General features: G+C 33.2%; 3 protein-coding genes, 2 long non-coding RNA genes and 1 other non-coding gene across 44 annotated transcripts; 1 reads left to right on the top strand and 5 right to left on the bottom strand.

Annotated features, from left to right (window-relative positions):
* Positions 1-10,523: 10,523 nt before the first annotated feature.
* On the bottom strand, positions 10,524-15,242 carry LOC108211753 (uncharacterized). The gene is made up of 2 exons (XR_001805110.2): positions 15,063-15,242; positions 10,524-10,814 (listed from the first exon to the last, which is right to left on the bottom strand). It is a non-coding gene; the product is annotated as an uncharacterized LOC108211753 (long non-coding RNA).
* On the top strand, positions 13,320-13,933 carry LOC108211752 (uncharacterized). The gene is made up of 3 exons (XR_010289850.1): positions 13,320-13,482; positions 13,570-13,824; positions 13,919-13,933. It is a non-coding gene; the product is annotated as an uncharacterized LOC108211752 (transcript).
* A 10,603-nt stretch (positions 15,243-25,845) lies between the features above and the next one.
* Positions 25,846-29,061, bottom strand: LOC108210476 (protein NSP-INTERACTING KINASE 1). Of its 7 annotated transcripts, none has more exons than XM_017381778.2 (11): positions 28,818-29,061; positions 28,605-28,737; positions 28,453-28,524; positions 28,208-28,351; positions 28,055-28,126; positions 27,896-27,955; positions 27,686-27,783; positions 27,388-27,537; positions 26,936-27,286; positions 26,461-26,840; positions 25,846-26,364 (listed from the first exon to the last, which is right to left on the bottom strand). In XM_017381778.2, the coding sequence occupies exons 1-11, from the start codon at positions 28,921-28,923 to the stop codon at positions 26,044-26,046; spliced, it is 1,887 nt and encodes a 628-aa protein (XP_017237267.1). In that variant the 5' UTR covers positions 28,924-29,061; the 3' UTR covers positions 25,846-26,043. The 7 variants fall into 7 exon arrangements, with proteins under 7 accessions (XP_017237267.1, XP_017237271.1, XP_017237268.1 ...); XM_017381782.2 differs by having other exon boundaries at positions 26,478-26,840; XM_017381779.2 differs by having other exon boundaries at positions 26,945-27,286.
* A 3,256-nt stretch (positions 29,062-32,317) lies between these two features.
* LOC135151704 (uncharacterized) lies at positions 32,318-33,202 on the bottom strand. Its single transcript, XR_010290585.1, has 3 exons — positions 33,062-33,202; positions 32,738-32,806; positions 32,318-32,597 (listed from the first exon to the last, which is right to left on the bottom strand). It is a non-coding gene; the product is annotated as an uncharacterized LOC135151704 (long non-coding RNA).
* A 928-nt stretch (positions 33,203-34,130) lies between these two features.
* On the bottom strand, positions 34,131-46,124 carry LOC108214623 (pentatricopeptide repeat-containing protein At5g38730). Of its 33 annotated transcripts, none has more exons than XM_017386733.2 (6): positions 43,884-46,124; positions 43,038-43,150; positions 42,546-42,968; positions 42,381-42,464; positions 41,093-41,147; positions 34,131-34,528 (listed from the first exon to the last, which is right to left on the bottom strand). In XM_017386733.2, exon 1 carries the CDS (start codon positions 45,984-45,986, stop codon positions 44,214-44,216), a length of 1,773 nt encoding a protein of 590 aa, XP_017242222.1. In that variant the 5' UTR covers positions 45,987-46,124; the 3' UTR covers positions 34,131-34,528; positions 41,093-41,147; positions 42,381-42,464; positions 42,546-42,968; positions 43,038-43,150; positions 43,884-44,213. The 33 variants fall into 33 exon arrangements, with proteins under 33 accessions (XP_017242222.1, XP_063945144.1, XP_063945155.1 ...); XM_064089074.1 differs by having other exon boundaries at positions 42,412-42,464; XM_064089085.1 differs by having other exon boundaries at positions 34,131-34,448; positions 42,412-42,464.
* Positions 46,125-52,635: 6,511 nt separating this feature from the next.
* Positions 52,636-55,531, bottom strand: LOC108210731 (proline dehydrogenase 2, mitochondrial). The gene is made up of 4 exons (XM_017382120.2): positions 54,853-55,531; positions 53,381-54,026; positions 53,041-53,281; positions 52,636-52,937 (listed from the first exon to the last, which is right to left on the bottom strand). Exons 1-4 carry the CDS (start codon positions 55,435-55,437, stop codon positions 52,898-52,900), a joined length of 1,512 nt encoding a protein of 503 aa, XP_017237609.1. The 5' UTR covers positions 55,438-55,531; the 3' UTR covers positions 52,636-52,897.
* Positions 55,532-58,150: the final 2,619 nt, after the last annotated feature.

Genomic DNA, 58,150 nt, shown 5'->3' with positions numbered 1-58,150 from the left:
TCATGTGTGATAAAGATCAGATATTGCAATTATAATTAGGATGACACGACTATCACCTAATAATATATTCAAAAAAAATATTTCATATACAAAATTGGGAACACATTTTTTAACATATATTTAGTTTTAATTAAAATAAACCTCTAGATACACAAATAATACTAATTACATCAAAACACAATCATTATATTATTTTATACAAAATTTTATATCCAATTTTATTAATATAACACTACTCTTTATTTTTTTTTTAAGAAAATACTACTCCTTTATTTAACCTCGATCGACCTTTCATCTCATGATGATCGATTTTGTCCCCATTTCTGGTGGTGTAATTAGCGGACCCTAGAGCTGTAATTCGAGTCGGGTGGCTCGCGAGCTTACCCGGCTCGAACTCGTTTAAATAGGCTCGACTTGGCTCGTTTAGATTCCGGCTCGTTTAATTAAACGAGTCGGCTCGACTTGAATCGTGAAATTAAATGAACCGAGTTCGAGTAGAGGTTTAGGTTCGATTAAGTGTAAAATTAAACGAGCCGCTCGTCCAACTCGCTAAAACCGACTCGTTTAGCTAAACGAGCCGGCTCGACTCGACTCGTGAAATTAAACGAGTCGAGTTCGAACAGGGATTTAAGCTCAATTAGTTAAACGAGCCGGCTCGACTCGACTCGATTAACTTCGGCTCGAATTACGCCCGGCTCGAAACTCGGCTGGCTCGGTCCGAATTACACACTTAACGGACCCAGCAATGGTAGCTACCAGGTACGTGGGCCATATCGTTGAAACAAATCAACTGAACTAAGGAACATTTTACTCAACAAAGAACGAAACTAGTGAGAAATGAAAAACAAAACATAGTGGAAAATATTTCGTATGATATTCTCTGCCCCCACTAATAGCCCAGGTATATCTAGGCAGCTGAATAAGAAAACGACTCGAGTCAAATAACAACCCTTTATTCACGTTTTATTACATAAAATAATAGGCCACGTCACTTTGAGGACAACTACTACAACCTTTTTACTAACCCTTTTGTTTGTTTTCCTGGTTTCACACAATACAAAGTTGATGCTTTCAAACATCATGATCTCAGCTAGCCCTGCTGACAGACCCACACACACATTCGAGGCGCCACACCCGCCACCCTAATTTTTATCGTGAAATTCTTACACTCTCTCTGAGTAGAGCCGGCCAAACGGGCGGGCCGTGCCGGTTCGGGCCGGTTCAGGCGGGTTCCGAACCGTCACCGGTAGAACCGTAACCGGCCCGTCAAACTGGCGGTCCGTGCCGTGCCCGGGCCGGACTGGAAAAAGGAAAGTCGTAACCGTGGTATACGGTTTGCACGGGTTTTGCGGTTCGGCGGTTCGGGCCGAATAATAACGGGCTGCGGTTCGGCGGTTCGGTTATACGGTTCATTAACACAGGTTACAAGTGCAACACAGGTGTGACCGTTGAAGAAGATAGTTCAAAATGTACGGTTCGGACGGGCCGGTTCCACGGTTCATCAGTCAACATGTGTCTTTGTCACTTGTTGAGTTACTTGCTTTTTGTTTTTTGCTTTTTTTTTAATTTTAAGTTTATTTTGTTTTATAATAACAGGTAAATTTTAACAATTCTTTAATGTTAAAAATTGGATAATAAAATTTTATATGATATTAGTTTTGGAAATTATTTTTGTTTAGTGTTATTATGTAATTAATTATCAATAAAGTGTAAACTAATAAATAATTACCTAAATTTAAAAACTTAACCGAAATAAAAATAACTAAATTATTTTTAAAAATAAAATTACCTAAATTTAAAAACTTAACCGAAACAAAATTAATTAATTTTTTTGGCAAATAAAATTACTGAAATTTAAAAACTAAAACGAAATAAAATTAAGTAATTTTTTTATATAGTAAATGAAATAAACTAAACTAACTAAACAACAACTAAAATTAACTAAATTAACAAAATAAAACAAAATTTAACATATTAAAACCCATGTAAAAAGAACAGAAAGCAGAAGATTATATTTATATTACAAAATTTTGAAGTCTCAGTATAACACATCAACATTTTGCTGATTAGCTGTCGCTGACTAGGGAGTAGGGGGTAGGCAGCTTTCTTGTTCAAACCGCGGTTCCGCGGTTCAAACCGCGGTTCCGCGGTTCTACGGTTCAAACCAGGACGGTTCCACGGGTTTTCGCGGTTCCGGGCCGGTTACGGTTCGGTCTCTCATTTCCCAACCCGTATTCGGCACGTGCTCAGTATCGATTCAGATCGGTTTTGAACCGGCCCATGTTTAGACGGTTTCGGGCGGTTAAAAACCCGGTTCGGGGCGTGCCGGTTCGGTCGGTTCGGCCCGTTTGGCCACCTCTATCTCTGAGACGAATTTGCATATTTAATACTATACAGAATGGGATGGTCATTTTTTTCCAAGCAAAGTTGACAAAAGTCAATAACAGAAATGATAAGGCTAGTAGACCTGGTGGTCACAAACTTGACGTCCGAACTACTAGCACATTGCCATAGTGGGAATGAAACTGATCACTAATGAGTATAAAACTATAAACAAATTAAATAATCATACAAATTAAAGCTGTTTATATTTGATTTTTGTTTATTTTTCAATGAATTTAAGATAACCTGTAAGAACCTGTTACGCTATCAAATTTTTTAAAAATCAAGGCAACAATAGAGCGACTAAAGCGCCGTATAAACTCGAAGTTGCGGCCAATCAAAGTGGTGTGAAGACCTCTTCTAGTTGTTACCCTCAAGGGAAGAACTACTGCCACTACAATCATATGGACCCCGTTTCCTCTTATACTAGAGAATGAAGATTGACTATGCTTCCACGGCAAGTCCACTGCCAGGTATAACTAATTGTCATGGGCAGATAACGCCCAGTTAAACCAATTTAGCAATCAGAGTTCATCACAGTTCAAAGGAGTTACCTACGCAAAGAAACTTTACAATCAATATACTTATATAAAGGAGAAGCGAGGGGCGTATAGGTGGCGCTTCTCACATCGCTCCGTTCTATTTTTCTAATTTTCTGGAATTTTTGGATGGAAAATATTAATTTTAATCTGATTTTGTTTCTATACAAAGGAGAAGCGATATAACTACCTTTTTAAATTTCGGATATATTAGAAGCAAGTTTCGGATATATTGGAAGATTTTCTGGAATTTTTGGATGAAAAATATCAAAAATTAGAATTACCTTTTTTCGTTTCGATTTCAGAATCTGATTTTATTTCAGATTATTTATGAAATATAGTACTTGAAAATTTTAATCTGATTTTGTTTCTATATAAAAGGGAAATGATATAACTACTTTTTTTAATTTTGGATATATTAGAAGCAAGTTTTGGATATATTGGAAGCAAGTTTCAAAATCTGATTTTGTTTCAAATTATTTATGGAATATAACAGTTTGAAAGTTTTAATCTGATTTTGTTTCTGATTATTTAATTATGGGAAAGAGTAGCACACAAGTCACTCCGCACCTATAAATACCCCTATAGGTTGTAGAGTTTTGGATCATCTAAACACCATCTACTCTCTCTCTCAATACCACAACCCTACATCTCTCTGGTGATAGTTCTCTTGCTCGATTTCTAGCTCGGTGATGTTGTTCTTCTGCAACGATAAGTGAAGGTTGTTTATACGGTATTAAAAAATAAAGGTTGTTGCAAGCAAAGGTATAGACCGCTATGTGAGAGTCGACAAATCTAAACACGGGAGAAGAATATAGCCTTGACTTGATATTGATGGATGATATCAATAAATTAACTATTAGTAATGTATGTTTGTTGGTTATTCTTTTATAATATTTGTTTTGTTAATCGGACATGTTTGTTGTTAATTTTCATATGATTTACTTTGTATACAAGAAAATATTATTCATGCATTATCTGTTTACTCCGTTCAAACAACTTTTAAGTCAAAGTTGTTTATACAATATTAAAAAATAAAGGTTGTTACACGCAAGAGTAGTTATAGACCGCTATTTCATGGATTTAAGTTAGATGTTTTTGTGCACAATCAATCCAAAAACTTGGAGGAAGGTGACAATGTAAGAACATGATTACTTTTCAAAATTACTTTTCAAAAAAAAATAGCACAAATAAAATTAAGATTCGTCGTGTTTTAAATTGTTAATTACGTGTAGAAATTTATTTTCATTTTTTCACCATGAATTATAATCCAATTTCGCAATTTTATATATTAGTATTGGTATTACATCAAGATTTTTATAATATAAAATTTATTTTATTCTACAAATATTAAATCATGAATATACTCTTTATAAATAGCCACAAAATTATTATACTCTACGAATATTAATATTAAATCATTGATATAATTTTAATAGGCCGCCGCAACGCGCGGTTTATCAACTAGTTATACATATATACACATAATTACGGGTCCGAATCCCTTACATAAGTATGTTAGTAGCATATATTCGGCAGAATTTTTTTTTTAACAAACATGTTAATTATAAGCTTTTGATATATATACATAAAATCTTATAATATCATTCAGGAAAAGTATATTTCCCATCTTATATTTTTTTACGGGAAATTCGTTCTTTTTTCCGCTAGACGTGTTCTGGACCAGCTGTCATACATTAATTAGACAGTTAGGTGCATCAACTACTCACGGTGTTCTCTGCTACTCTGCAAGCTTAATTCAGTTCCCCGTTAAGTGTTGATAACAATATGCTATCTCTATCATTTTATTTAAAGAAATGGACACATAGATAGCTCATCACAAACACAATAAAAAAAACTCACACATTGCACACGTTATATACTTTTGAGCGATAGAAATTTTAAGAAAAAGGAAGAAAATCGATGATTTTTTGAATCGCCTCGAACAGATAAATATTTTCAGCTCCAATTAATCTTTTCACATTGCGTAGAGAAAAACTATGCATGCACTAATTTTATAAAATACTGAAGATACGGAAGTATATCTTCACACGCTACGCGTAAATCTCTGTCCATGTTTATCAAGAGAGTGGAGTCTAGCTATAAACGAAGTCGAATTAATTAAACTTCTATATAAAATAATACTGTAATAGATAGGCCATGTAACTTTAAATGACTCCGGAACAACCATGTAACAAGCAAATAACCAGATTTTAAGCGTGGAGAACAAGCTAGTAGTATAAATGTATGGATCGACTACTGATTAATATAACAAAACATATTTAATATTGATAATTAAGCTCATTGATTTACATTCTTCCGTTTAATCATACATATTCAAACCTGGAGTACAAAATTTCGTTGGGCCAAGAAGAAGCAGAACAACACCCAAATCTAAAAGAAAAAGATTTCTAGGAGATTCACATACATATATTAATTAATATAATTAATATATGTAAATGTGTATTAAGCTTGAACGTCTTGATGAGAATGGTTTATAGAAGAGACAGGCATGGCTAAGTATCGAGGCTTCTCATCTCCGGCCATTATGACAAGATTTATCTTCGGCTCCATTTCGGGTGGCAATAAAATCACCGGTTTAGCCGGTTTTTCTTCGTCAGAAGGATTTTGAGCTGAGCTGTTTGAGAACCTTCTGTATGAGCAAGCTAAAATCAGTAACGCCATCGCGATTAGCGCAAGCATTAATCCTAAACCGCCAAATAAATACGGAATCGGAGATTTCATATTTACGTGGTGGCCGCCGGCCGACGGCGCGGTGGCGTTAATTGGGCTGCTTCTCCCCATGTATGTGTGTATAGATATGAAAGGCTGTATGTAACTCTCGCTTTGGGTTTTAGTTTCACTCGTTTTGTTGTGCAAGTACAAATGGAATGAGCTGGAGGGGGCTGAATTTATAGTAGAAATTTTCGGGAATTTTGTTTGGGGAAATTACCAAACAGACCCTAGTGCGAAAATGAGGATTCTTGTTCCACACTGTTTGTTCACTTATCCTCCAAGTTAGACAACTGTTAATAGCTCATTTTTCATTTTCTTTTGCCTTCCCGTGATTATCCATTACACTTTCTTTTCTCGATAAAATACTTATGTAAAAAAAATGATAATTGTAAATTTTGTTCCTTCTTCTTTTATTGAACTTGTTACTATTAATTTGAATTTAAGAAGGATAATTCTTGGAAGTGGAAGTTGATATAAATGTATGTCCAAGGATATATTGAACATTTATAGTTACGAACACATGTATTTATATTATATTATTAATTTTGAAATAATATAAGTTTGATTGCACATATTTTTTTTTGGATAAAAGTAGATAAAAGATAGTATTCAAAAAAATTAAAATAATAATTCTCAGGGCCCGGGTCATAGAGCATTGAAATGTGAGTATATTAAATTATGAATAATAAAATATAAAATTTTAATCGATTTAAGCTGCACATATTATTCGTGCAAATGCTTGTTTTAAACATTTTGTAGAACGATACGCAATTATATTGCTTAGACAACCACAACTTGGGCTCTTCCACAAACTAATGATTCAGCTGGTGATCGACTACAAACGAGCCTATCATAAGGTTAGAACTAATTAATTCAAATAGATAATAAATTATAGTTCTAGCTATTACGTCATAAGCAAAGTTGCAGAAGAGAATAAAATCATACACAGTGCAGGCCGCGCAGGAGCCAATTTATATAAGATATATTATAATAATTAAATCTAAATGCGAATCAGTTGTTTGATAAAATTAATAACAAAAATGAGTAGTTTCTCGTTCCTCAATACTTCTAATATATGTTGCTAAATTGATTGTTTAATTTAGTTCTAAACTTGGACAAAAAGTTGCCAGCAGGAGGAAACTCGGAAAAAAGACGGAATATGTCGGTACTCGGTATTGCGATATACACCTCCAACAAGTAATAGTAAGGTTGAGAAAATGAATGAATGCGAAATCGTTTTTTTTTTTTTTTTTTTTTTTGAAAAATGCGAAATCGTATTTATGCTATGATATTTTGCTGCCTTGACGTATCTATACATGGGACAGACAGCCCAGCTGAAAACATGCATTTCGCTCTCTCATTTTCATCTCCCATTCATACAAGAACGGTCTCTCACTTTTAATTACCTCAACTCACTGAATGTTTTACGGACACGGGTTATGGAATTATGATCATCCAGCAGCATACACGTTTATGTTTCTTTAGTGAGCGTAACAGACACGAGTTATCCCCGGCTACATCGTATTTTAGCAACTATACGGTTACTCTCTCCGTCCCTCTAGATTCTATACTTTTCCTATTTGGCACGTATTTTAATTTTATATAAAATATGATTCTATAATTTATTTTATAATTTTCTTTTCTAAATAAAAATTTAATACAGAATTCTTTTTCTAGGGGACGGAGGGAGTACAATTCACGATAAATGGTCAGTACTAAGATCTCACTGGGATGTAGGACCTGCGCATTGGACCTATCAGGCGGCTGAGACCACCATCTTCAATTCTCAGTCACATATGGATATGAATAAATCTGTTGGCGCCACCACAGAAGGAACACAAGTCAATCGTGAAAGGAAAATTGTTGGGCAGCTACTCAAGTGTGCATGGAAACAGCATGTCTCAGTATTTATTTATAGACAGGTGGGATCTGACTAGATGATAATGGAGGATTAAGATGGATATAATTGTGAAAATGAGGTTAGCAAATAAATTACATTACTGTTTTATGGTAAAGAGTAGGAGTGGGTGTGTGGGTGGAATACTGGAATAAGATCCAGAGGTCCATTTTAGATTACAAAAGGAGCTTCCTCACGTTTTCAAACTGCGCCTCTTCTGCACTAATGACTTGCATATATCCGCATCTTTTTTCCAAGTAAATTTGTATTATCATATCTAATCCTTGACGCATAGAAGACCGTTCTTGTACAGACGTACAGTTCGTCTTCCTCGCGGATTCTGGATTGTAAGTTTCTTGTAATTACTTTGAATATATTTTATTCGAATTTTCTAGTGTGTGGTCATGAGCATACGGACATGAGCGAACCGTAGTTGGGGCGGGGTGTGAAATTTTAGCCCGACCCATTAATATTTATACATGTGTTAAAGTCCAGCCCGGGTGAAAACAATAAGAACTCTCTTAATTAGCCTGATCCATAAATTGTCTTATATATAAAATTAAAAAAAATAATATAACGCTCCTCAACCTTGCTTTCCTCGGATAAAAGTATAGGTTGAACACTTAAAGTGCGTAACTATTCTAAGTTGTTATTAGGCGGACTTGTATAATACAAAATTATATATACTAGCCTTTAACCCGTGCAAAGCACGGGCGACTATATAATTTCAATTTTATTATTTATAAGTTTAATGTATTTTATTAATATTTTATTATTAATTAAATAAAATTTTATTAAATTATATATACCTACTGGTTATATTCATTTTAGAAAGTTTGTCTTGTACAATATTTTTCTATATTATAACCAGTGTTGTGAAAAGCGCAAATCGGTTCTAAGCGGGAGGAGGACCTTCTAGCGCTTAAGCGGTAAAGCGGACGCTTAAGCGAAATTTTAAGCGGGTCAATAAGCGGATTAATTAAAAATAATTAAATATTTAAAAATAATATTATGTTGTGTTAATAATATGCATTTTTAATATTTCTGATAAAATATATATTTTTTATTTTTATAATATAATTATAATTATATTATTAAAAAATTAATATTTCAAAATTAATTTTTTAAAAAAATTAGCAAGTCAACATCATTTTGACCGCTTAATTACCGCTTAATCCGCTTAACGGCCGCTTAATCCGCTTAATTGTCCGCTTAATTTTCAAAAACGCTTAATCTCCCGCTTAGTACAAAATCGAAGCGCTTTAGGGCCGATTCCGCTTAGGCGGCCGCTTAATCGGCCGCTTAATGCGCTTTTTACAACACTGATTATAACACATTAGTATAAAAAATTAATATTTTTATTACCTTATGTGATTTTTTTTCTTAATATTAATATATGATAATGTGTTTTTTATTAATATTATTTCATATTTTGCATATTTCATTGCAAAGCCTAGGTGACTATAGTATTCTAAAAAATTTAGTTATATTAAAATATTGAGATAACATTTTAAGTTATTGGAAAGAATTTATTCATTTATATATTTTAGGTATTAAAATGTTTTTGTTTGAGACGTGTTAATTAGTGTAATGTGTCCTGACATTCTGAGGCTTTTTTTAGATAGCTTAAGTTGGTAGGTACTGCCGCAGGGATGAGCAAAATCGAACCGAAAATCGAAACCGAAACTATAAAAATGGGGACAAAACCGCACCACAAAAAACCGAACCAATTAATAACTGAACCGAATAAAAACCGGACCACTAATATAGTTGCGGTTTGATTTTGAAATTTTTAAAACTGAATACAAACCAAACCGAACCAGAAAAAATTAATTATATATAATTTTCGAATTATGTATATTAATATTTTAATTTAATTTTATAGACCATCATATAATCGTCCCATATATTATGGGATGTTTAATTCTTTTTCTGCTTTACTTCGCCGACATTTAAGTTTTTTTATATGCTAAAACAGAAGGCGACAACTAAACTGGTAAGTGTTGCACAGTGCACAGGTTACTTCAATAAACATTACTCCCTCCGTCCCTAAATACTTTTCCTGTTTGTACTTTTCACGTTTGCCAACACACACTTTTTATCGTTAATATCTTTCATTTCGTAGTAGCATTAAATATAAAAACTTCACCGTATTAAAGTACTCGTGAATACGAATCTAACAAGATCACTCATGACTATATTTAGTTTTATAGATTAGATGTAAATTAGTAATTTGTCTCATGTTATGAACAGTACCGACATTACAAATAGGAAAAGAAAAAAGATACGGAGGGAGTAGTAATTTATATGAGATACTTGTGAGGGTGTTTGCCATAGCTCATGTATATATTATTTTATATATTTAAATTATTTTAAATTATAACGTTATTTATATATTCATATCGTATTTTAATAAATATATTAAAAAATTATATATTTGGTTTTGAAACCGAAACCGCACCATTTAAAACCGAATTCAAAAAACCGAACCGCACCATTTATATATATGCGTTTGGTTTTGTTTTTTAATTTTACAAACCGAAAACCGCACCGAACCGCACCATACTCATCCCAAACTGCAAGTGCTGATTTTTTTTCATCTATATCTCAATGAACAGTTGTTCAGAGACAGTGAAGACAAGGCTTGGTAATGTACATATATTAAGCATGCAAGTTGTTGAGTGGCTAAGATGATGTAGATGCACGCACAGCACAAATTCTGGTCATCCCACATCTGATGCACATGAAGATCTACTACTGCACATATGTGGTTGGGTTATTGATGTAGTTAGAAGAGTATTGCATCTTGCTATAAGGTTCATATAGCTGCAATTGTTAATATTCTCTGCAGGGAAATTGTATTAAATAGTAGGGCATTCTGATTGTGGTGAGGATGTGTAGGGATTAGAACAAGTCTTACAAATTATATTGAGCTGCAGTCTCCTTAAATTTTCTTACTGCAGCAGAACTAAGTTAAAGTTAATAACTACAAGTAATTATTATAGAAGTAGTAGGACACTTTCAAAAAAATTGTGTTCCCCGGAAAGATAACTGCTAAAACTGGTGAAATTGTTACACAAGTGTTGTATAGAATTGAATTGAATTGACGGTAAATTTAAAATAGATCTAGATAGAAGTCAATGGATAATGTAAGATAAGCCGAAAGGCATCCCATCTGCTTCCATGAATGGCCTTTCTGATAAATCAACTTTTGCGAGTTGTTCTGCAAGAGCATTCAAATCCATTGAAAGCAAAGATGCCTAAAATTTTAGCAGAAAAGAAAGGAAGTCAATGTCATGTAATATGAAGCTGAGGAAAATAATGGAAGCTGCCTGAGTTCTTGAAGCAAACAAAAATATCAACTAATATAGGAACAAATTAGCTGAATAAAACAAACATACGATCCTGAACCATGGTATGAATGTAAATACAATGCTACCGATTATATTGCATATTTTCCTTCTGCTTGTTTGATATTATGCGTTCATTTAAAGGTTCTTGGACTCCTTAACCACATCTTTCCTTGTATTACTATTACAACACACAGTTCAGCACGACCTAGGGACAGGCAAAATTGGGAATCACCACAACCATCACAATATTAAACAATCATATATGCATATATGTAGAATGCTCCTTTATTCTTAACACAAATTCCTAATTTCAATCAAATTGTGTCCCAAAACAACTCTCCTATCAATCATATGATAAATACGACACTTCAGCATCGACAAGAAGGAATACAAGGGACAAAAAATGGTTAAAATATAGATCAGATGGTTCTCCAGTAAGAGAACATAGGTCACACCATAATAATATAGAATAAATATAGACTATAATGATAGTCCTGCACTTGTTTTTGCTGAAATTCCTATTGTGCTGCATCTGGTGCATCAGCAACTGCTATTCCTATACCAGCTTTCTTCAGAAAGGGGGATCATCGACACAATCTCTAGTCACACCACAAATATGCTTCTTCTCCTGTAACTTCTTTACTACTCCCTCCGTCCCCTTTTACATGTCCATTTTACATTTCGAGGAGTCAAATTGACCAATTTTTGACTAAACATTACAAATTATATACTCATTATTTTTAAAATCTGAAAATTGCAAATTAAAATACACTAAATATACTTTCTATTGATATAATTTTTATTATTTTTCTCAATTATCTGATACATGTAAAGTTCAGTCAAAATAAAGTCAATTTGACTGGTCAAAAGTCAAAATGGACATGTAAAAGGGGACGGAGGAAGTATTTCATACTTGTGCTCACACTTAAAAAGGACCTAATAATAGCTAGACCAGATGAAATAACAATACAAACCGACCCCAAGCAGCTGCAGTACTCTATTAGTGCTTCAAAACAACAAAGAAAGAAAAAAAAGAGAAACAAAGATTGTATGTATAGTAGAAATCATAGACAAGTATATCATGATCAACAGATAAAACTTGCTCAATCAGCTTTATAATATAGTCTCACCATAAACTCAAAATCAATACTATTTGTGGATATCCAGATTCTTCACTCAAGTACATCTCAATTACTTTATATTCGTGTCTTAAAACACTCCTCCCTCTGTTTTCAAAATAGATGACGCTTAACTGGTATCTAATTCAAAATCAAGTTTTTTTATACAGATAAAATTTGCTCAATCAACTTTATAACATAGTCTCACCATAAACTCAAAATCAACACTATTTGTGGATATCCAGATTCTCCACTCTTTTAACTGGGATACGAAACAGTTCTGATATGGAACAAGATAGACTACACCACCCCCCTTGGATGTTCCCGGTTCTAATTAAGCCTGAAAATGGCTTTATATGACTTATTTAGTTTGTGCACTGAATTTGTGATATTTCTTCTTGATTTGTATGGTTTATCCAAATCTTACTTATATTTAATTTTCCTGTTTGTTGCTGCATTATTACCCTGTAGGTTAATTTTCTGCAGGCCAATAACAATCATCAGCTTGCAAGGCCGCAAAGAAGGTGACAGTTCTTTTCAATGTGGTTCTGACCGTCTCATAGCTGAGTGAGTTGATGTTTCAAACAACTCTCGGATCAAACCTGGTCTGCAACAGTAAGACATACACCTAAAATAGCTGAATCCCCGGCTTCCATTCTAGGACAAGTACTTGAAGAAGAATTATCTTGGTATTTATTTAACTGCTGTTTTGTGTAAAAGCATGTGATAATTTTTTTAGAACTTCCGACTTGAAGGAGACTTCTACACAGCCTAGTTGAACTGTCCTTAACAGGGCTATGGAATAAACAAAATTTGTATAAAAATATTAATGAAGTCTAGCACAAAATAATTGCATTTCACAAGAAATTTTACGTAGTAAGATTTTAATTAGGATGCTAGCAATTTATTCAATCAGTTTAGTAGTTTACTGTTATAAAAGAAAAACCACAAATACCAAACAAATCACCTTAAAATTTCAAGTTAATAATTAATTATGGAGTTTCAAAAAATTATATTTAGAATTTAAAATTATAGGTGGCATGATCAATTATTAATTATTGTATACAGAACTAAATCAGAATATTATACTGAACTATATATTTAAATTTTATATGATTTTTATATTGCTTTAGATTATAGACTAATTCATAAATAATAGTTTATAATGTTTAATTTTATAATTATCATTTATATATTATTTTACTATATATATAATTAAGACCAATCTCTTTGCATCAAAGGTGATATCGCTTTGTTTATTCATTCCTTTAATTATATGTTACAGGGACAGCAGCACTGATCTCTCCGTGATCATAGGGGCCATGTATGCAGCCGTATTATTTGTGGGAATCAACAATTGCTCAACAGTACAACCAATTGTAGCAGTTGAAAGAACAGTATTTTATCGCACAAGAGCAGCTGGGATGTACTCTGCAATCCCTTATGCCTTATCACAGGTAGTTTATCAAAATCTCTCGATATCAATTTTCACTCATCAATAAAATCTGTTCAGACCTGCTAATCAAGGGCTTTCGTCGATGCAGGTATTTGTCGAGATAGCATATGTGCTTGTCCAAACCATATACTACACTCTTATAGTGTATGCAATGGTGTGCTTCGAATGGACAGCTGCAAAATTCTTCTGGTTCTTCTTCATAACATTTTTCTCCTTCCTCTACTTCACATACTACGGAATGATGACTGTGTCAATCACACCAAACCAGCAAGTAGCCGCCATTTTTGCAGCTGCATTTTACGCGCTCTTCAATCTCTTCTCCAGTTTCTTCATCCCCAAACCAGTAAGTCACTTCCACATTTATCCTCTAAAAATTCAGAATATCAAAAGAAAAAAAAATCTAAGTCTGCATTTTCTTGTTTTATAAAAATTACCAGAAAATTCCTAAGTAGTGGATATGGTACTACTACCTCTACCCCGTGGCATGGACTGTCTACGGAATAATAGTATCACCCTATGGCGACGTAACAGACACCATCACAGTTCCAGGAATGTCGACTAAACCAACCATCAAATGGTACATAAATGATCATTATGGGTATGAGTCGGATTTTATGGCGCCAGTAGCTGTGGTATTAATTGGTTTTACAGTCGTTCTTGTATGCTTACTGCCTTAAAACATTGAAATTCCTGACAAAGTAGAGGACTGAAGATCAGAGGGAGGTCTGTGAGTGTAGTATAATGGAGAAATTGGACAGCATGAAGAAGAATAGTACTAATGGTAAGAAAGATTATGACGGGGATGAGGGTGTGGAGAGAAGGAGGGCAAGGAGAGAGAGGTCGAAGTTGAGGACAAAGAAAACGGAGAATGGTATTAATGGTGGTGTAACTGTATGTACTTCTGATGAAAAAGTGATTGATAGTGCTGGGAAGATGTACTGTAGTAAATACTAACATAAGATTTTAGTTTCTACAGACCATAACAATAAAGTTTTTCAATCAAGACAAATAGAACCAATTACCTAATCCGACTTCCTTCCATCATCACTCACGACGCTTGTACGATGAATGCTTCCTAGCACCCCTTGCATTCTCATACTCAAATTTCAACACATGTGGTACATGTGAAGTATCCTTGAAATGTAACACGCTCCCAATTGGACTCTCTTCAATCATAGGAAAATATAATTAACAATATAAAACCAACCCCCGGCAAGCAAAGCACCCAATGTAACACCCTAAAACACTTGTACAACACTATAAGAACTAACTCTCATCAATAACCTCCCAATGTAACACCCTAAAACACCTGTACAACACTATAAGAACTAACTCTCATCAATAACCTCTAATATCAAACTTGAAAAGTACCGACTTCAAGGAGACTTTTACACAGCCTAGTTGAACTGACCTTAAGAGGGCCCTAATTACGTGCTAAGAATAACTAACTCTCATATCAAACTTGAAAAGGCATAATCAAATTATCATATTCATAGGTAATTATCAAATTATCATAGGTAATTGTATCTAAAGCAACAATTAAAACTGGATAAACAAAAAACCAAATAAATAAGTGATTACCTCCTTGGACTGTATGTGAAGATACGAAGCTCTTCCCGATATGGAGACGGAGACAGAGGGCGATGAAGACAGGGACAGATAGCGAAGGTGAGTGTATTGGTGAATGTGATGGAGAGGGATACTGATACTTGTATCCTGTTCTATTTGTTTTTGTTTAAAAAAGCAAGACTTAGAATTGTTCTATTTGTTTTTGTTTAAAAAAGCAAGACTTGAATTGTTCGTTATTCTCAGCAGGGGTAATATAGGGTAAGCGACGAAACGAAACTAAAAGACTAAACCAAAAAATTTGTACGAAAAAACAACGACGAAACCAAAAATTGTGAAGGAAAAGTAGGACTACAAATTATACCCATCTTGGCTTTTTATAGTATAGTGTATATATATATTATATATATATATATAGTAAAGTTCAATGGAGTACACAATATATTGGAGTATTGGAGTACAACATTGGATAAAATGTAATCTATTCATCTAAATTTCAATTTTTTTGTTCAATGATATTTTGTAAACATTTAATAACCTGCACATTATGTTCTACACAACATAAACATTGTAATCAAAAGGTAGAATAATAACTTTTATAAATTACAGGACTCTATGTTCTGCAATATAACTAATAAGCAGAACAATAATGTTAATACTTGTTAAAGTTGAAAGATATTAAAGATTGATAGACAATTATGTGCAAGACAACTTATAAATGATAGATTGTATATAAATTTATATAATTAAATATATTATTTATGATTAAACAAAAAAATTAAGACTTGTACTCCAATACTCCAATGTTTTTGTGTACTCCATAGAATTTAACTCTATATATATATAGAGAGAGAGTCATACTCCAATAGAAACCAAATTAGCCTAAAAACTAAAAACCAGTTTCTGGACAGTTTTTTATCACTATTTTTAACTACAGATATCACTAATTGGTACATAACATATCACTAATTTATATATAGCATATCTCGCGGATATAAATATATATATATATATATATATAGGCAAGTGCTCAAATACAAACTCCTTAGTGTACAAACGTACAAACAATCACTAAATGACTTGAACACAGTCACTAAATGATTGAACATAATCACTAAATCTACCAGGAGGGTCTGATGGAGAGATAAGGGGAGGGGAGCACTTACGGGGCGGCATAGCCGAGTGGTGGTGGTGATTGGAGGTGATTGTGGTGGCGGTGGTGATGAATGTATGTATGTATTTGTTAAATTAAAATATGCTAATCACTAAATATTATTGTTATAATCACTGGTTTGTACGTTTGTACAGTAAGGAGTTTGTACTGGAGTAAGACCCTATATATATATATATATATATACACACACACACATATATGCAACGTATATGACCATCATCTTCACCCAAATCGTGATAATGGACCTCTTACCACCATTACCAGACGTTTCCATGACTTGCCACCATTGTCTATCATCACCAATAGTCACATACACTTTCCATCATAACTTACAAAACTAACGACTACTTACCATCATCATACAACTTCTCTTGCGGCTTCCTACCATCAAGAACTTTCCTACGAATTAAATTGATAATCTATAATCGATTATCAATAGTTTAAATAAGTAGATTTTCTCAATTTTGATAATAAAAATCGCTGTTTACATACTGTATAAAAACAGTGATTAGTGCAGTATAAATTAGTGATACCCGTAGTTATAAATAGTGGTAGGGAAACTGGTTTCTAGTTTTTATTTTAAGAGTGGTTTCTATTTGATCATGAGCATATATATATATATATATATATATATATATATATATATATATATATATATATATATAGAGGGTTACTCCAGTGAGAACTTCTTAAAATGAGAACCGTGAGAACTTCGTTAATTTATCATATTTTGACTAATCTAAACATCAAACTAGTGGGTACCCAATATAAAAAATGTATATAAAACTAGTCTCTCCCTAGTTAGTCAAAAAAAAAAATTCAAAAAAAAAAGTCTACTGCCACGTCATCAGTGATTTTTTTTTAATTTTTTTTTAATTTTTTTTTCCGACTAGCTAGGTGGAGACCTTAATTATATACATTTTTTGTGAAGGTGCCCCTGGCGGGGCCCTTCAAATGAATGAGATATTGATAAATTAAAAAAGTTCTCACGGTTCTCATTTTAAGAAAGTTCTCATTTGAGCAAGTGCCTATATATATATATATATATATATATATATATATATATATATATATTCATCAATTATAGCTATTTAAAATTTTTAAGATATGTTTTGAGTATGTGATTTATGTGTATTCAGTAAATGGGTAAAATAATTTTAGTATTTTATATGTTTTTTAGACTTAATATTGATTTATTCTTCCCAAATTATTTATAAATTTCTACTCCCTCTGTCCCGGCAGGTTCTTTACGTACTTTTTGACAAGTATATATTTTGAGACTTCTATAAAGTATAGTAGTTCTCTAATATTTTTTTTAATTTTTTTTTCCTCAATAAAAGTTTGACGTTTAAACTTTTATTCAAAATAATATTAGAAAAACGTTATGAAGCTGTATTTTATAAGAGCCTAAAAATGCGTGTAAAATCTTGAACGTAAACAACCTGCTGGGACGGAGGGAGTGATAGTTAGTAATATGGATATATAATTTAACACTTTCAACTTAGGCAAAAAAAATTGATTTTCAAATTTCATTTTATATAGAAACATGACTTTGGACAAATATGGTTTCACAATAGAACCAATTTTGATATTATGATTAATTTTTTGCAATTTTTTGATTAAAAATGTTGAAATAATTTTTTTATTTACTATATATATGAGATTTATATAAAAAATAATGACCACATATACCGTTTATATTGTGACCACGAGAGGTTTTTTTTGGCTAGTTTACACATTTCTTCGCTTATTATTATTTTTTACTCTAGCCCGTGAAGGAAAAAATTCCTGGGTCCAACCCTGCATACGGGCACATGCTAACAACCACTTTTTGAGTAGGTGGAGGACTTCTATTGGCTAAAACTCATTAATAATCATGACCTCCCTGCATATGCACAAAAATCATGACCAGTAAAAACCCTCCACCTCAGCAAAAAGTAGTTTTTAGAGTGTGCCCGTGGGCACACACTAGAAAGACCCTATTTTATTTAATATGTACTCTAAATTCTCTAATGGCTTATTTGGGAAAATGGATTTCATTTGAAATCCTGGATTTGATCAAATAACTTGTTTGAGAATATGAATTTGGATTTCATTTGAAATCCACCCTTTCAAATATTAGTATAAATCTGAGAATTTGAAATGACAATTTAAATTCTATCATTTGAAATCTATCATTTGAAATGAAATGCATGTTTCCAAACGGCCTCTAATGTATGTGTAATCAGGAATGAGCAAAACCAAACCAAAAATCGAAACTGAAACCATAAAAAATCGAACAAAATCGTAATATTAAAACCAAGCTATTTAGGGGTCGTTTGGTTCATGGGTATCCGAAATTAGATATGGGGTTTGTTCATTCCAAACGTATATCTAATGTTTGGTTGAAGAAAATAAAATCTCAAATCCATACCTTAAACCCCCAAGTATGGGTTTTTGATACCCAAGTGGGAAGGTGGGTATGAGCCGGAGGTATGAGATGAATTCATTTTTGTTTTTTTTATTTAAGTAATGAAATATTAATGTTTTATACAAAATTAAAACAATGATGCAAAAATATATAACAACAATAATTTTATTAATATCTTCAATTAATATAAATTAAAAACTTATTTTTTACAATAATTGTATATATTGATTTCAACACTGAACTAAACACATGATATCAGATATGATACCTCAAACTCATACCAGTGTAACCCGATTCTGCATTCCAACCCCATATCACCTTTCGAACCAAACGACCCCTTAGAGCATCTCCAACCCTCACAAGCCCTTAGCTAAAAGTCCATGTGGCTTTCCAAAATTAAATTTTATACTCAATGTTCACAAAAAATAGAACTCCAACCACAACAACCCCTTGTGTATAATTTTAGCCATCCCCCTATGGATGACTATATTTGTCGATCCTCTACAGATCTGTACCGAATTCCACGTCATCTCCCACGATTTATTTTCCTCCTTCCCATTGATTACATATTATTTATTACCATATTAAATTGATATATTCTATTTATAACAATCTAAATATTAATAACATACTATTTTTAAATTATAGCCAATCACTATAGCCAATACCTTTGAAGCACAATGTCTTACGAGTTCGGCAAATTTTACATAATGTCTTACATATCCAATTTAGCCAACGATTATAGCCAACGGAGATGCTCTTAATAACCAAACCGAATAAAATCGAACCAATAATGTGATTACCGTTTGGTTTTAAATTATTTTAAACCTAAACAAAATCGAATTAAATTAAATATATATATATAATAATAATATCTTAATTTGGTTTTATAATTTTTTTGTTATGTGGCTCAAGTTTATTTGTAACCCAGCCCATTATTACTTGTTGGCATAGGTTAATATGCTTTTCATTTGTAAATTGTTTTAGTCTTTTAGATATTGTTTTCAAATTACATTTTTGTCTGGTTATGTACCACAAAGGAACCAACATCTTACAGGAAGAGTATAAGCTTAGCATAGAGCTCAAGGAATTGTTTTTTAATAAGTCCAAAGATTAGACTTCAAGAAATCCAAAGATTGTGCTGGCATTATTCGTTGCATGCCCATTTGTACAATGGTGCGTTTAAGGGGCGCTTAAGGTGCGCTTAAGTACAAATGGGCATGCAACGAATAATGCCAGTACAATCTTTGGGGAACTTAAGATTTTCGCAAGCAGATAACTTGTAGTGATATTTTGATCATTCAGCATCAATTTTTTTTATGATTGTGAGGCATATGGCCAGTCACGGATCCAGCTCTGAAAGTAAGGGGTCGTATATAATTTTATAACAATGATTAATTTGTTTATGTTAACTTTTTGAATGGTTATGAAAATCCACTCTAAAATTGTTTTTTTATATTAATAACATGTTAAGTTTTTTCACTTAAATAAGTACATTTTTCCAAGTTCGATCTTCATTTATCCAATGTCTTTGTATATGATAGTTTGACTGATTTCACTAAATTTTATGTTAAATTAATCTTTTTCAAACATTTTAATCATTCACTAATCAATAAGTCATGTTCATCTTGATTAGAAACTTCAATACTAAAATGATAATACAAAAAACAAAAAATTAATCTTCATATTATAATTCTTTACCGGTTCACAACATAAACAAGTCATGCCCACTAAGGATGCCCAAATAATCCGATCCGACGGAGACCCGATCCGAAATCCGAATTTTTTGATATACCGAACCCGATTTTTTAGATTTGGATTTGTATATGGATTTGATTTTTGTATTCAATTTTTTTTTTTGGATTTGGATATGACGTTTACCAATCCGAAACCCGAAATCCGATTCAAACCCGATCCAAATCCGAAACCCGAACAAAACCCGAATACTATACACACACACACACACATATGTGTGTGTGTGTGTGTGTGTATACATAAATATAGACATATTATTTTATAAGCCATATATTATATACATATTAAATTATTTATAATTTATGTATATATCATATATTTTTAAATTTTTATAGTGAATATAATTTAATAATTTGAATATTAAGGTTAAGGATAGATGATATGATTCTATTCAACACAATCACCTCATCAATAATATATTTTATAAAACATATTATTGAATGTCATGAGAAACAAGGTATTTGTTTTAGCTTCTTTGTCTAGTTTCTAGAGTTATAAGTTAAAAGTAACTTATTATTATCGTTTATGTAAATAACTTATAAGTCAACTTCCAACTTATAAATTTGAATTAGATAAGTTGAAAATCTTAACTTTTTTAGTGACTCTTTTCTATTTTACAAATTTGAGTTTACAATATGTATATGACCACTTTAAAATAATTTCCATAATAATCTAAAATTATATTAATAATTTTTATAAACCATAAATTATAAACACCAAAAAAATTATATAAACATATAAACCAAAATTTGTTTCACAATTATAATAATTTTTTTCATTTATAAAAAATAACAACTTATTTTAAATCAAGTCGAAAACCTCTATGGTTAGTAGATATAAGATTAAATATATATTCTTTATAATACTCAATTAATAATAATTTTATTATTTATATTAAATACATTTCTAATATTTGTACAAAAAATTAATTTAATTAAAAATTACAATTCACAAGTCATGTCCATGTTTAAGCTTACTACTTACTATTTTCGAAATAATAGTTTTATTTAAGGAAAATGTATAAACCACTTATGAGATTAAGGTTAGACATTTTACATCCAAGAACATAACACGACCCAAGCAGCTAAACTGTTGCTACTCGCAACACTCAGTCATTCACCAAAATCCGGCTATTCGCAAAGTATAAGGAATTGCCCAAGATAAAACTGAACTATGCATCAAATTGATCAAGTAAGTAGCATGTAAAAGGCAATCACCCTAAAATACAATTGGAAGATTGGCATGCAATCTAAGTGCCCTTGCAGTATCTAGTAAATATTTGCGTTTCTTTTCTATTCGTCCATTCTGCTGAGGAACCCCAGGTATACTTCTTTGATGTATTATTCTCTTGGAATGAAACAAAGTAGCACAAAACTGTTGTATAATCTCTGTACCATTATCACTTCGAATTGTGGCAGTAAAATGGTTAAAAACATAGGCCAAAAAAGCAGATATAATGTGAGATATAATGTGAGAGATGCATAAGAATTGAGAATCTACATATTCTCTAATGATATGACAATCAATTTTCAAGTGCTTAGTGCGCTCTTGAAATATTTGATTTTCAGCAATGTTTCGTGCAGAGGTATTGTCACAGTAGAGCTTAATAGGCTTAGGAACTTGAACATTAGACTGTAACAAGTGAGTCCAGGTTACTCTGGTATGATCATCAAGTATTGTCAAGAAGTACCTACACCCAATGTTGGCTGGAGTTCTGTAAGGCCCCCATAGATCTATATGCAAAAGATCGAATGCAGCAGGATCTCTAGAGTGTGATGTATTAAATGACAATTTATGATGTTTAGCAAAAATACATGATTCACAAGAAAAATCAATTAAGCTATTTGAAGAAAACAGATTCAATTGCTTTAATTTGCCAACAGAAAGATGACCAAGTCTTTCATGAAACAACTTTACATTATAAGATTTCACAGAATTTGATGAACAAACAACAGAGTCTACGTTTTTACAGAAGGAGAAACACAAGAAGTAAAATCTATCTTTAAATTGAATCTGTACAATCCAGCAAATCTTGTGCCAACAGCCTGGATTGTATTACTCAAAAGGTCCTGAAAGAAGCATTTATTTTGGTCAAAACTAGCCATCAATTTGTTTTGATCAAGCAATTTCCCAACAGAAAGCAAATTGTGTTTGAATTATGGCACATAAAACACATTTTGCAAAGTAATAGTTGGTGTAAGTACCACAGTACCAACTTGATGAACAAGCTTGACAATATAGGAACAGAAATATCATGTATTTGAGAAAATGAGGAAGAATGAAATGCCATATGATCACTAGCTCATGTGTCTATGATCCATGATGCATAAGAATTATTTTCATTAACTGAATCAGCTTTTTTACTTTCTTCTGCATCTAAAACTTTCTTCAACAGTTCACAAGTGCAACTAGCTATAGCACCACAAGAACAACTCAAATGACCATCCAAAACTTGCAATTTGTCCCAAACAGTTTTCAGTTTGCCATAATATTCAGCCAGACTCAAATTATACTGCTGAACTTTAGATAAACTAGTATGTAACTCCACAGAACATGTGCAGATGAAGAAAACATGAAACTATCAGAAATAACAGGCTCCATAGAAGAAGTCAACCAAGACCTCACTATATAATCATTGCGAATCCATTTATTAAAGTCAGGGGAAGTAACATCAGGTTTCAACAATGATCCATCAATAAAACCTAGTTTATTCTTTGCACCTAGTACCATTTTAACAGACTGATTCCAATTGATGTAATTATCACCCGAGTGCAACATCGTGCCTAACTGCTGGCGAGGAATATCGCCAGATAAAGGTAATAAGGATCATTGTAATTCATAGCTTGATTTTGTGAATTAACAAACATCTCTTGAGAAGTAAATTAAGTATGTGATGATTCACCTCGTCAATTAGCCATAGAATGTGCTGAAAAACAAAGTACAGATCCAGAAAATTGAAAAAATAGCGAGATTATTGATAAAGAAATCGAGATTACTAATTCATAGAGATAAGATCGAGCGAGAATCGAACAAACAGACGTAATCACCGTGAATAATGGATCGAGATTATGATCGTGCGCTCTGATACCATGAACGAAATATTGTTTTACTAACTACATGATCGAGAAGAAAGTGAATTGAAAGCAATTCATTAGAAAATAGCTCAGTGAGCTCAGAACTACAAGTAGGGCTGTCAAAAAAGTCCGAAAAATCCGATATCCGTCCGAAAAATCCGCATTCGTATCCGAGATAAAACGGATATTATCCGTATCCGAGACAAAGTGGATATTATCCGCATCCGAATCCGACAATTCCGGATACGGATACGGATATAGGCATATTCGTATCCGATAATATCCGCATCCGAAATTAAATATATATGATATTAAATATTATATATTATTAATATTATTCAATAACTATATAATGTGTGTATTTATATATGTATACATAAAATAATATATTTATATAAATTTTGTATAATTTTAAAATATTATAGACATATATCATAATTTTATTTGAGTTTAATATTTTAAAGACAACAAATTTATATTGAAAGATTAATAAGAATTAAATTTTGAATTAATATAAACCTTCTTTAATGATTTTAAATTTTTTACTCAGTTTTTAAAAATTATTTTTTTTGTTTTTACTATTTTTTTTATGATTTTTTAGAAATTTTAATAGAAAAATAAAAAATCTGATTAAAAATCAGATTCGGATCCGGATATTATCCGAATCCGGATAGTATCCGTCGGATCCGGATTCGGATATCATCCTTTAAAAAATTTCGGATTCGGATACGGATACGGATATGGATTTTCGGATTCGGATCCGGATACAGGCAGATCCGTATCCGAATTATCCGTTTGACACCCCTAACTACAAGCTACATGTGTTTATATACGGAAGCTAACTACAGAATATTCTACAAAATATACTTACTTAACAAACTAATCATGACAGCTAATGACAGTTGTTATAACTAACTATCACTAATATGTACAACTTGATATCCACGATCTTCGAACGCTACCGTCAACACTTAATCGAGTTTTAATCAGGTTAGTATCAATCGCTCAATCGCCCAAGCAGCCTCTGGATGAACAAGAACATAATTGTTACATAATTGTTGTGCATGTCCATGACTGGATTGGATGAGCCGCTTATTTCTTGCTATTTTGTTATTTTCAGTTTCTGCTTGTAATAATATTTTAGAAACAAATGATTGTTGAATTGATTTTGATTAAGAATTATTGGATTGATTTTGATTAAGAATCAGGATTCAGATGTGTATTGTATAGTTTGCAGGATTTATCTTCAGAATTCAGATATCCAAAAATTTTCGGGTTCCGGGTACATCCGTATCCAATCCAATTTTTTTTTCGGATTTCAGATAATATCCGAAACCGATCCGAAATCCATTGGATCGGATTTAGATATCAAATTTCGGGTATTTTTCAGGTTCGGGTTTGGTTAAAAAATTCGAATTCGGATTTCGAAATTGCCATATCTGATACGATCCGACCCGATTGCCATCCCTAATGTCCACCTTGATTAAAGAAAAAAAATTATTGTTTCCATTAATTACAAAATTTTATACTATAAAATTCAAATCTATAGCATAAAAATGAAATAACATTACTAAAAAATAACAACACAAAGATGACCATTGACTATTGAGAGGATAAATTATCATTTCATCATACTCGAATTTTTATATCATTTTACTCTTACTTACTCGCATTTTCAATTTTTCATATTCTCATCATTATCGAACGTCCAACATCATTTAAAACTAATGATATAAACACTTCCTCAATTTCGAATAAATATCAGAGAATATTTGTGATACTGATATTATATGTATTGTGTGAAGGACTATCTTTTATTTTGATTATGTAATGAATAACAATATTGTCATTCCACACTAGGGTTCATAATATCGTGTGAATACCGATATCGTCATTCTATACTAGGATTTCGAACTAATCCTAAGTGGCTATGTTATATAAATTAGTTGATGATTCTATATTAGAATTCCGTACTAATCATAAATTATATAAATTAGTTCATGATTCAAGTATTAAAACAATCTCAAGATAACTAACACGTGTGATTACAAGAAGGGATAAACAAAAGACGAAAGAAAACAAAGTCAACTGAATTTCTGTGATAGGCTGAATCCGTGATGTCTTCTCCCCTCTCTCACTCTGTGTCAAATTGGGTCTAATAATATCTCTCTTAAACGTATTTTAATAAATGAATGCAAATACAAGGATATTTCCAAAACTGAATAAAATTTTAAAAGAAAAAACTAGTAACCAACTCTTGAAGTCTGTTCCTGGGATGATGCAACCGTAAACTAATTTTAAGACCATTTTTAGTCTTTTTCTACTCTATTTACTCTTTTTCTACTCTCAAAAAGAGTAAATAGAGTACGGTGTATGGAAAATGAATTCTAGAATTCAAATAACTTTTATTCCTTAAAATATATATTTACAGTTAGGTCTTCCATCGCTACTCTACATGAAAAAATCATTAATAGATTGAATGTGGCAATTCTATATATTTTACTTTTAGTTTAACTGAACTAGTATAATTTTTCCATCAAAATTTTGCAACTACATCAATTTTTAGAAGATCAGCAAATTGATTTATCTTGGACCAGAGAGTTCTATGGCCTGAACAAGCAACGAAGAGTCATCTGTGAGGTCCGAATATCGCTCTGATGAGGAAAGTTCATGTGATCTATATTTTGCTGGTTCAGTTTTCTGGGAGGCTTCCCATCTCTCTGCAAGTCCATCGCCTTCAAGCATCCGTACGACTTCAGACATTTTTGGTCTGTGTGCTGGGAGGTACTGAGTGCACAAAAGAGCCACTTGAACAATTTCTTCCAGCTCAAGTACATCATACTTGTATTTTAAATCCTTGTCGACTAAAATATCAAGCTTCTTTCCCTGGTGAACCTTTTTAACCTGCATTACATTTGAATACCATATAATAGACCAATTTGATAAGTTTAAGGCCAAAGAGTTAATGAAGTGTAGGATTTTATATAATGTTTTTCTCACCCAATCTAAGATTGCACCTTTCTGATTAGCTGCCTTGCCAAATTCCAAGGCTCTTTGTCCTGTAACTAGTTCTAGCAGAAGGATCCCGAATCCAAAAACATCCGTTTTCTCAGAGGACTGGCCAGTTGAGAGATACTCGGGAGCGATGTGCCCCACAGTGCCCCTAACTGCTGTAGTAACATGTGAATCCTGGTGATCCAAAAGCTTTGCCAGTCCAAAATCTCCTACAACAGCCTCAAAATATTCATCAAGCAATATATTGGCTGCCTTAACATCTCTGTGTATTATCTTCGGGTCACACTGCTCATGAAGGTACAACAATCCCCTCGCAGCTCCCAGTGCAATTCTCTTCCTTAGGCCCCAATCAAGGACTGGTTTTCCTGTTAATGAAGCATGAAACAAAAGAAATCTCCAGAAACTTTGGCATTATGAATAACTAGGGAAAAGATGTGTAAGAAACTAACAATATGCTCACCACGGATACCTTTAAGGCGTGAAGCAACACTTCCATTGGACATATAGGGGTAAACTAGAAGTTTCTCTGTGGCAGTCATGCAAAAACCATAGAGCCTGAGCAGATTTCGGTGCACTGCTAAGCTGATCATCTCGATTTCAGTTTGGAATTGCTTTTGACCTCCACTAGTACTACCATCTTTAAGCCTCTTGACAGCCACAGCAGTACCATCTTGAAGACAACCTTTGTAGACATCTCCAAAACCACCTTGCCCCAACAGATTTTTACTACTGAAATTCTCCGTTGCAATCTGAAGTTCCCTGAATGAGAACTTCTTTATATTTCCAATACTGATTTCCTCATGATGTCCATCTGAGATTTTAATGAGAGTTTCAGTTATTGGGGGCACAACAAATACTCAGTCGAAAACATTTAATGCTTTAGACTGTCAAGATTTTTTGATTCAAACAAACCTTTGACATCAAAAAATAACTGCTGGTTATGCCTGTGCCTCCACCACAGATATAGCCCGAATCCAAAGATTAGCAATGAGATTAATACAATGATTGCACCAATGACCATGGCAAGTTTGTGACTTTTTGGCCTTCCAGGATGCAGAGCAGCTTCAAAAACACAAACAATACGAGTGAGGATAATAGCAGTTCTTCAAAGCAAATATTAAAAAATAAAATCAGTATAAAAGATTTACCAATACATAGAAATAGAATCAGATATACAGAGACTAAGAATGCAATATCACAAATTCCTTACATTGAGTGTTATTCAGGGACATAGACATCGGAATTAGTGTTGTTCCATTGCAATCAGGCTCCACCCCAGTTGCACATATATTTGTATTTCCCACAATGCTGTAAAAATCACAAGAAACAAAGAAACCAGATGGATGCTCAGCAATCTAGTTCAGTCTTGTAGAATTCAAGGGGAAGACCAAAAGAGAAAATAGCATACATAAAAGCTTACTTGAATGCTTTAGAAGAAATTCTGGGAACAGGGGCACTCAAGTTGTTGAAAGACAAGTCTCTGAAATTTATTTATACTAAATTCGTTACAAATTACTCGGGATGTTTTCTTCGTATAAAAGGCAAAAACGGAAGGACCAAGAAGAGAGAAGATAATTACACTAAAGTAAGCCTACTCAAATTGGCCAACGACTCCGGAATTTCGCCTGTTAGACTGTTATTGTTAAGCCTCCTAGAGGTTTTGAGAAACTTATCAGAAACCATTAGAGAAATATATATGGTATATTGGCATTTTCTTCAATTCTGTTCTTACATGTACTGCAGACTTTTCAAATGACCTAGAGAGGAGGGAATTCCACCATAGAAATTATTATCAGAAAGATCAAGTGTCTGTAGCTTCCAGAGCCATCCCATCTCTACAGGAATTTGTCCTGATATATTATTGTTCTGAAATAGCCTGTAAGAAATCATCTACCAAACTAAGTAAACACAAATTTTACAAACTTACAAGAAATGTTGAGTTGTAAAATGCTTGGGGGCTGGAGCAAGATTGCTTACACAATCTGGAGATTTGTTAAGTTGCCAATGCTTGGAGCAAGATTGCCAGACAACCTCTGGCTAGGAGTTCCTCTGAGGGGAAAAGCACCATTACTTTCATGTACATTACTTGTTACCAATAAAAATTGCAAAATACTTGGCTACAAACTTACAGGCCAATGACCAGACTTTCAGCAGAACATGTAATCATTGTCCAGCTACAAGGATCAACAGCATCAGCATCCCAGTTATCAAGAACACCATGAGGATCAACCAATGAGGCTTTTATGGCCATTAATGCTTGCACTATAACGTAAAAATTCTGTCACGAAAAATATATAATTAATTCAAATTAAGCCTAGAGAAGTCATTTATTTACATCTTACCTTCAAAGTTTACACCTTTGGATGAAAGTAGGCCATCTGCAGAACATGAAAGCCACAGGAAAATAAGAAACCAGAAAGGAGCCTCTGTCTTACTGCTCATCTCCATCCGGATTTTTGAATATAATTATTATGAATCATAAATTTAGTTTGAAGAGCAGGCCTTATATAATACCTCAATTAAACAGAAAAAAAGGTGCTCAGTACTATGTGTAGTATATTAGCAGCATGCTCTCTTTAACTAGGGTTGTATTGTAAAGTAAGGAATACTATATATATTTGGCCATGAACAAGACACACAAAAGTACTCAAAAACCAGTTAAAATCCAACAGCAAAGACATGAAAATGGTGGTGGTGGGCCAATCATTCATTTTCATTACATGAGTAACTGAGAATTTACAGCTTATTGTCAAGTTTTTAAATCAAGACAAGTACACACCAACATGCTAATCAATAAAACATGGGCCAATCACTCCATTCCAGGTTAAGTGTACCTAAAAAGCTTTATATATTTTCTCAATGTCTGCATATACTAATTACCATTTTTATTATAATTATAAAATATGCAATTCACAGATATGGGTTAGATAGTGATTTGGTCATCTTGTAGCCTAGATATGTGTGCTTAATTTGTTGTGTCTTAGTGGATTATGTTGGAGTAATCAAGAAGTTGGAAAATGGCTAAGCAGAAAAGTATAAAGAGTGGGGATGACATTAGGAATCTTAACATTCCTTGAGCTTGGACAATGGACTTGACATGTTGATATTGCAGTAGATTTGGTATGGGAAACATAGTAAAGAATGTGAGGATCTCAAGGTTTAGTTGAGATTGATGAGGACTGATGGGCTTCTTTCACCTTCCTATGACACTAGAATAATACTAGTAATAATACTACAACCTACTGCCTGTTAATGACAGAGTTTGATGTTAACATTATAGTCTAGCCTGCTAAATTGTGATGTGCTTCACTGATCCTACCAAACAACTTGACACGCTTATTATTGCTTTCAGCAGACAGCCATTCCAAAAGCTAATCAAAATCTAAAGGAACTCTCCCTTTCACAAGCATAAGCTGCTTATTTCTTTCTTCCTTTCCCTTGCCACCACTCCACTCAACATCATTCGGTTTTGTTCAAAATACAACACCTTATTATTAAATCTTAAACTCATTACATATCATCATTAGCGATACTTAGGCCCTGTTTGGGAAATAGCGGTTAGCGGATTGAATTAGATGTTTTGACTAGCAGATTGAAATAGATGTTTTGACTAGCGGATTGGATTAGCGGTTTATTGTAAAACTGTTTGGAAAATAGCTGTTTGATTAGCTTTTTGTGACACATATCAAAACCACTAACCCAAAAAACTCCTCAAAGTAGCTTTTTAAAAATTAGCTTTTTGAGTCAAAACCTCTATTTCAATCCAATAACTGTCAAACACTAGCATTAACGGATTAGAATGGTCAAACCTCTAAATCACCCAAAACCTCTAATTTTACCCTAATCTTCTAACTTCCAAACACGACCTTAATAATGCTTGTGAGTTAAAAATGAGAGAACTGGAAATCAAACAGAGATAGATTCTAAAGCAAGTCCGATAAGCAGAAACCAGTTTCTAGGAAAATTGACCTAACAGAGGAATAAACCAAGATACATAAATATTGAAAATGACAAGATAACAGCTGGGTATAATTGTCCCCTTATTATTCTTTGCATCAAGGAAGCCGATAAAAAGCCTTCACATTAAAATCCAAAAAATTAAAGAAAGATAAGATTATAAGAATCTAGCGTATTGTATGTCTTTCTCTACGAAAGTTTGGCTTTCCATAAAGAGGAAAACAATATATAGTGGGAATCTGTATTATTAACAGAAATTAAGAATTACAATTTACATGAACATGGGGCATGCATGACAATGAAATAAGATTGCATCTATGGACACGTATTTCATTTCAAATTTTAGATTTCAAATAACATAATTTGATATGTAACTTCAAATTCTCGATTTTATACCAGCATTTGAATGTTCAGGATTTCAAATAAAATCCAAATTTAATTTCTTTGTGTGTCTCCTGACGAGTCATCTGATCAAATTCAAAATTTGAAATGAAATCCAAGCTCGTAAACATGGCGTAATATATTTTGTAGCATGGGTGATTGTGATTCCCGTCTTGTTAACACTCTCTTACCAGTACTTTATAGAGTACACATGTGGGCTGCGGAAGCATCCAAGAAACATAATTGCGCTGCATTCAAATACAGTATATACATGTTAATATAAAGCTCTATTCTAATCGTTTCGGGTTAGAGAGGTAAATTATGGCACGTATTGAGGTACAAAATGCTGAAAATGAGTCATGTAAAAATGTATAGTTCACGGTGTTTTGATCAGCACTGACAAGTCTACTTCATCGGTCGATGATGAAATCCATAAATTTCCCCATACCCCAGCCACTGACGCACCCAGCTCCATCAAATTCAGTATTGTACTCATTTGTCACAATTATGCTTATGCTGCTCATTGCTTCATGTGTCACTTTCTAAGCTGCCTCCAATTATTTAATATATTCATGATATAGATATCGGAAATCGGTTATCAGAATTTTATTGAATAAGTTAAGAATTTATAATGAAATTAATGTGTAAAAATCAATAAAAAAAATTTAGAACCATGAATATATTGACTTAATACACTGAATTTGATCTGATAAGTGACCGATGGAATCTAACCTGGCCGAATTTTGTTAATTCTATAACGGTCTAAGGTAAGATGTCAGTGTCATGTGTATGAATGCCATATCACTTTAATGAGCTTCATATTACTATTTCTGATTTTCGTAATGATATTCTTATGTGCTGTTTGGCAACGGCTTAAAAGCCGGCTTCTGGGTTTATAAGTTAGGATTACTTATTTTCGTACCGTTTGTGTAAGAAATCAAGAAGTACTTATAAAAAGTTAGGAATGCTAGCTTTTGTTTCAGGGTTTCTACTTATTTATCAAACACCTTAATCACTTATAAGTCTTAACTTGATTCTAACTTCTACTCCACTTATTTATTTTAAGCAAGAAGCATTTATTTTAAGCTCACCCAAACGACCCCTTATTCTAATTTTTTTTGTGTTAAGTTCTAAGTAACATAAATCCTTGTGATATTTATGTATAAATAGAACATTCTCTCCCACCACTTTATCTACTAAGATGAGAAAGAATCTGGCTTTGCTTTAAAGCAAAGTAAAGGGACATACTTTACTCTGGAATGCATTGCTTCAGTAGTCTTTTCCTCATTCTAAATTTGGTATGCTTACATGAGCCAAGAGCTGTTGAAATGTTTGAAAAGCCCACAACGCATATAAAACTGTATTAGGCCGGTGATGTTTTTATCAGGATTTCTTAATAACTATAGATTTTTTTTACATGTACAAATCTCATCTACAACTCGTTAACACGTGAACTTGGAACACATTTGATATATAAAAACATTCAATATTTTATTAGAAGAAATAAATAAAAAAGAACTCCACCCCTCCTCTTTGTTCATACATTATGCATGGTTCCGCTAACAGAGCAGAACCCAAATTTAAAAGCCTCTAGAAACATGAACATGAAACTAACAAAGAAAACAATAGCACTAAAACGCAGAGCGTTCGTGCGTGTTGGGGTAAAAATGGAAGGATGGAGGGGAGCTGATGCGCTATGCATGCATGCTTCTTCATTTCATCCCGGTTGCCTCCTTAGCACTATCAGCCATATTTGATGCCATCTCCTTCATTTGCCCACCCGTCTGCAAACACGAACACGTAATTATCAGCAAATATATACACATCCACAATACTTAAGACTGTAATATTCGATTAATTCAGCTTGGAACTGTTAATTTTTTTTCTAGAAAATAAAATTGCAAATAAAATATATTGCTACTACCTCCTGCATCGATTGCTTCATCTGACCGCCTGCATTGCTGATGCTGTCCATCATCTGGTTGCCTTTCTCCTACAGTTGAGAAAATATAGCAAATTATCAGTGCATGCAGCACAAGAAAACAAGGATAAATTAGATCGAGAATATGTCAGTATTGTAAAAATAAAAAGTGGGAATCGGACTTAATCGGTGAAGTCACGGAACAAGGACATCAATTGAATTGATCAGGGATTAACTAGAGATTTAATCAATTCGACAAGTTACGGAACATGGATTAATCGGATTAATCACCAACTTTTAGATAGAAGAATATGTATATGCTATGACCTGAGTTTTCTCGGAGGCCTCGTTAGCCTGGGCCTTCATGTTGTTTTGTTGTTGTGCATTCATGATTGATGATGATATTTGAAGTGAAATATTCTTCTTCTGCTACAAACTTAACTCACAGCAAATCTTGTTGTGTTCTGTGGATTGAGGTGGATTGCAAGTGTTTATATAGTGTTTCATTCCCATGGAATGTCTGACAAGTGTATGGCTCAACCACTTAATTGTTCAATTTTAAGGCCTCTTTTTTTGCCCTCTGACTAGCTACTAGTGTTGAATATTACCTTGATCTGTTCAAGTGCATTGATACGCTAGCTCATGTATTTTTTAGCAAATATAATAATTATATTAATAAACCACAAAAGTTAACTAGAAGAGTAATTTGATATTTTTTTTATAAAGATTACTACATGTTTTACACTGAATAATTATTTTAGAGCGTAAGCAAATTACAGTAGAAAATGTTTTATCACAACTTATATATCGGTTGTATATCTGCTTTAAATAGATAAGGGGATGCTGGAAATCTAGTGCAAGAACGAACTCTTGTCAGCACAATTCATGCGATAAAAGAACCAAATTCGTACTGGACCTTATTTTTGCTGTATTTTGTTCACATAGTTCCCCGTCAAGTGAAATAAATTTTTGTTATTGATATTTCTTTAGAATATTAATTAGATTCGTCCCCCAGTTATATTAAATTTATATATAAATAAATATATTTAAATAATTTATTCAAATTTTGAAAATGATAATTAATATAATATAATAAATATTATGATAAAAATAGTTATTATAACACTTTGTTCAAGTCACCTAAATAAGTATTAAAAAAATCAAGTGACATAAAACATAGGAGATGTTGCACAAATGTTAAATAATTAAATTGTGCGAATAGTATTGAAAAATGTTAAAAGAATGTGAATGGAGAGAGAATCAGTGAAGGTGAAATAAAGCTTTTTTTAAAAATTTGACACTTAAGAGTATTGATGATGTCATCTATTGCATGAACGCTTGACATATGCGTCTTGTGTTTTAGTTTTAGTTACAGAGAAGATTTTAACTCGCTGTCTGAAATAAGGAACTGGCCAAATGACTCTATATTCAATGGATCATGTCCTCAGCATAACTACATAGTATATCAGAGTTTTTCTCCCTTACATATGGTGACCAAAAATTAATGTCTCTTCTCCTATGGTTAAATTGATTTAGGTGGACTAAATTAATATAACTTATCAAGATCTCTCATCAAGAGGTGCCAGCACTCGGCAGTATAGCTCCAGTTCTAAACTCAATCCCGCGGGATGATATGCTGAATCACCCTTTCCAGACCAAATTCTTCTGCCAGGCGCTTTAGGTTGGTAGCAGCAGCATCTCAACATGAGCAAGCCTGCAAAACATGCTCAGTGACTTAAACTAAACAAAAACTTACAACATTCGTGTGAAGGACTTGTTATTGACCTATGTTTCCTGCCAAATAGATTTTTCAGACAGTTAAAAAAAGGCTTTTACATTCATGCTGAAACATAATATAGTTTCCCTCGAAAAAGCAAGAGAAAAACTTGGTGTACACAACATTTGCAAACAATTAGGATAGATAAAGAAATGATCATCAACAAACATCTCAAATATTCAACTAAACCTTTTAAAAATGCGAGGTAGTTAATTGTTATGTCAGACTTTCATTTTGTTTCCTAATATTTTGTCAACAATCTTCGATTTTCTGTGTAGAAAAAAGGTAATTCCCACATAGTGACAGACAAAATGTAACAAGAATTTATCAGTGGTTAGTGTATAAAATAACAGATAGAACTTAACTAAAAGCCAACTGACCAGGTCTCCCCACTCTATCATCTGGAGAAAAAGAAGCCATAAAACTCTAAAAAAACGGTTGATCAACAGCTTCTTTAATGAACCAGTCACATACAACATGTGGAAGTTCTGATCATTGCAAAAAGTTAATTTATATTTTACTTATTTGAATAGTACAATTTTGTCAGTCATTAATTTAAAAAGAATTGTTCATTTGTCACTTTATCCTCCAAAGTGGTATTTGAAATTGAAGGCATCAGGATTCAGGAGACTTCCTACTTCCTGCTTGTTGCCCACAAAATACTGATTAGAGAAGAAGCACTGGGGGCAACTCAAATTAACCAAAAGTGAGCAATTTTTCTCTTGCATGTTCAAGTACTCAGGAAAGAAAACTTGCAAGTAACGCGAAATTAAACCCAGGAATGATAAAATGAAGCGAGCTGAGATAATAATTTAGGGCAAATTGAAAAGAGCTGTACACTTAAAAACCTTACAAATTACCCAAGAAAATATAGTCAAATCATATCAGATAATATCTACCTTAAATTATGTTTCCAATAGATATCCAGAAATACCCAAAGATATTTTATCAGACCTAATTACAACAAATATACAAAATACATAATACTTACTGTATAAACTAATTATAATCAGATGAAACAAAACCCATTATATATGATTTCAGATATATTTCAAAAGTTAATTACTGAATGAGTTCTCAAGAAATTTTAAGTCTAAACTGTATAAAGATAAACTATATAAGAGCACTGTAATCGTGAGATTATTTACACGAAGTATTGTATTAAAGGACAGAGGTTCAGAGGTTCGTGTAACAAAAATATTCCCTAGACATATAATTAACAAATTTTTTCTGAATGCAGAATGAAAATTATAACGACTGGTAAAATTTTAAATAATAAATTTAAATTAGCCGTAAATAATTGTCGGTTATATATATTATCTGTTACGTGGTTTAATTCAATTAGTTGTACATGTATGTGCGTTGGTTCCTGCTCTTGATTTTATTATATTATTTTATTAATATTCTCTTAAATGGATTTGTATTTTTGAAAAATAAACATATGACTGGAAAAAATTATTTTAATTGCTTTATAATAAGAATAAATATTTTTACAAAATTATAAATTACTAAAAATATTATTTTGATATGAAAATGATTTTTAAATGTTTTCTGAAAGTAATTAACTTCTAAATTGCATATAAATTTCAATAATGCTCTATAAATCCTGAAATCTTTATTTTATTAGTTTTATAATATCCCGGGATTTATAAAAATATTTCGGTAATTTTCGGGAGAAGTCTTACTAATAAGTTATTTTCGTAATTAGTTAAAAGCAGGTGTAGTAATCGGTGAGTCAGCTAGTCAACACATGACTGCTCTTGGAAGTGTATAGCAGATTATTTAGTGAAAAATGAGTAAGATTAGTTATAGTTAATATTAGCGGATAATTTTATGTTAAGATTGGAGTATAAATTAGGATCAGATATAAATCCTTTATCTAATGGCAACCTTTATATATGTCATGTGCACGACTGGGACGATTGGGATTAAATTAACATTTAAAGGGAACACAAATTATATTAACTGGATTTGAAAGTGAGTGCTAAATTAAATTTAAGTTATATTTTAGTTGGTTTAATAAATTTTAATGAAAACTTGAGTCACAACTCACAAGCCAATAGTAATTATTTAAAATTGACTTTCTTCAATAACAACCTAGACTGGACTCATGTGTAGGGCTGTAAATGAGTTGATACGCTCGATAACCGCTCGGTGTTCGGTTTGAAGAAACCTCGGTTTGACCTCGGTTTGATTCATAAACGAGTCGATCTTGAGCACAATTTTAAGGTTCGTTTTATAAACGAGCTGAACTTGAGCACAGTAGAGTTCGACTCGATAGTTCGCGAACAAGTTCGAATTATGAGTTCGTGAACATGGTTCGTGAAATTGGCTCGTGAACATGGCTCGTGGATGTGGGAGCTAGGAAGCACGGACACGGCAAAAAAGCTGCCGTATGCGTGTCGGACACGGCTGACACGGGGACACGGCACCGACACGGCTGAGTACGTATCCGATACGCCATGTGGCGTGTCGGAACACAAATGCAGCCGACATGCAACCAAAACCTCTGCCCAACTTTAAAAAAGGCCCAGTAATGTTTATAACCTAATATCAATTGTCTTTTATATGTATACAGATTCTATATGTATATAAATGTTTAGCTATCTCCCTCTGCTCTTCATCTCTCAGTCTGATATATATACAGAAAAGCCTATATATACATACATTTTATATATCTATTTGCTAAAGATCACTTGATTATATAAATATACGAGTGGGACAATGAGTTCAAGTGCGAAGTTGTTTAATATTCAACATATATAAATTATATATTTTATATTACTTTTTTTTTTTGCCGTGTCCCGTATCCAGGACTCTTCGCTGATTGGCGAATCCCCGTGTCCCGTGTCCCGTGTCGCCGTACCCGAGTCGGTGCTTCCTAGTGTGGGAGTTTTATTCATGGATGATTTATTATGAATTTATGATTCCTTAGAGCATAAATTAAAATACTATTAGAATTTTATTTTTTTTTAATTAAATTAAATAACAAACAAGCTCGTAAATAAATTTATGAGCATAAGCTAGCTCGTTAGCAAAATTTATTAAACAAGCTCGTGAACAAAATTACAGAGCAAAATTTGTGAGACACGTTCGTGAGCGTAAGTTATGAGCAGTTCGTGAGCAAAAGCTCGTGAGACATGTTCGTGAGCGGTTCACGAGCCGTTCGTGAACAGAATTATTCCTTAATGAGTCGATACTCAAACAATATTTTTGGCTCGATCCAAGCTCGAGCTCGAGTTCGAGCTCGCTAATTTTTTAACAAACGATACACGAGCACTCTAGAGTTCGGTTCGGCTCGGCTCATTTACACCCCTACTCATGTGGTATATATTAAGTGTATATAACATTTTAAACTTTTTTAGTTATTAAGTTGGAACCTTAGTGTAGTAGTTTAAATCTAATATTTGAAGATTAATCTATAGATAGTTAAGTACTTTAAAAAGAAGTATGATTCTGATTTTATGCAACTAAAATGGGATTTCAATTTAAAAAAAGGAATTACTTTTACTAAACTATTATGTTAAGGAAATATTTATTTCAGGTCATCATTGAGTAGCATCGTGATTAAGTGGCAGCTAGTTTAAAAAGGTAAGTTGGAGCATACAATGGTTGTGATATATGACTGGTATTGGTAAGATTTAAGCAGCCAAGGTTTAAGGTAAAATGAGGCATATTTTCACTTTTGGATAGAATACTTTGAGTTGTTGGAATTTGAATTTGTTAAATTGGTTGTTGGTACTAGAGTAAAACAGGTGGATAGTCTGATAACTTGAGGAGATGATGCCGAAATTTCATTAGAAATTATAAATACTTTAGCTATAAGAAATATATGGGGGCTAATAACCAATATCCTATATTTAAAATCTAAATATGTTATATGTTAAATGAGCAAGAATAATTACTATGAAGTTATATGAGATTATGTGATATACTAAAATGCTACATGTATGCCTATCATGTTTATTATAGAAATAACAAGTAATTTTGGATTTTATGTAAAGAATTTAGTGTGTTCGGGAAATTCCATATCAGGGTTTCTTTGTGTTGATCTAGAGGTCGTATAAATATGTAATCCCTATGTCATACTTAAACCGGATTGATCTTAGGAAGGGGTTGTAGTGAGATGTAACTATGTAAATTAATGCTCAGCTTTAGTTTCTTTCTGCTTTAGTTTTATTTCATCTCTTTTATGACACTTAAATTCTAGACCCTGGAATTTGAGGCTGTCACGTTTGGTATCAGAGCTACAGGTTTAAGTCACAGAAATATGATAGAGAAGTAGAAACATTTAAAAAGATAATATTGGATTAGGAACTTGAGTCATAAACTCATATAGAGTAAAATAGCTAAGATTACCGGATGTAATCTCAATTAATTTAACTGGGTTTGTTACCAGACTTACTAACATGTATATCATGTGTATGTATATATATATTGTTGCAACATCCAATTGAAATCTCGGATACTTCTGACATTCCACCCCAATCTGACACGGATTTCTCGGAATATGTGGTAGACTCAATCCAGTCGCAGACACCTGCCCCTGCCCCTGCCCCGGAACCCTCACCCTGCCAAAATGGGTTCGCAGGTCTCTTTCAGCCATTAGGGACTTTCCACCTGGGTGCGGTTATAATGTCACACCTCCTACACCCTCCTACAGGCTACACCAGCACAAACACCGCCAGGACGGGCACCCCCTTCCAGTGAACCACAAGAGTTTCCTGCCCTTGTCCCCCATCACGTATATTATGCCATGGTGTTGGACAGAGAGTACCTCTATGCTAGAAATGTTGAGTTGGGTTGTATAATCTGTGGTCTCTTCATCCATGGGATATACCACACCTTCAAAAGATGTGCGAGCTCGGGTTAGAGCTCTATATGATGTGGCTATCCAGCAAGCAACAGGTTTAGGCGTGTTCTGCCGAGGAGGCTAGGATTCAGTTAGTCTCGTGGAATGGCTTATCCCCCGACTTCAGTTCCTTGGGGGTAGTTTCTAGATATAAGTGTGCTATTGGAGTTGGATCAGTGTGCTTACAGGATCCGAGACTCCTGTAGGTTTGATGTGTACTAGTTTGGGATGTTTTGGTTTTAGTGTGCTTTGGCTATATAGTATAGCCACATTTTTGTTCTGTATCGGCTAGTAATCGCAGACTTATATGTGTATTTAATACTTTCTAGACTCTTTAATCTAATTACCTATGTTTGTATAACATTTTGTCGTATAAATTTCGTTACTTATTCTCGAAATATACGACAAGATGTTATACAAACATAGATAATTAGATTCTTTAGTCTAGAAAGTACTAATACACATATAAGTCTGCGATTACTAGCCGATACAGAACAAAGATGTGGCTATACTATATAGCCAAATCACACTAAAACCAAAACATCCCAAACTAGTACACATCAAACCTACAGGAGTCTCGGATCCTAAGGGCACACTGATCCGACTCCAATAGCACACTTATATCTAGAAACTACCCCAAGGAACTGAAGTTGGGGGATAAGCTATTCCACGAGACTAGCCAACCGAACCCTAGCCTCCTCGGCAGAGCACGCCTCTAGACCCGTTGCTTGCTAGATAGCCACATCATATAGAGCTCTGACCCGAGCTCGCACATCTTCTGAAGGTGTGGTATATCCCATGGATGAAGAGGCCACTGCTTATACGACCCAATTAAACATTTCTAGCATAGAGGTAGTCTCTGTCCAACACCATGGCATAATATACGTGATAGGGGACAGGGGACAGGAGCAGGAACGGGTGTGGTAGCGCGGGGACGGGTGTGCTTTCGTGCAGTGTTAAGAAGGCGCGGCATTTGTAAATGTTAACTTAAAATTAGCAGGTGAGCATAAATACGCTCATCAAGTATAGAAAAAAAACAAATTATAAAGTAGTTAAATGATTGAACCGGAAGTATACAAACTAAAACATGCTTTCAAATCCAAATTCATAATCAATTTTGACTTGTGTCAACTCTTCAAATTATCAGATATATTGGACATTTTAAAAGTTATCAACTTATCATAGATGATCAGTCTATTGATAACTCGGACATTGCTTACACAAATGTCCTAAATTAAAATTTCATCCGGAACTAAAGACTAGCTAGGTCTTTACACATTGCTGGGCCATCTAAAATGGACCTCTTACGCATCATTCAAGTTGGGTCGTTTAAGAATTATGAACCTCTTACGCAATCAACTAAGCTGGGCCGTTACAGGATAACGAACCTCTTGTGCTACTCCAATATCTGTTATTTTTACTTCCGGTTTTTGAAATTCTTGCTTTAATTTCAACTTAAGCCATTTCAAAGGAATTAGTTGTTTAACTATTGAAATTTATTTTATTTGAGCTTTGAAAACAAATACTAATAATGATTTTTGTTCAGTACCACATTTGGGGACAAAGGAATGGTTGTTTTCAAAAATATATTTAACTTCTCAAATAATATAGATTTTCCACTAGTGTTAATCAACTAAGATTTTGTTAAAGGAATTATTTGAGTCATGGCGTATAATAAACATAGGTAGAGAAGATCAAATATAATTAAAGTAGGGATAGCATCACTTGCCTTGATAAGCTAACTCACTAGTGGTTGGGCTTGGATGTCGATTGCTGACCGAAACCTACACCACAATGACCTTATCTTAATTAGCTATCTAACCTCAAAATCGTGCCAAAACTACTTGTTATTTCTATATTAAACATGATAGGCATACATGTAGCATTTAGTATATCACATAATCCCATATAACTCTATAGTGATTATTCTTGCTCATTTAACATATAACATATTTAGATTTTAAATATAGAATATTGGTTATTAGCCCCCATATATTCGTTATAGCTAAAGTATTTTTAATTTATAATGAAATTTCGGCAGCATCTCCTCAATTTATCGGACTATCCACCTGTTTTACTCTATACCAACAACCAATTTAACAAATTCAAATCCCAACAACTCAAAGTATTTCATTCAAAAGTGAAAAATATGCCTCATTTTACCTTAAACCTTGGCTGCTTAAATCTTACCAATACCAGTCATATATCACAACCATTGTATGCTCCAACTTACCTTTTTAAACCAGCTGCCACTTAATCACGATGCTACTCAATGATAACCTGAATAAATATTTCTTTAACATAATAGTTTAGTAAAAGTAATTCCTTTTTTAAATTGAAATCCCATTTTAGTTGCATAAAATCAGAATCATACTTCTTTTTAAAGTACTTAACTATCCATAATTTAATCTTCAAATATTAGATTTAAACTACTACACAAAGGTTCCAACTTATCAACTAAAACAGTTTAAAATGTTATATACACTTAATATATACCATACGAATGCAGTCTAGGTTTGTTACTGAAGAAAGTCAATTTTAAATAATTACTATTGGCTTGAGACTCAAGTTTTCATTAAAAAATTTTAAACCAACTAACATATAACTTAAATTCAATTTAGCACTCACTTTCAAATCCAGTTAATATAATTTGTATTCCCTTTAAATGTTAATTTAATCCCAATCGTCCCAGTCGTACACATGACATATATAAACGTTGCCATTAAATAAAGGATTTATACCTGATCCTAATTCAGACTCCAAGCTTCACATAAAATTATCCGCTAATATTAACTATAACTGATCTTACTCATTTCTCACTAAATAATCTGCTATACACTTCCTTATATACAAGCATATATCTACAACAAGTGTTCACATAAGCAGTTTGCGGGTTGTTCATATTTCTATTTCAAATTAACACTACTGTTTTACAGAGCCCAAACACAGCACAAGCAGGTTTTATACGTATATATACTATACACACATATCTGAAAGACAAGTATCCGAAAAGGTACCAGATAAGAATAGCTACGGAATAGTGTATACCGCTGATCAGAAAACGTAGTTAATTAGCCGAGGAAGTGAGGCATTGTATCAAGCTTCAAGAATAGATACGAAACAATTAGAAAAGAGAATAAAATCGTGATAATGAAATCTAGGGAGACAAAGCAGTATACAACCACTGTAATTAAAAGAGCCGAGGGAAGCATTGGGAACAACACAACCTCGAGCTGGATAAGAGTGATGGCGCAAACTTGGCGATGGTGGCGTCAGAATGCTCCTGCGAGACCCGACGGCGGAGAAACAATCCGGCAGACACAACGGGGATGAAGATTGAAGACACAGCAGCACCGGATTCGAACAGAAAACAGAAGTGATGTTGCGGGAGAAAAAGAGGGTGCAGATCGGAGTTGTGGAAAGATGATGGCAGGAGGCTGAAGGATGGTGAGGCGGTGAGATTGCAATCGAAAAGGGGGAGAGGTTTAATAAGTGAGTTGCAACGAAAGTAGTGTATGTGGCGTAAAACAAATGAAAGAGCACGCGTACGTGTTATATTCCAAGAGCAGTCATGTGTTGACTAGCTGATTCACCAATTACTACACCTGCAAGTTAAGATACATGTTATACACCTAACTGGCCAACTCCATACAAGATGCATAACAATAACTCACCAGCAAGTGGACAATATTGCTACTGGTATCGTGTCTAGCATCTTTGCTGCACATAGATTAAGCGATATTTTGCTTCTTCCAGAGAATCACGATTTCTCCCGATAGATCCATACCTGGGACCAGAACATGAAGGTTTTAGTTATGGAAGTGAAAGAAGCTCATGTGATGCAAAATGTTAAAAAAAGTAGATATAGTCCTTACACTACCAATCTTCAACACCCCACACCCACTTAACCTTCCCCATCACCAAACACCACACTTGTACATAAAGATTATATACCAAGTTCAGGTAGAAGGCTTATAGAAACGAAAAGCATGAGGAGTTAAGGCTCCATTCTCCATCATACCCTTTTTCAACCCAAATCTCATTATAAAAAATTTGCACTCACTCATTTTTCTTTTATATCTTCCCTCTTACCTCTATTGGTTACCTTCAATTTCTTTCCATTCCGTTCCATTCTATTACCCCCAACCAACACAACATTATTAGCATCAACATGTCAACAAGCTCAAGGCTAAGTTGTTTTGCAAATTAAAGAAACACTAATATTTCATCAACAACAAATATGAAAAACAAAAAGAAAATTCCAGAAACCATATTTATAGCAACCAGCCAACCATTGATGAACTTTAAACATCTTGATCTTGTGGGGATGAAAAAGATTAAAAAGTGAAAGTTTTTAAAATTCTTGCTTTGACCAGATAAAAAATGGCAAAATATTTTGTTAAAGAACTAAATAGCTGCTAGGAAACTGATGGGCAACATTCCAAGACTGACTGTATTATATGCCAGATAAGCAACTCGAATGAAGATCACATTGAAATGAATACATAGTATGCACTTACGAGCAATTGAAGACAATATCAGTCCATGCCATGGAACAGAACCAATATGGCTACAACACATTTCCAACGAAAGTTAATGTATAGAACAGGATGCCGGTCAAAGTTTAAGTAGTGTGCCTGTCAAAATTTAGGTAGAACACCTGCTATTTGTGTCAGCTCCAACTTGCTTGAGGGACATAATCAGTTATTACAGTTTGTTCTCAATAACAATTTTCAATGGCAGGCAAACCAAAACACCACTAACTTGAGATAAGCAAGTGTCAGCAAAACTCAGACGGAAATTTCTAGCAGGACAAGTTGCTCGAAATTTTGAGATATTTACTGTCTACCTCAGGTGTGCAATTTTAAGTGCTTTATTTCCTTCATAAGAGTCTTTGAGACAAGATTCTTACTCAAGACGAGATTCCAAAAAATATCCAATATGTCTTTATCATCGGCATAAGAGGCACTGAAACTTTTGTATATCTTTAGAGTTACCATTAACCTCCTCTTGTACATCTCATCCAAGAAACTTAGAGCAGCAGCTTGGTTTCCTACTTTTAAATAAGCATACGCCATACTAGTAAATACTACAGTATCTCCGAATACTCCCTCCCCTTGCATTACATTGAATAATCTTTGAGCACACTCAACCTTTTCCCTCTTACAAAATCTTCGTATCAGTGCCCTGTACAATGAAATGTCGGGAGAAAGACCCTTTTGGAGAAAATCCTTTGGCAAATTCATGACTACCTCTTCATTATTTTGGTTGCAGTAACCATCAACAAGCCATGAATACGTGCAATAACTTGGAGAAAATCCTGCACTTTGCATTGAAAACAACAGCTCTTTGGCAGTATCCATCTCAAGTTTCCTGCAGAAACCATGAATTAATGCCTTGTATGTGAATGAGTCGGGTTTTAATCCAGCTTCCAACATATTATTTTTAACTTTTAATGCTGACTTCATATCTCCTATCTTGCTGTACGCATTAACCAATGTATTACATGTAACATTGTCTGGTTCAATTTTTTTGTCATTCATCTCAATCAGGAGTCTATTAGCATCCTTTATCCTCCCTTCTTCACAAAGTTTGCGGAGAATGGAGTTGTAAGTAACAACCCCAAGATAGAGCCCTTTAGCCTCCATAGCCTCACGCAACTTTAAGGCTTCATCAAGGTCGTTCATTCTACAATAACCATCTATCAAAGTAGTGTATGTTACATGATTTGGAGTAACCCCTCTAATTTCCCTAAAGAACTGTAAAGCCTCTCTCATTCTACCTTCTCTGCAATAACCATATATTAAGGAATTATAAGTTACAATATCAGGACGCACCCCTCCGCTTTCCATTCTATTCTGAACACACAAAGCCTCATAATGCATACCTCTCTTGCAATACAACGAAATCAACGTATTATAAGTGAAAAGATCAGGGTCAATACCCTTGAGCTCCATCTCACTCAATAACTGTTCGGCCTTCTCTACATCCCCGGACTTGCAACAAGCATGAATTAACACATTATAAATATGTAAATTCGGAACCACCCCGACTCTAACCATTTTCTTAAACACTTTCCATGTCATATCAGTCAACCTATCCTTAACCAATGCATTCAAAACCACAGTACAAGCATGCAAATGTGGCGTAAACCCCTTCCCCCTCATATGCTCAAACACTTGAATCGATTCCTGAACCATCTTAGAATTTGCATAAAATATCATCAACCAGCTTAATACATGAGAATTAACATCAGGGTCATCATAGGCACTAACAACTGCATTCAAAACCGCAGGCGATGACAAGAAATCTTTAAGTGCAATCTTTTCAAGTAAAGTCTGAGCATCCCTAAAGTACTTGTGTCTAGTAAGAATGTGAATCATAGTCCAAGAACATTGTAAAGAATGCTTGTAATTAGGTATTGATTCGGCCCATTTAAAGAATGACCAAGAAACATTAAAGTTGTGTAATGAAGTATGAAAAAGTACCTGATTGATGGTGTTTGAATTAACAAAAGATTGTATCTTTGAGTTGAAAAGAGTGTCCCAGTGGCCTCTGACTACAATTGCAGAAGCAATTTTAACAAATTGGGTGTCACTGCTCAATCTTACTACACTACCCATCTTAATCAAAGGAAAGAATTGAACAGTGTTTAATTAGATATCGCAAGCTCTGAAGGGGTTGTTCTTGAGTTACCAGAAAGAAAGAGTGTTCTTTTGGGGATTTTGGTGATGGGATGATCAAATTTCATATGATTTTTATTGACGCTGATTATACACCCGCGTGCAATGCCAAATAATTAATAATTTATTATTTATAATTTTATTGTATTTTATTACTAATTTAATACATTGCTAAATGTTTACAGAAAAGCCTGAAGGGTCCGATAATAACTTATTGAAACTTGAAAGTTGATTAAATGTCTCCAAATAACTTATGACCAAAAAAAAATGTCTGCAAATAGCTGATATATAATTTTTACCCAACTAATTCTTGTTCATCAAATATAATTTATGAGTTTATGAATTACTTTCATATCAGTATCACATTATTTATATTATAATAATCGTAATCTCTTATTTTTATTTGAACAATTCTCATACATAATTTTTTCCTCGCACAAGATGAAACATAGTTTATTGCTCTACAAGTTTAATTAAAATCGATATTTAACTATTATATTAATTATACACTTAAACTCGATTCCACTTATGAGGAACAATCAAAAATTTCAATATCAAAATGTCATCAAACACATTATTATTTAATATTTAAATATATTAAATATAATAAATTTACGTAATAATATGTTGGGAATATACCATGCATACTATATTTTAGATGTAATATTCGTATTTTATTAATAATATTAATTTAGTAATTTGATTAGAAATAGAATTAATAATTAGATTAGAAAAAGATTAATATTAATTATTAGAGTTCTATTAGTACTAGGATTTTTAAAGGATTATAATTATATAATTAGTACTAAGATGTATATATGAGTTATGATTTGAGGTGCAAGCAGTGCGACACGTATTAATTGTATATTATAATTTTATATTTAGGTGCGGACTCGGGAGTTTAGCAGATTATTTACGGCTTCTCGGGAGTATTTGGTGTGCTAGTTTCGAGGTACGGATTCTATTCCTTTTATTCAGCGCTACTCCTTTCGATGTTAAATGATTTTGATTTGTCCTCTCTTTTGATCCGTCTGATTTGCTAAGTTTGTTCTGTGCTATTCATTTGACTGTTTTGATTTCCGAAAAATATTTTAAAAATTTGTTCTGAAAGATTGAAAAATTTGTTATGCGGTTTTCAAAAATTTTACAAAATATGATTTGCTCAGTTTATTTGAAATATTTGTACCATGTGATTTTTAAATTGTGAAAACTATTTTATTTATGTGAACCCTTAGAGAGATATAGGGTATACCGAGTTACCCAGCTGTAGGGGTACTACAGCCATGTCTTTGCGGCACCATTGACATGACACTTCCGTGACAGTGTGATTGGTCACGGCGTATCCTTCTGTTAACTCTTGGGAGGAGCTTTGGCCATTTTGATTATTTATTCAGGATACGTGGGTGCACCCAGTTCAGTTTTGATATGATTTGTGATTTGACGGTGATGTTGTATATGCCGTACACGTTATCCGATTTGTTGCACACATTAGGTACCCTATGATGTGTGTATCTGTATATGTTCTGATTTGATCTCGGTATGAAATATCCTAACCCCTTGTTGCTTTAGCCTATTATTTTAAAATATCTAATTTATATTACTGTCAAAATATTTTAAATGTTTCTTGTTTTGTAAATGCTTTCAATCCGTACTGGTCATTTGGCTCATGTCGTATTCTTCTTCTGGCAGGTACTTAGGGGGATTCGGGACTGTGTGATGGAGGGCAGCCTATTTTTTTCATTGATTAGGATTTATGGACTTCTAGCATTTATTCAGATTTTATTGTTTAGAGATTCTATTTATTCACATTATTCGGATTAAATCATTTTGGAGGATTTATATCATTCTAGAACTTATTAGAACTGTTTATCATCGTTTGGAATATATATTAGTGCTCTGTTTCCAGGTTTTGGATTTGTAGGTAACCTCTCGTCTTAATTAAGATGGGGGTGTTACATTAGACCTTATTTGTAAATATATTAACTTCTCTAAAATCTGACAAATATACTATTTTTTATAGCATACAAACAATTAAATTGCAAAAATGCCCCTCTCTCTTCCTTCCTGCTTTCTTCAAAAGCATGATCCGCACAAACTGTACAGATCACCTCTTTTAAAATGAATCGCACACGTTATGTATCTCCACGACTGCATTCTTGCCCGAGAATAATTTCATGTTCCTTCTCAAGTTCATCCACTTCAATCTCTAATTCCGAAAGAGATTCTATTTATATATTGAAAAATAGATGGCTTCGTTTGGGTTGTTTTTTTGTGAAATTGGTTGTAATTGGTGGTGGATACGGCAATGGTGGTGGTGGCAGGAGATGAGCGTCGTGAATCTCGTATTGATAGGAGGTGGGTGTCTTAAATTGTAGCTGGTTGATTTTGTTGCATTTGTGGTTGCTAGTGTCGCAAGGGCACTGCATTTTGTTGCATTTGTGGTTGCTAGTGTCGCAAGGGCACTGCAACCTGTTCTCAACCGGTTATAATTGGGGGTTCTGATTCTCGCGATTTGCAACTAGTTGCGACTCATTTTAATTTTCAAAAGATTTTTTCAAAATTACATTTGTAGTTGCATATATAGTTGCTCGCAGTTGCGGATTTGATTGCACATACAACCACCGTATTTTTTCAAATAGTTTTTGAAATATAATATTTTTTATAATTTCTTTTAAAGACAACATTTTAATAATTTTTTTAAAACTTGATTAATTTTGAAAATAGCCCAAATATGTTTTCTACGGCAATTTACGCCACGACCCAACTTATATTTACGAATAAAAAGTATTGAATTTTAGAAATATCTGAACCCCGCAACCAAAAAGCCCAAGGTGTACTTGTGTTGGGCTGTTTCCATATGTGTTGCATTCAGCCTCATGGCGCCACGCCATGTCTTAATATTTTAAATGGGCCACAATTACGTCTCCGTTTACTCTGCGATTGTGGTTTCATGGTTTGTGAGTGTTAGGAATAGGGGTGAGCAAAACCGAACCGGAACCGAAAAACCGGACCGAACCGTGTAAATTCGGTTCGGTTCGGTCCTAATTTTCTGAAAGTTCGGTCCATTCGGTCCGGACCGAATAGACCGAAATAAAGTTCGGTCCGGTCCGGTCCGTAAAAAATTATTTCGGTCCGGACCGAATAGACCGAATTGTCCAAAATATATATAATTTATATTTATATTTATATTATATATGTATCTTATATGTTATAATTATAATATCTAGTTTGTAAATTTAATTATATGTATCTTTAATGAATTGGGGGTGATTAATTAATATGAAAATTTTAAAATAAATCATGAATTTTAGTTAAAAAATATAATATTTTTTTATTTTTAAAATAATTTCGGTTCCTTCGGTCCGGACCGGACCGAACCGAATTATTTCGGTTCGGTCCGGTTCGGTCCATTATAAAACTTCGGTCCGGTTCGGTCCGAAAAAAATCTAAACTTCGGTTCTCGGTCTATTCGGTTCGGTCCGGTTTTGGACCGAACCGACCGAATGCTCACCCCTAGTTAGGAATAGGACAAATAGAGATGAGAGATGTTAGGTCCACAGAAATATATACAGAATTATGCACAATGAGTTGGCATGACGTGGAAATCTTGTTGGTCATTAACCTAATCTTTTCATGAATGGGCATCTGTGATGTGTAAAGTTTGTCGGCCACTATACTAATACTAATCTCTCTTGTTGTTTCTCTTCTTTATTTATACTAGCCTTTAACCCGTGCGAAGCACGGGTGGGTATAGAAATCGTAATTTATTAATTATAATTTAAATTTTAACATCATCTTATTAGTATTTTAGAATTGATGAATTGGATTTTAACCTGATTATATTTACCAATTGGTTATATTTTTTGGACAAGTACAAATTATACCAATATCGATTTATTATGATATAGTATATAAATTATATTTAAAAGAATAATGATGGAGTTTTTATCTTGTACTATATCTCAAGTGTTTGTAATTTAAACCAAAATTTTGTACGACTACAAATTATACCTATGTTGGCTTATTATAGTATAGTATAGATGGAAACTCACTTTTCCTGATTTTCAAAATTCATTTAATCAATAATTTCTCTTATTTTTCAATTATTATTGTTAATTATTTAATCTCACTCATATTATTTTTCAATATTCATTCAATATCTACTCTCTCATTTTGTTTGTCATCAATTTTTTCCTAAAACTTATATTTTTATATTTATTTTGTTATAAAAATTAATCAAATTCCAGTTATTTTATTTTACTTTTTTCTGAGTAAATTATTTTATTTTGATTGATTTACATAAAATTAATATGTAAAAAGTCACTTAAATTTACAAAATAAAAAATCTAGTGTAAAATGAATTGTACTTGTAATTAAAAATAATTTTAAATTTTCATATCAAATAATGTTAGAGTACTTTTTATGTTAAACATGTTTAAAAAAAATTATGAATGCTAAAACAATAATTTTATGTGTTTCCTAAATAATGTCCACGGCAAAAGAATATTTATAATTTATGTGTTTCCAAAATAATGTTTGCGGCAAAAATTAAAAATATTTTTTGTCACAAAAATTATTTAGGAAACACATAAAATTAATTTTTTAGTGCGCATAATATTTTTTTGAAACATGATTAACATAAAAAGTACTCTAACATCATTTGCTATGAAAGTTTAAAATTATTTTTAACACGAGTACAATTCATTTTACACAAGATTTTTTATTTTGTAAATTTAAGTGACTCTTTACATCTAAATATAACGTAAACTAAGTAAAATAAAATAAATCGAATTTCAATTTTTTATAACAAAATAAATATAAAAAGTAAGTTTTAAGAAAAATTAAGAACAAATAAAGTGAGAGAGTAGACATTTAATGGATATTAAAAAATAATATGAGTAAGATTAAATAATTAATAATAATAGTTAAAAAAATAAGAGAAATTATTGATTAAATAAATTTTAAAAATTGAGAAAAGTGAGGTCCATATAAATAAATAACAGAGAAACAAAAATGAAATAAAAGGGGAGTTTACTTTAGTGGCAGACAAACTTTACACATCACACATGCTGTTCATGAAAAGATTAAGTTAGTGTCCGACAAGTTTTACACATCAACTGCTAGCTCTGTACACAATTCTGTATTCATTTATATGACTTAGCATTTCTCAATAGAGATGGGTGTAATACAGGATGCCATCATGCGACAGTAATTGCAATTATATTATACTAATGTTATATTTGGTTGGGATAAAAGGTAGAGAATGTAATAAAATTTGAATTATAATTTAAATAAATATTTAATAATTTCATTTCACCGTTACATTCCTATCTATCGAAATCTTATTTTCTTTTATTGTGGCTCATGCCTTCTCTTTCATCTCAACTAAACACAAACACAATATTCACATGTGATCTCCCAAACATATGTTAGACATGAGTCTCAGTGATGTAAATTATTTAACATATACATTTCCGTGCTGCTATATACTGGGTATGTTTGGTTTATTTCCGCGCTGCTATGAATTGTCTGGACCTGATTCACGTCCACAAAACAAACAGCTCATCTGATACAAAGGAGAAATAATGTGATCTTGCTATTCCAGTAGAGCATTTCTTACGTAGAGCACCTTCTTCTATTTTTGGTTCAAAACTAATGTATATATTTAGTAATGAATTCGAAATTAACTCGTGTGCGTTTCCTTCTAAATCCAACTACCTGATAGCAGTTGAGATAAAGTCTTTCTCTGGTTAGCTTGGACCATTTACTATTAAAAGCCGGTGAACGTGTTTTGCCAGATTCTAGCAACTAAGAAGTAGCTTTATCACACGTGACTTTCATTACTTCATTTGCAGAGAATCACATATTCACACAAAGTAAGAAAGTTTTTGAAAGTATGTATATACAGTATCAGCTACTTACCCCAACTCTTCATTTTGCATCGGGTATCCGTGTCGAATACTCGACACTCATGAGTACGGAAACTCCAACACCTATTTTTAGGTCAAAAACATGTAAAAATTTCAAAATATTGCTCAGTCCGACACTGGGACGCTTTTTTTGACAAATATGGCTTATAGCCTTACAAATGAGTATCTGTTCTAAGATATTCTCGAGGTGAGCCAGGGTCGAACCCAGGACCTGGGACGACAGAGGATAAGCTCTTAACCATTGAGCTATCCAACCGTGCTCACACTGGGACGCTTTTAAACGAGTCCGGATAACATATAGTATCAATCAGCTTGGAAAGGGAGTTCAGTAGTTATATTTCTCAGTTGTTTCCCATACATGTTCATTCTAAACATATACTTGTATAGCTATAATTGTGTTAATGTCTCTCTGGAGATAATGTTCTACCATTGGTCGACAAGAAGCAGAGGATAACCCTGCATGCTGCAGACTTGCTTAATATGACTCATGAACTACCGCTATTTTATATTATGACACTCATAATTCTGAACATGGTTGCAGATATGATATATTATCTTGTACACACTGATACGGTGACACATGATATCAATCTGTCTTCTTAATTTATGAAGTAATGAGATTTCACATTAAAATGAGATATCAGACAAGAATGAAATAATTTACAGAAACCAAAAATTAGATAATATTTATAATTACATTATTGCTCGGATCAAATTACACCCTTCTTTGCTCCTTACACCACAAGGACCAAAAGCAACTATACAAGATAACATGTAGCTGTAAATCTTTTGCTTCAGTTCGAAACCATCTAGCCTAAAAGATTTGCACTGTCCTCATGGTGCAGAATATTAATACATGGGTGCAATTTAACAGAAAACTCAAAGTCGGATTCTTTTTCCTCTTGATCCAGCACTTGTTCCTCACAGAACTGCAGCTGTGAGTCTCCTTTTGAGCTCCATACTGCATTCAGAAGTAACCAGATAAATTAATACGTAAATCATGATACCGAAATGCATAAATTATAAGGTAGTATTTATTTTCAAAGTTAATCCTCCCTATATACCTCATCAGTTGTCTGTCAATGGCTGATGTAGACAACATTCCTTTGTTCTCTTCAGCTCTTCGCAACAGGTAAGGCATGATCTGGTCCACAGGTCCGAAGGGCAAATACTTGCTCACCTCAAGCCCTGCATTTTTTAAACCATAACTCAATGCATCTGCCATTCCATACAGCTGTGCAAATTGAACCTTCTGGTTTCCCTTTCCGATCCCTAGCTCTTGTGCCTTCATAGCCGCTAGTCTCCCTGCAATGAATCACAATTAGCATGTCAAACATTGGTCACAGATATCATACATTTGCGCAAAACATCAGAATTAGAATGACGAAAAAACCATAAAATTACCTGATTCGAAATTGTGAGTTGCAAGAACAAGGGCACCAGGGCCATTAGCAACTTCGTCGAGCATAAAAGAAGCACAATCATTATAACAATCATGTGTCTGCTTGATTCCATCATGAATAGGAGACTCGTGGCCTAAAGAAGCAGCTACTCGTGCTTCGCTGGACATATAGGCTCCTCTAACTAACTTCACACCCAAAGGCACCCCCATTCTGTCTGCAGCAGCCTTCACCAATACTAGCCTCTCTTTAGCATCTTTCAAATAAGCTTGAATTGTTCCAAAAATGAGTGGCTTGTCGCCTTTATTGTACAAGACCGCAGCAGAATGCGTGAAGTAATCAATGGCAGGTTGAATCTGCGTGTCCTCCGCATCGATCACTAACTGAACATTTGATTCCAGACATTTGTCAATTATATTTTTGAGTCTTTGCTGAGCTAGCTGGAAATCTTGTTCTTCTTGTGGAGTCAATGGCTCTGGCCTTGTGAGAGTGTGATACAAAGGGCTTGATTCTGAGAAAATTGGAAGAGTGCTTTGTTTCCAAGGAAGATTGATTGACTTTGTTTTGTATTCCCATCTGAGTAAATCACTAACTCGCTTTAGTATACTCACTGGACAAATTGCTGTGATCTTCACCACAACAGAACTCACCTGTAACAAAAAGTTAAGAAGATAAAAACAGATTAGCCTTTTTAACTTATATTTAATCATTCAAACTAGATATTTACTAATCAAATCATCTAACATAGAATAGAATAAGAACTATCTCTAGTCATTTAGAAATAAATACTTGAAGGACCTTGAGTAACTCCAAATTTATAACTTAATTTTGACTTTTACTCATATGATAAGATCTACACTAATAATTGAATTGTCAAACATATGATGCATCTTGCATACTAAGCTTAGTACTAGCTTACATCTCATGTGGTCAAACTATTACGTATTGATATGATCTTGGTTCGGTCAACTATTATCTAGTAATCTAGATGAAACCAAGTCATACCGAGCTAATAACTTCCTGGAAACTATTCTGAAGGTTCCTGTATACACAAACCAAGCTACATACATCCTCTGTATTACACTCATTTCACATCTGATAAACATAAAATTAACTTTAGGATTATAAGATGTACGCAGATTTTACGTGTATGAGTATGAAGAAAGATATAATGGGGCCGCTTGGATAAACTTAAAAAAGTATTTCTTGCTTAAAGTAAATAAGTGAATCAGAAATGAGAAGTAAACTAACACTTATAAGTAATTAAACTGTTTGAGAAAGAAGCAGAAGTCCTGAAATAAAAACTAGCATTCTCAGCTGCTTTTTATAAGTGCTTATGTTTTTTTATACAAACGGGTCAAGAAATTTGGAAGCCGGCTTCTTATCGAAAAAAGCTGAATGCCGGCTTCGCCAAACAGGCACATTAATGTATGTATGAACAGAGGAATTTAAGGAATCTAAGCAAGAAAAGCTTACAGAAGTAGCAGGAAGTGACTTGGTTGAATCAGCCGTCTTGATAAAAGCATCCGAATTTCGATCACAAGATTCATTATCATCGACATGTTCCAAACCATAATCCAACATGCCTCGAAACCCATCATCCCACAACATCTTAACAGTCTCCCCAGCCTCATCCACATTACGCCCCGCGACAAAATGATCATAAAATGTACGCTTGGTAAACCCCATGACCAAATCCTTAAACACCCGCACGTTCATCAACTTGGAATTAATAACCCACGTGCCTAAATCCACCACAGGCTCCACAGCCGCCATTTTGAGAGTCAGAGTTGACTTCAACAATTTTGCGGTCGGAACTGACGCGAAAAGATCCTGACCATTTTCGAACGTTAGCCGTGAACCTGAACCTGACCCCGAACCCGAACCAAAACCAGAAGCGTCATAAGTCGGTGCGGGCTTTTCGGAGAAGGTTTGCGGTGAGATGATGGTGGAGGGAGGAGTGGTGGTGGAGGTGAGAGTGGTGAGAGGCTTGAGTAATCTGTAGTTTTGAAGAAGAAGCTTTGAGGTTGTTGAAATGGAAGAAGCACCTCGGATGGCCATATACTATGTATATTATGAAGGAATAGTTTTTGCTAATAAAAATATGTGTGAATATATTTTAGCTTTTCTTGATCTGATTCTCCTGTGAGGCTAGGTGAGTTATATATAGGCACAGAATTTACTTGTGTACAGCTTGCAATTGACTGGAATTGTTTTTTATTTATTTAAAGTTTTCATTCCGTTTATGTGTTGTTTAGGGAGTTAAAATTAAGGAAAGTCGGTTGGTAAAATGTGGAGGAGCTAGATTGCCAACGTAAGTCTGTGTAGGATTGTCAGAAATGGGTACATATCCAAACGTTTAGGAGATTCAAACAACCCTGTCGTATCTCACACCTCATAACCCGTTCCTCAATTTGGTCTTGTCTTCATTCGAATCATAAAGTATTTCGATTATTCATTAAATAGCTTAGTATTACCATAAAAAGTAATCACAGGTTTAATCGAGTAACTATTGATTTAAATGTAACTTGTGGATGCCTGACAAAAAAAAAAAAAAAAAATGTAACTTGTGGATGAGCATGAACCTCAGAATGGTCGTATTCGTATTCTCGAATATATCCCATATTTTAATTTAAAAAAAATTCTGATTTCAGTACCAAGCCCGAAAAAGGATTTCTCGACCTTACATGAACAAAAATCGAATCGAGTGGTACGGGATGAGGGGTGCCTCTAATAAACGGGTTTTTTTTTCCTAAAAATTCCAATTCAATTTTTATTTTCAATTACAATTCTTAATCCGAAAAGCAACGGCTTTCAAGCAGATGTAAACAGTAAACCTCGTGCGCAATCTTGATCATATATTTAAAAATAATTTAAAATATTAGCCTTTTCTAAATTTTCCTATTTTAATTGTCGCCACTATTTTATGGTGAATTACGCAAGTTGCTTCGCTTTCGACTTTATGCTTGCTAAGTAATCTACTATATTAAGCAAGTTTCTTATGATAATTGTATAAATCATGTGCATTTATTTTAGTAGTTTAAAATATTCATACGGCGCGTTTCGTATGGATAATTCCTTTTCTACGTATTCTAAATAAGGAAAATGCTAGTTAACCAAAAAAAAATCTCAATTTTTTTTCTTAAATAACGATAAAGTCTAATTGACTGTATTTACTCCAATAATAATGAGAGTTCTAATTTTCCATTTGTATGCCACATTATTTGATAAAAAAATTTGGAATACGTAGTATTATCTTTTAAATAATGATATTAGAATTTCCAATTACGCTAGGTCCATAATTAGACGGCTACAATTCAAAATCTAAGATAAGATAAAAAATGAGACAATTGATAGACCAAACAATGATATGTATCCTCTGCCGTAAAATTTGGTAACCAGATGAGATGGGAGGTTGGGTGCAGTTGATCTCTTGAATCTTGATGTGTGTATGCGAACGCATGGCTGAGTCATAAATATAACTTTCGAGTCATGTTTAATTATTATTTTATTGCATTAAGCCCGTGATAAGTGATGATGAGCTGTAGACAGGAAGCGTGACTGAAAAGTGAAAACGATGTACTACTCCGTAGTAGAGTACAATTCACAAGAGAATCTCAAGATTCCTATTTAAGCAGATTCTCCTTCTGACGTGGATGTGAGTACTAGCAAAACAACGGTAAGAAGGTGTTTCATCGAGTGAATGCATCAATAATGAAACAGTTAAACTGTTAAATAATCATTTAATTTGCGAGTAAGGTCATATAAATAAGGGCTTGTCTAACCTGTGCCCGGTTTAGAACATTTATTAACCCTAGTTTTCTAGTTTTCTGTAGATCGTGAAATACAACACAACAATGCATTAACTACTAACTAGAAAATTCAAATGCTTATTAACTTACCAATTAAATTCGATATATTATTTATTTATATTCTATTATAATTCTAGTCAATTATTTTTTTTAATATTGTTAAAATAATAAAAAGTGATAAATTTACTATTAAATATAAAATTGGCTGATTTTAGTTGGAAGATTAATTTTAATTAAAAAATTAGTGTATATGCAGGGGGGCCTCAATATTATTTGTGGAATGAAATTAATTAAAAAAATTCATATAAAATATGACAAAAATAATAAATCTATATTCTCACATTTTTTTAAATAAAATAATATTTTATTAATAAATTTAAAATTTGAAAGATACATCAAAAGTAGATGTATAGTTAATATTTAATAAAATTTTAAATGTTTACACTGAAAACTATGCATATCAGAGAGTTGTTAGTCACATTAATATGACTTATCCTGTGCCCTCAGGGCACAGGTTAGACACTCCGTATAAATAAACACGCCTTAGACGGGTGTCCTAATCTCAAGGAGTGAGGTTCTATAATCCACTTATATTTTACAAATAAAATATCATGTAAAATATGTTATCTTTTTTTTTTTTATATATAAAAAGGAATCAATTCATTAATTAAAAACCATACGGTATCTACAAATACAATCGAAATTGGACAGACGCCGAAGAATATCGTTGTTGAATCCTTCCTTCTTGGAGAGGCAAGTAAGCGATTTGAAGATAATTTGAATATACACACTTGTTTCCATCTGATTGGTTTTCACCTGAATGTTCTGAACAATCGACCATAGATGCGATCCCATAATAACCTTCAAACCTGAATCAAACCTATAAAAATCATGCCGATCTATAACCTCGATCATGGAGAATATCAAAACATACCAAAACAAAACAAACCAACTCTCACAAG

The sequence above is a fragment of the Daucus carota genome, chromosome 3 (genome assembly GCF_001625215.2).
Source record: "Daucus carota subsp. sativus chromosome 3, DH1 v3.0, whole genome shotgun sequence".
NCBI classification, from domain to species: domain Eukaryota; kingdom Viridiplantae; phylum Streptophyta; class Magnoliopsida; order Apiales; family Apiaceae; genus Daucus; species Daucus carota.
The sequence above is the reverse complement of the archived record's forward strand: the minus strand, read 5'-3'. Positions and strand labels throughout refer to the sequence as shown.

Excerpts from the sequence above, each read along its gene's own strand:
- LOC108210476 (XM_017381775.2), bottom strand. The coding sequence starts at position 28,923 with ATGGAGATGAGCAGTAAGACAGAGGCTCCTTTCTGGTTTCTTATTTTC. Across the intron at positions 28,738-28,817 it reads CAAAGGTGTAAACTTTGAAG|TGCAAGCATTAATGGCCATA; the intron begins GTAAGATGTAAA and ends TTTACGTTATAG. Across the intron at positions 27,287-27,387 it reads GTTATTTTTTGATGTCAAAG|ATGGACATCATGAGGAAATC; the intron begins GTTTGTTTGAAT and ends TTAAAATCTCAG.
- LOC108214623 (XM_017386724.2), bottom strand. The coding sequence starts at position 45,986 with ATGGGTAGTGTAGTAAGATTGAGCAGTGACACCCAATTTGTTAAAATT.
- LOC108210731 (XM_017382120.2), bottom strand. The coding sequence starts at position 55,437 with ATGGCCATCCGAGGTGCTTCTTCCATTTCAACAACCTCAAAGCTTCTT. Across the intron at positions 54,027-54,852 it reads AGTCACTTCCTGCTACTTCT|GTGAGTTCTGTTGTGGTGAA; the intron begins GTAAGCTTTTCT and ends TTTTTGTTACAG. Across the intron at positions 53,282-53,380 it reads AACTCACAATTTCGAATCAG|GGAGACTAGCGGCTATGAAG; the intron begins GTAATTTTATGG and ends GATTCATTGCAG.